Genomic DNA, 70,371 nt, shown 5'->3' on the forward strand with positions numbered 1-70,371 from the left:
AACAAATACATGTCCTCACCGAGCTACTGGTTCTATCTTTTACCTCTCTTTACTTACTGTTCGTCTTCGTGAAGTCATTGCCTGCTTGCATGATATGATTGACTTCACTGTGTGAAGACTGTTGTTTTTTGGCTTCATACTATCTTCCATCTTGATTCTACTCCTTAGCTGTTGATAGTCTTCGTGCTTTCACTTCATTGCTTACTTGACTATGGCTTGTCTAGTGTAGTCTACCTTCCGCTGCATATTTATAAGCTCATTGCTACTGTTTGTCTTCAAACCCCCGTGTTTTGAAGACTTCCATAAAAATCGCCTATTCACCACCCCTCTAGTCGATAACTAGCACTTTCACCTACGTATCAAAACCACAACGATTTTCGTCAAGTGTGCTATTTTAACCTTCAACAAGGACCGGCCGTAGTCAAACTCGATTCAACTAAAGTTGGAGAAACAGACACCCGCCAGCTACCTGTGTGCAAAGCATGTCAGTATAACTGGTCTCATGAACGTGGTCATGTAATGTTGGTCTAGGCCGCTTCATCCAACAATACCACCGAATCAAAGTAAGACTTTGGTGGTAAGCAGTATGACTATTATCACCCACAACTCTTTGTGTTCTACTCATGCATATCATCTACGCATAGACCTGGATCGGATGCCACTGTTGGGGAACGTAGTAATTCAAAAAATTCCTACGATCACACAAGATCTATCTAGGAGATGCATAGCAATGAGACGGGAGAGTGTGTCCACGTACCCTCATAGACCGAAAGCGGAAGCGTTTAGTAACGTGGTTGATGTAGTCGAACGTCTTCATGATTCAACCAATCCAAGTACCGAACGTACGTCACCTCCGTGTTCAACACACGTTCAGCAAGATGACGTCCCTTGAGCTCTTGATCCAGTACAGGGTCGAGGGAGAGTTCCGTCGGCACGACGACATGGCGACGGTGTTGGTGATGTGATTCGCGCAGGGCTTCGCCTGAGCACTACGACAATATGACCGAGATGGTAAACTGTGGAGGGGGGTACCGCACACAGCTGAGGAACAATTGATGTTTCTTTGGGGTGCCCCTGCCCCCATATATAAAGGAGGAGAGGGAGGAGGCCGGCCCCCTAGGGGCGCGCCAAGTGTGGGGTGTCCTACTAGGACTCCCAAGTCCTAGTAGGATTCCCCTTTCCTTTTCTGGAGGGCGAAAGAGGGAAAGGGAGAGGGAGTAGGAAAGGGCAAGGGGGGTGCCGCCCCCTCCCCTAGTCCAATTCAGACTCCATAGGGGGGTGCCTCCTCCCTTGGCCTGCCTCCTCTTCTCCCTTATGGCCCAATAAGGCCCAATTACTTCCCTCGGGGGGTTCCGGCAACCCCTCGGTACTCTGGAAAAATCCCCGAATCACTCGGAACCATTCCGATGTCCGAATACAACCTTACAATATATGAATCTTTACCTCTCGACCATTCCGAGACTCCTCGTCATGTCCGTGATCTCATCCAGGACTCCGAACAAACTTCGGTCACCAAAACACAAAACTCATAATACAAATCTTCATCGAATGTTAAGCGTGCGGACCCTACGGGTCCAAGAACTATGTAGACATGACTGAGACACATCTCCGGTCAATAAATAATAGTGGAACTTGGATGCTCATATTGGCTCCTACATATTCTACGAAGATCTTTATCGGTCAAACCGCATAACAACATATGTCATTCCCTTTGTCATCGGTATGTTACTTGCCCGAGATTCGATCGTCGGTATCCTCATACCTAGTTCAATATCATTACCCGCAAGTCTCTTTACTCATTACGTAATGCATCATCCCATAACTAACTCATTAGTCACATCGCTTGCAAGGCTTATAATGATGTGCATTACCGAGAGGCCCCAGAGATACCTCTCTGATACTCAGAGTGATAAATCCTAATCTTGATCTATGCCAACCCAACAAACACCTTCGAAGACACCTGTAGAGCATATTTATAATCACCCAGTTACGTTGTGACATTTGATAGCACACATGGTGTTCCTCCGGTATTCGGGAGTTGCATAATCTCATAGTCAAAGGAATATGTATAAGTCATGAAGAAAGCAATAGCAATAAAACTTAACGATCATTATGGTAACCTAACATATGGGTCTTGTCCATCACATCATTCTCCTAATGATGTGATCCCGTTCATCAAATGACAACACATGTCTATGGTTAGGAAACTTAACCATCTTTGATTAACGAGCTAGTCTAGTAGAGGCTTACTAGGGACACTATGTTTTGTCTATGTATCCACACATGTATCAAGTTTCCTGTTAATACAATTCTAGCATGAATAATAAAAATTTATCATGATATAAGGAAATATAAATGACAACTTTATTATTTCCTCTAGGGCGTATTTCCTTCAATCACATCACAACATACCCTGCAAAAACAAGTTAGACGTTCTCTACTTTGTTGTTGCAAGTTTTACGTGGCTGCTACGGGCTTCTAGCAAGAACCGTTTTTACCTAAGGCAAAAACCACAACGGTGATTCATCAAGTTTGCTGTTTTAACCTTCTTCAAGGACCGGCCATAGTGAAATTTGATTCAACTAAAGTAGGAGAAACAAACACCCGCCAACCACCTTTATGCAAAACTAGTTGCATGTTTGTCGGTGGAACCGGTCTCATGTGCATGGACATGTACGGTTGGTCCGCGGGCCGCTTCATCCCACAATACCGCCGAATCAAAATAAGACATTGGTGGCAAGCAGTATGACTATCACCGCCCACAACTCTTTGTGTTCTACTCGTGCATATCATCTACGCATAGACCTGGCTCGTGAGGCGACTGTTGGGAATCGTTGCAAGGAAAACAAAAAAAATTCTACGCACACGCAATGATCTATCCATGAAGATGCATAGCAATGAGGGGGAGAGTGTGTCTATGTAGCGACCCGACCCGAATGGATCAAGTCTCTGTGCTTAAGTGTCATCCCTGGATCGGTATGCTGACACACATAGTACTCGAGGATTTATAACAGAGGTAAATCACATGTATAAAGTAACGTAAATACTATTACATCAATCCAAATAGCGGAAGTAACAAGGTTGTGGATTCCCATCAACACCAACGGCAAAGTTGAGTGTAGAAATCGTAACCCTAACGTATCACTTACTCGTCGTAAGATATCCTGCAACATGAGACGTTGCAGCCACAAAGGGTCAGTACATTGAATGTACTGGCAAATTCACACCAGAGGATAATGATGAATAAAGGCTATCACTACATGCATATTTGGCGGGTGGAAAGGCTCTGGGGTTATAATGTTTTTGCGAAAAGCCAATTTTTCCCTACTGCAAAGGAATAAATTTTATTTAACTATCATGGTGGTTGTTGAACATTGAGAATGGTTGACAGCATTCTCAATCCCAATTAAGTAACATCATTAAACCCAACAAAATTATTTAAAGTAACATGATGAGATTCACCTGATAATCCAAGTACTAGATACTCAAAACGTCCATAACCGGGGACACGGCTAATCATGATTAGTTTATACACTCTGCAGAGGTTTGCACACTTTTCCCCACAAGACTCGATCGCCTCCGTTTGGTTTCTCGCACTACATGGTGTTTGAGAAGACGGATGACCGAGACATAGTCTTTCAGAAGCGCTAGCACCTTGCGATGGATAGACCGTTACACCTACTTCCCCCTACATCTGCTAGTCTACCCTGTAAGAGTTCGCACGACTTAATCAACTATGCTAGAGCCCATAATAGCTTGTGGCTGCACACGGAAGTTTCTAGTATGAAAAATCTCATGATCCCTTTGAGCCTGGGTGGCGGTCCATAAAAAACAGGCAATCCTGGTCTACCCAGGTGCCTAGACAGGCAATCCTAGAATAACCAGGTGCCTCAATCCACCCAGATGTGTGTTTAAGTTGCCACCTTAAGTAAACCATTAATTAACAATCTCACATCTGTCATGAATACTCTCAGAACCCAATCCACGTCTACGAGCATAGCATGGCAATATAAGCATAACGTAATAGTAACTCCCAAGGTTTGAATGCAGGGCAATAGGTTCCTACCTCATCAACCACTTCCCAATACCCACATGTTATCAATCCTACTCATGCAATGTTTGAGCGTGAAACTAATGCATAAAAACCGGGTATGAAAGGGATATGATCAAAGTGTGAACTTGCCTGCAATGTTGATGAAGATGATTCGCACTCAAAAATCTTGATAGCTCTACTCGTCACACTCCGGTCAATCTATCGTAATCAAGCAATAGTAACCACACATAAGCAATCACTCAAAAGATCAGAAAGATCGAAGAAGTCGATTCGGAAAACATCAAAACCAAGAAAATAACTCTTGCAACATAAAACAATTTCTAACAGTACCAAAATTAGGTGAATTTGGCCTTATCATAAAGTTTAGGTCAAGAGCTTCGATTTGCAAAAAGAATCAACTCAAACGGAGCTACGAAACTCAAGTTATGATCAAACGAATTTTGAATATAAATCCGATCAAATTCAAATTTTAAACTTTTCAAAAACATGTTTAAGTTGTTTATATGGATAGAGGAGATCATAACGAGTAAAAAGTTATGATCGATTGAAGTATAGGGACTAAATTGTAGGGAAACTAATTACGAATAGGTCCATGACTAAAATTAACAGAAAAGAAAAGGCTAAATAACGAACGTTCGCTAACTAATTCTAAACAGAGAACGTTCTCTAAATAGATCTAACTAGAAAAACTAAACCGGTTTTTTTAAAACGAAAATCGAAGTAAATCTAAAGGAAAAAAATTAAACCGGACCAGGACGGTTTTATACCAGTTTGGCCGGTTCGGGTGGATTGGTCGGCGGGTCATCGGCGGCGGGGGTTACGGCGGCGGAGGCGAGCTCCGGCGACTGCAGCGGTGGCGGCGTCGGGCGACGACGACAACAGTAGCTAGCGGCGCAGGCGGTGGCTACGCAGGGCGGAGGAGGCAGCGGCGAGGCGCGGCAAGGCGGCGCGGCTTTGTAGCGGCGGCGGCGGAATCTGCAGCGGCGGCGGCGCGAGATGCGAGGGCGGCGGCGGCTCAAGGCATCGCGGGGCTCGAGGGGCCGGCTATTTATGGAGGAGGACGGCGCGGTGGCGTGCAGGAGGGGGCAAAGGAGGCCGGGGCGGGCACGGCGAACAAGGCGGCGCGACGGCGGACTCAGGAGGCGTGCGGGCGGCGAACTCCTCCCGGGGTCGGAGGCGGCGGTGCGGGCGCGTGGGCCGGCTGGGCCGTGGCCTGGCTGGCTGGTTGGGCCGGCCCGGTCGGTCCAGAATTTTTTTAAACATTTTTCAGAGAATTAAAATAATAAAACGAAATAACTAAAAATATTATATAGGCATATAATATATCAAAATTTTCAGAGAAAGATTTTCTACGACGTGAACATTTTTATAACTTCAAATAAAATCCACACAAATTCAGATAAATCAAAGAGTGCTACTGGTCTATTAAAATCCAACAAAAATCATTTTAAAAATACCAAAATGATTTCAAATTAATTTTTCTCCAATTTTCTAATGTAGGGAATCATGTTACCCTATTTTCCATATAATTTATTTTTGGAGAAAAATAATTTAAATAAAACTCAAATAACTCCAAATTGAAAATAAATTCAAAAAGACTTTGAATTTGATCCTTTGAAACTCCCAACTCATATTTCATATAATTTGAAGAAGTCATTTTATCTTCTCTCATGAAAATCATTGAGCTGCATGAAGTTTATGAATTGAAATATTTCCAAATGAAATTCAATTATTTTCAAATACCCTTTCATTTAATTTAAATGGAAGAAGTCATATCATCTTCGCTCAAGGGTTTTGTATTTGAAAAGAATTTGAATTCACGGAGATCAAAATGCAAAAGGTTAAAGTTTGGGAAAGTCCTTTTATTCCCTCTCATTTAACTTTCAAAAAGTTTCGAATTTCACTCAATCAATCACACAACAATCAAGCAACCAATCAAATCTATCTATTAAATATAACATTCCAAAATTTAGAATTTTGGGATGTTACAAACCTACCACCCTTAAAATGAATCTCGTCCTCGAGATTCGGAGAGGCTAGCAAGAAAAAGGTTAGGGTTTGGGGGTCTCCTCAAAATTTCATCAATCGTCTCCGGGGTCTGGGGTGCTACCACCCTTAGAAGCATGGTTACGGTTCCAACAAAACTCATATACTCCATCCTTTATTCTTGACAGTGTCGGTCTTCTGAGATCCATGGAAAATTCTTACTCTGGGCTTTTACGGCAGTGGCATAACCTTTGCCACAATTCTTCTGTCCTTTCATCTTGGTAAGGTTATTCCGAGACTAGGTCTTCTTAGCTGGCGGGTCTGGCGCCAAAACTAAACAACTATCGATATCTCATGGTGGTCAACAATTTATGGTTTCTCCTGCAGCAAATGGGTCTGGGTTGATCCTCACCGTATAACCTATGGTTGGCAAAGCTGCCTTGTACAAGGGAAAAAAATACCTATACCATTCTAAGGCTTAAACAAGGTTTAATATTGTCGCCTCTCTACTATAGGCAAGTCACTCAGATTTACCATCGCATATAGCAAGGCGAACAATAAGAGTAAGTCGGTATGGTGATCAATCCATCCCGCACCCAAATCATTGCCTTGTATACGGTTTAGCAATCTCGCATTCTAACACTCGGTCATCCTCACAAGCATTGCCGAATTTCTCTTGTCCATGAACTGCGTTCGGAATAATCCATTGATTCTGCAAGCCAAACAAACATCTATCGTTCCTTCACAACTCTCAGGTTTTGCATAAACTCCTATAAAATTGTCTACCGATAAACGTCGTATCTTCCTCCAGGGTTTTTCCTTTAGCAAGAATGTGCTTGCTTCTTGGCAGGTCCTGGGGCATGTGGGTTATGGCCCATATCATCACTTGTAGTCCTTGAACTTATCATCGGGCAACTGATCATTGTTCCAACTTCCAACTTCCTAGTATTCTTAAATCCATCCAATTGTACTGTCTTCCTTCCTTCTATTGGCACCAAACTAGGACATGATTACTCAGACTCATCATGGAATTATAATCGTTCCATAATACCAACATCATACCTCCTTTATATCCAATAGTAATTCATCTCTTCATCCTCGTGGGTTATCCCACATACCGAGGCAAAAACTTATACTTATGGAGTCCATATTCCACTTCGTGGAACATCATTATCCTTTCAAGCGTCCTTACAGGGCAATATTGGCCATCTCTGCATGGCACTTCTTCAACTAGGAAACGTTCACATCATCATGAACTCCTAACAGTCCTTCGGGTGACTTAAACTTGTTGGCCACTTCTCCCATATGCTTCAAAACTCGGTATGGTCCTACAAATCTCGGGGCTAACTGTCCCTTAACTCCAAATTGTTTAACTCCTCGCAGAGGGGACACACGAAGACATGCTCTGTCTCCAATTTCATAGACTACCTCCTTGCGCTTTTTTTTCTTCATAACTCTTCTGCCTGGACTGAGCTACCTTCAGTCTATCTCGAATCAACTTAACATTCTCTTCTAACTCCTTTGATCACATTTGGTCCAAACAACTGACGGTCTCCAACTTCATCCCACATACTCTTGGGGTATCACACATATCGAGACAAAACTCGTATTCATTTTGTCCGAAATCCACTCAGTGGAGTATCCTTATCTTTTCCAAGAGTCAAGGGTTCTTACAGGGTACTACCATCCTTAAAATGCACAAATCTTCCATAGAACATATTTCTCATATCCTCAAAATGGCCAAATTTCTTCTTCATAGAGTAACAACTCATAAAATCCATATCAGTACCAACGATGCTAACTTTATTCATTCTCAAGTGATTACAATCTCTCGCTTTTCCATTACATGTCTCAACTCAACACCTCAATATAAAAGAAAATGTTCTCACTTCTACTACTCCATTTCTTTTGTTGCAAACTCAACTATCTAGCACAAGTTTCCTTCTCTTTGGGACAATCTCTGGCAAAGTGCCCTGCTCCATTACAACTAAAACATATTACTTCTGACAAGTATCGAGGTTTCCTTTTTGGGCAACTGTTGAGGTAGTGCCCTGACTCCTTGCACCTGTAACAGCTGATATGACTCAGGTCCTTCCTGGAATCCAATCTGCTTCTCTTCCTGGACCTTTCCATGCCAATCATGGATTCTATTTCTTGTGGGTCATATTCTACTTCCTCTGTCGGGAATTCTACTAGATCCCCATTCAAACAATTTTGGGAGATGTGTCCTTCTTCTCCACATGAATAGCAAGACTTAGTGAAGGGTTTACTCGGGTCTTCTTTAGGTGTGTCCTCCATATCTTCCTTCATCACGGGTTCTTCTAAAATTTCCATAAGGGCTCCTTTCATTTCTTCTTTCTTCTGTTGGATGGTTCGTTGTACCATGGGGTAAATGTGACACTGAGTAGGATAGTGGGTAGTCCCTTCACACAAGAAACAAGTAATCTGCCTAGTTGGGCATTCTTCAACTGGGTGACTTCCTTCACAATTTGGGCATTCATCCTTGTGTTCTTTATGGTTGTGTCCTATTTCTCCACAAAGCTTGCATGCACAAGGTTTCTTCATATACTTTCCAGAAGGCTTCAATTTCTGGGACACAAACCGAGACTTTGGCAGAGTCAACTTAAATTCTTTCCAAGTGGTTACTCCTTGCCATCCATTCATGGTTTGGTACATCCTCCACCAAGTAGCAGCACCTCTTTCAAAGCACTGAAGAGCATGATGGGTCATATCATTTCCGACTACAGGGTTATTCTTCATGTGATCCTCCATGTTCTGAATCCATCGGTCCGTCTCCAACTGACTCATCGGTCCAGAAAATACAAGCTCATCTTCGTTCATCCTCTATTGGGTCCATGGGTTTGGGGTGAGATAAGAGAGATACACACAATGCAACAAAAGTTTTGAAAAGACAGATTTTATTGTGGCTGTCGGAAAACATCAAACAAATGACAGCTCACAAACGTCGCATCTAACATAGGTATATAACCGGGGTTTGGTCTTCTAAAGGTCAATAAATCTTCAACGTCTCCAAACTCTTCAAGCCTTGTTCATGCGTACAATGGCTTCTTCAGATCATGCTTGTCTTTCTCAAGTCCTTTTGCCAGCTCATCTCTGTTGTAGCAAAGTCTCTCGTGACATCCTTGAATATTCTGGAGTTGCATTCCAAACTTCTGGTTTCAACATCCTTCACATGAACCATGGTCATACTGTCCTTCAGTTCCTGACAAATCTCCGGTATCTCGAGGTTGTAGCTCCTCCAGCTTGGCTACTTTTAGCTTTTGGTTCCTGAGTTCTTCACAAAATGCTTCTTTGTCTAATACGGCTTCTTATGGCTCCATCTTAACTTCTTGATGTAATACTCCAGATCCTGGTGATACACCAGCTAAGGTTAAAACTTCATCTTACTATTAGGTGCTCCATCAGCCTTCTACCATCCAATCCTTCCGAAGAAATGCATGCTTAGCTCAGCTCAGTGACCATAGTATCAGTGGCGATGACATCATGGATAACCGTGTTTCTGCCCTTGTCATTGCCATGAGCTATCTTCCATAGTTGATATCTCCTGCCTTAGGGATTTCTTTGACAAAACTTCGAGTTCTCATGCTCCTTGTTTCAGTTTTTCTCCAATACACCTTGATCTCGGGTATTGACAGCTTCCATAGTCTGCCAAGTTCCATAAGGGTAGCCTTCTTAGGTCATACAAATCTGGGAATTCTTCAGAGCCTTCAAATTCTACTTGTCTTCGGTCTTCAACCATTGTAGTTTCCATTATTTAGATGCACGAAAAATACTCTTCATTCCAAAGTGGCCTTAGTTGTCCGATATCTTGTACTTCTTGGAGTGGTCTCATCAGTCGAATCTTCGTGTGGTCAAAAGGGGAAAGGGGTATGGTCTCACTAAAGGGAATTTTTGAATAAGCTCAGAAGAGAAGAGAGGTAAAAGATCTTTTTGAAAGGGAAAGTTGTAGAGAAAAATCTTTGCTATGGGCTTGCCAGTTTCTAGGGTCACGTCCTATAGTCAACATGTGCTCTGATACCATCTTGTAGCGACCCGACCCGAATGGATCAAGTCTCTGTGCTAAAGTGTCATCCCTGGATCGGTATGCTGACACACAGTACTCGAGGATTTATAACAGAGGTAAATGACATGTATAAAGTAACGTAAATATTATTACCTCAATCCAAATAGCGGAAGTAACAAGGTTGTGGATTCCCATCAACACCAATGGCAAAGTTGAGTGTAGAAATCGTAACCCTAACATATCACTTACTCGTCATAAGATATCCTGCAACATGAGACGTTGCAGCCACAAAGGGTCAGTACATTGAATGTACTGGCAAATTCACACCAGAGGATAATGATGAATAAAGGCTATCACTACATGCATATTTGGCGGGTGGAAAGGCTCTGGGGTTATAATGTTTTTGCGAAAAGCCAATTTTTCCCTACTGCAAAGGAATAAATTTTATTTAACTATCATGGTGGTTGTTGAACATTGAGAATGGTTGACAGCATTCTCAATCCCAATTAAGTAACATCATTAAACCCAACAAAATTATTTAAAGTAACATGATGAGATTCACCTGATAATCCAAGTACTAGATACTCAAAACGTCCATAACTGGGGACACGGCTAATCATGATTAGTTTATACACTCTGCAGAGGTTTGCACACTTTTCCCCACAAGACTCGATCGCCTCCGTTTGGTTTCTCGCACTACATGGTGTTTGAGAAGACGGATGACCGAGACATAGTCTTTCAGAAGCGCTAGCACCTTGCGATGGATAGACCGTTACACCTACTTCCCCCTACATCTGCTAGTCTACCCTGTAAGAGTTCGCACGACTTAATCAACTATGCTAGAGCCCATAATAGCTTGTGGCTGCACACGGAAGTTTCTAGTATGAAAAATCTCATGATCCCTTTGAGCCTGGGTGGCGGTCCATAAAAAACAGGCAATCCTGGTCTACCCAGGTGCCTAGACAGGCAATCCTAGAATAACCAGGTGCCTCAATCCACCCAGATGTGTGTTTAAGTTGCCACCTTAAGTAAACCATTAATTAACAATCTCACATATGTCATGAATACTCTCAGAACCCAATCCACGTCTACGAGCATAGCATGGCAATATAAGCATAACGTAATAGTAACTCCCAAGGTTTGAATGCAGGGCAATAGGTTCCTACCTCATCAACCACTTCCCAATACCCACATGTTATCAATCCTACTCATGCAATGTTTGAGCGTGAAACTAATGCATAAAAACCGGGTATGAAAGGGATATGATCAAAGTGTGAACTTGCCTGCAATGTTGATGAAGATGATTCGCACTCAAAAATCTTGATAGCTCTACTCGTCACACTCCGGTCAATCTATCGTAATCAAGCAATAGTAACCACACATAAGCAATCACTCAAAAGATCAGAAAGATCGAAGAAGTCGATTCGGAAAACATCAAAACCAAGCAAATAACTCTTGCAACATAAAACAATTTCTAACAGTACCAAAATTAGGTGAATTTGGCCTTATCAGAAAGTTTAGGTCAAGAGCTTCGATTTGCAAAAAGAATCAACTCAAACGGAGCTACGAAACTCAAGTTATGATCAAACGAAGTTTGAATACAAATCCGATCTAATTCAAATTTCAAAAACATGTTTAAGTTGTTTATCTGGATACAGGAGATCATAACGAAGACGTGAGCATTGGTTTCGTTGGATTTGGACTAACGAGTAAAAAGTTATGATCGATTGAAGTACAGGGACTAAATTGTAGGGAACCTAATTACGAATAGGTCCCTGACTAAAATTAACAGAAAAGAAAAGGCTAAATAACGAACGTTCGCTAACTAGTTCTAAACAGAGAACGTTCTCTAAATAGATCTAACTAAAAAACCTAAACCGGTTTTTTTAAAACGAAAACCGAAGTAAACCTAAAGGAAAAAAAATTAAACCGGACCAGGACGGTTTTATACCGGTTTGGCCGGTTCGAGCGGATTGGCCGGCGGGTCATCGGCGGCGGCGGTTACGGCGGCGGAGGCGAGCTCCGGCGACTGCAGCGACGGCGGCGACGGCGGCGTAGGGCGACGACGGCAGCAGCAGCTAGCGGCGCAGGCGGTGGCTACGCAGGGCGGAGGAGGCAGCGGCGAGGCGCGGCAAGGCGGCGCGGCTTTGTAGCGGCGGCGGCGGAATCTGCGGCGGCGGCGCGAGATGCGAGGGCGGCGGCGGCTCAAGGCGTCGCGGGGCTCGAGGGGCCGGCTATTTATGGAGGAGGATGGCGCGGTGGCGTGCGGGAGGGGGCAGAGGAGGCCGGGGCGGGCACGGCGAGCAAGGCGGCGCGGCGGCGGACTCGGGAGGCGTGCGGGCGGCAAACTCCTCCCGGAGTTGGAGGCGGCGGTGCGGGCGCGTGGGCCGGCTGGGCCGGCCCGGTCGGTACAGAAGTTTTTTTAAAACATTTTTCAGACAATTAAAATAATAAAACGAAATAACTAAAAATATTATATAGGCATATAATATATCAAAATTTTCAGAAAAAGATTTTCTACGACGTGAACATTTTTATAACTTCAAATAAAATCCACACAAATTCAGATAAATCAAAGAGTGCTAGTGGTCTATTAAAATCCAACAAAAATCATTTTAAAAATACCAAAATGATTTCAAATTAATTTTTCTCCAATTTTCTAATGTAGGGAATCATGTTACCCTATTTTCCATATAATTTATTTTTGGAGAAAAATAATTTAAATAAAACTCAAATAACTCCAAATTGAAAATAAATTCAAAAAGACTTTGAATTTGATCCTTTGAAACTCCCAACTCATATTTCATATAATTTAAAGAAGTCATTTTATCTTCTCTCATGAAAATCATTGAGCTGCATGAAGTTTATGAATTGAAATATTTCCAAATGAAATTCAATTATTTTCAAATACCCTTTCATTTAATTTAAATGGAAGAAGTCATATCATCTTCGCTCAAGGGTTTTGTATTTGAAAAGAATTTGAATTCACGGAGATCAAAATGCAAAAGGTGAAAGTTTGGGAAAGTCCTTTTATTCCCTCTCATTTAACTTTCAAAAAGTTTCGAATTTCACTCAATCAATCACACAACAATCAAGAAACCATTCAAATCTATCTATTAAATATAACATTCCAAAATTTAGAATTTTGGGATGTTACAGTCTACTTACCCCTCGTAGACCGTAAGAGGAAGCGTTTCTCAACGCGGTTGATGTAGTCGAACTTCTTCGCGCTTCAACTGATCAAGTACCAAATGCACGACACCTCCGCGTTCTGCACACGTTCAGCTCGATGACGTCCCTCGCCTTCTTGATCCAGCAAGTTGTCGAGGTAGTAGATGAGTTCCATCAACACGGCTAACAATTGTTTGGGGTGTGCTAGGGGCGCCCCCACACATATATATAGGTGGGGGAGAGGGGAGGTAGCCAAGGAGGCGCCCAAGTAGGCCGAATCCTACTTGGGGCCTTCCTATGGCCGGCGGCCCCTCCTCTTCCTTATCTGCCGGAGGGGGAAGGAAAGAGGAGGGAGGAGGGAAGGAAGGGGGAGGCCGAATCCCTCCCCTTTCCTTCTCCCTTCCCCTCTTTCCTTCTCCTATGGTTAGGCCCATATGGGGGGCGCACCAGCCCCTGGTGGTTGATGTGTTTCCCCTCTTGGCCCATTAGGCCCATATCTTTTGCCGAGGAAGCCCGAAACCCCTTCCGGTGACCCGATATGTACCCGGTACCCTCCGGAACACTTCCGGTGTCTGGATACTATCATACTATATATCAATATTTACCTCTCAGCCATTCTGAGACTCCTCGTCATGTCCGTGATCTCATCCAGGACTCCGAACAATCATTCGGTCACCAAATCACATAACTCATATAATACAATATCGTCATCGAACGTTAAGCGTGCGGACCCAACGGGTTTGAGAACTATGTAAACATGACCGAGACACCTCTCCGGTCAATAAACAATAGCGGAACCTGGATGCCCATATTGGCTCCTACATATTCTACGAAGATCTTTATTGGTCAAACCATTATGACAACATATGTTATTCCCTTTGTCTGTCGGTATGTTACTTCCCAAGATTCGATCGTCGATATCTTCATACCTAGTTTAATCTCATTACCGGCAAGTCTATTTACTCGTTTTGTAACACATCACCTTGTGATTAACTCCTTAGTCATTTGCTTGCAAGCTTATGATGTGTATTACCAATAAGGCCCATAGATACCTCTCCGATACTCGGAGTGACAAATCCTAATCCCGATCTATGCCAACTCAACAAACACCTTCGGAGATACCCGTAGAGCATTTTTATAATCACCCAGTTACGTTGTGACGTTTGATAGCACACAAGGTAGTCCTTGGGTATCCGGGAGTTGCAATCTCATAGTCGAAGGAATATGTATTTGACATGAAGAAAGCAATAGCAATAAAACTGAACGATCATAATGCTAAGCTAACGGATGGGTCTCGTTCTGTTGGAAATATGCCCTAGAGGCAATAATAAATTGATTATTATTATATTTCCTTGTTCATGATAATCGTTTATTATCCATGCTATAATTGTATTGATAGGAAACTCAGATACATGTGTGGATACATAGACAACACCATGTCCCTAGTAAGCCTCTAGTTGACTAGCTCGTTGATCAATAGATGGTTACGGTTTCCTGACCATGGACATTGGATGTCTTTGATAACGGGGTCACATCATTAGGAGAATCATGTGATGGACAAGACCCAATCATAAGCCTAGCACAAAGATCGTGTAGTTCGTATGCTAAAGCTTTTCTAATGTCAAGTATCATTTCCTTAGACCATGAGATTGTGCAACTCCCGGATACCGTAGGAATGCTTTGGGTGTGCCAAAAGTCACAACGTAACTGGGTGGCTATAAAGGTACACTACGGGTATCTCCGAAAGTGTCTGTTGGGTTGGCACGAATCGAGACTGGGATTTGTCACTCCGTGTAAACGGAGAGGTATCTCTGGGCCCACTCGGTAGGACATCATCATAATGTGCACAATGTGATCAAGGAGTTGATCACGGGATGATGTGTTACGGAACGAGTAAAGAGACTTGCCGGTAACGGGATTGAACAAGGTATCGGGATACCGACGATCGAATCTCGGGCAAGTATCATACCGCTAGACAAAGGGAATTGTATACGGGATTGATTAAGTCCTTGACATCGTGGTTCATCCGATGAGATCATCGTGGAACATGTGGGAGCCAACATGGGTATCCAGATCCCGCTGTTGGTTATTGACCGGAGAGTCATCTCGGTCATGTCTGCATGTCTACACACTTAAGGTTCGATGATGCTAGGGTTATAAGGAATAGATATACGTGGTTACCGAATGTTGTTCGGAGTCCCGGATGAGATCCTGGACGTCACGAGGAGTTCCAGAATGGTCCGGAGGTAAAGATTTATATATGGGAAGTCCTATTTTGGTCACCGGAAAAGTTTTGGATTTTATCGGTAACGTACCGGGACCACCGGGAGGGTCCCGGGGGTCCACCAAGTGGGGCCACAAGCCCCGGAGGGCTGCATGGGCCAAGCGTGGGAGGGGACCAGCCCCAGGTGGGCTTGTGCGCGCCCCCACCAAGGCCCAAGGCGCCACCAAGAGGGGAAGGGGGCAAACCCTAGGGCAGATGGGCCCTAAGGCCCACCCTGGTGCGCCTCCCCCTCTCCCCTCCCCTTGGCCGCCCCTAGATGGGATCTAGGGGGCTGCCGCCACCCCTAGGGAGGGAACCCTAGGTGGGGGCGTAGCCCCTCCCCTTCCCCTATATATACTTGAGGTTTGGGCTGCCCAACACACACGAGTTCCTCTCCTTCTTGGCGCAGCCCTACCCCCTCTCCCTCCTCGTCTCTTGCGGTGCTTGGCGAAGCCCTGCTGGAGTACCACGCTCCTCCACCACCACCACGCCGTTGTGCTGCTGCTGGATGGAGTCTTCCTCAACCTCTCCTTCTCCCCTTGCTGGATCAAGGCGTAGGAGACGTCACCGGGCTGTACGTGTGTTGAACGCGGAGGTGCCGTCCGTTCGGCACTAGGATCTCCGGTGATTTGGATCACGACGAGTACGACTTCTTCAACCCCGTTCTCTTGAACGCTTCCGCTTCGCGATCTACAAGGGTATGTAGATGCACTCCTCTCTCTCGTTGCTAGATGACTCCATAGATTGATCTTGGTGATGCGTAGAAAATTTTAAAATTCTGCTACGTTCCCCAACAGTGGTATCAGAGCTAGGTCTATGCGTAGTTTCTATGCACGAGTAGAACACAAAGTAGTTGTGGGCGTTGATTTTGTTCAATATGCTTGCCGTTACTAGTCTTATCTTGATTCGGCGGCATCGTGGGATGAAGCGGCCCGGACCGACCTTACACGTACTCTTACGTGAGACTGGTTCCACCGACTGACATGCACTAGTTGCATAAGGTGGCTAGCGGGTGTCTATCTCTCCCACTTTAGTCGGATCGGATTCGATGAAAAGGGTCCTTATGAAGGGTAAATAGCAATTGGCATATCACGTTGTGGTTTTTGCGTAGGTAAGAAACGTTCTTGCTAGAAACCCATAGCAGCCACGTAAAACATGCAAACAACAATTAGAGGGCGTCTAACTTGTTTTTGCAGGGTATGCTATGTGATGTGATATGGCCAAAAAGAATGTGATGAATGATATGTGATGTATGAGATTGATCATGTTCTTGTAATAGGAATCACGACTTGCATGTCGATGAGTATGACAACCGGCAGGAGCCATAGGAGTTGTCTTTATTTATTGTATGACCTGCGTGTCATTGAACAACGCCATGTAATTACTTTACTTTATTGCTAACCGGTAGCCATAGTAGTAGAAGTAATAGTTGGCGAGCAACTTCATGGAGACATGATGATGGAGATCATGATGATGGAGATTATGGTGTCATGCCAGTGACAAGATGATCATGGAGCCCCAAGATGGAGGTCAAAGGAGCTATATGATATTGGCCATATCATGTCACTATTATTTGATTGCATGTGATGTTTATCATGTTTATGCATCTTATTTTCTTAGAACGATGGTAGTAAATAAGATCATCCCTCATTAAAATTTCAAGAAAGTGTTCCCCCTAACTGTGCACCGTTGCGAAAGTTCGTCGTTTCGAAGCACCACGTGATGATCGGGTGTGATAGATTCTTACGCTCACATACAACGGGTGTAAGCCAGATTTACACACGCGAAACACTTAGGTTGACTTGACGAGCCTAGCATGTACAGACATGGCCTCGGAACACAAGAGACCGAAAGGTCGAGCATGAGTCGTATGGTAGATACGATCAACATGAAGATGTTCACCGATGATGACTAGTCCGTCTCACGTGATGATCGGACACGGCCTAGTTGACTCGGATCATGTAATCACTTAGATGACTAGAGGGATGTCTATCTGAGTGGGAGTTCATAAGATGAACTTAATTATCCTGAACATAGTCAAAAGGTCTTCGCAAATTATGTAGTAGCTCGCGCTTCAGTTCTATTGTTTAGATATGTTCCTAGAGAAAATTTAGTTGAAAGTTGATAGTAGCAATTATGCGGACTAGGTCCGTAAACTGAGGATTGTCCTCATTTGCTTCATAGAAGGCTTATGTCCTTAATGCACCTCTCAGTGTGCTGAACCTCGAACATCGTCTGTAGATGTTGCGAACATCTGACATACACATTTTGATAACTACGTGATAGTTCAGTTAAACGGTTTAGAGTTGAGGCATCGAAGACGTTTTGAAACGTCACGAAACATATGAGATGTTTCGAGGGCTGAAATTGGGATTTCAGGCTCGTGCCCACGTCAAGAGGTATAAGACCTCCGACGATTTTCTTAGCCTGCAAACTAAGGGAGAAAAGCTCAATTGTTGAACTTGTGCTCAGATTGTCTGAGTACAACAATCGCTTGAATCGAGTGGGAGTTGATCTTCCAGATGAAATAGTGATGGTTCTCCGAAGTCATTACCACCAAGCTGCTAGAGCTTCGTGATGAACTATAATATATCAGGGACATATATGATGATCCTTGAGATATTCGCGATGTTTGACACCACAAAAGTAGAAATCAAGAAGGAGCATCAATTGTTGATGGTTGGTGAAACCACTAGTTTCAAGAAGGGCAAGGGCAAGAAGGGATACTTAATGAAACGGCAAATCAGCTGCTGTTCTAGTGAAGAAACCCAAGGTTGAACCCAAACCCGAGACTAAGTGCTTCTGTAATAAGGGGAAAAGCCACTGGAGCAGAATTACCCTAGATACTTGGTAGATGAGAAGGCTGGCAAGGTCGATAGAAGTATATTGGATATACATTGTGTACTTTACTAGTACTCCTAGTAGCACCATGGTATTGGATACCGGTTCGGTTGCTAAGTGTTAGTAACTCGAAATAAAAGCTACAGAATAAACGGAGACTAGCTAAAGGTGAGCTGACGATATGTGTTGGAAGTGTTTCCAAGGTTGATATGATCAAGCATCGCACGCTCCCTCTACCATCAAGATTGGTGTTAAACCTAAGTAATTGTTATTTGGTGTTTGCGTTGAGCATAGACATGATTGGATTATGTCTATCGCAATACAGTTATTCATTTAAAGAGAATAATAGTTACTCTCTTTATTTGAATAATACCTTCAATGGTCTTGCACCTAAAATGAATGGTTCATTAAATCTCGATCGTAGTGATACACATGTTCATGCCAAAAGATATAAGATAGTACCACCTACTTGTGGCACTGCCACTTAAGTCATATCGGTATAAAACGCATGAAGAAGCTCCATGTTGATGGATCTTTGGGCTCACTCGTTTTTGAAAAGTTTGAGACATGCGAACCATGTCTATTGGTGTATATGCATGAAGAAACTCCATGCAAATGGACCATTTGGACTCACTTGATTTTGAATCACTTGAGACATGCAAATCATACCACATGGGCAAGATGACTGAAAGCCTCGTTTTTAGTAAAATGGAACTAGAAAGCAACTTGTTGGAAGTAATACATTTTGATGTGTGCAGTCCAATGAGTGCTGAGGCGTGTAGTGGATATCGTTATGCTCTTACTTCACAGATGATTTGAGTAGATGTTGAGTATATTTACTTGATGAATCACGAGTCTGAATTATTGAAAGGTTCAAGTAATTTCAGGGTGAAGTTGAAAGATCGTCGTGACAAGAGGATAAAATATCTATGATATGATCATAGAGATGAATATCTGAATTACGAGTTTGGCACAGAATTAAGACATTGTGGAAATTGTTTCACAACTAATACAGCCTGGAACACCATAGTGTGATGGTGTGTCCGAACATCATAACTGCACCTTATTGGATATGATGCATACCATGATGTCTCTTATCGAATTACCACGATAGTTTATGGGTTAGGCATTAGAGACAGCCATATTCACTTTAAATAGGGTACCGTAATTCCGATGAGATGACACCGTATGAACTATGGTTTAGAGAAACCTAAGCTGTCATTTCTTAAAAGTTTGGGGTTGCGACGCTTATGTGGAAAAGTTTCAGGCCAATAAGCTCGAACCCAAAGCGGATAATTACATCTTCATAGGACACCCAAAACAGTTGGGTATACCTCCTGTCTCAGATCCGAAAGCAATAAGGGATTGTTTCTGGAATCAGGTCCTTTCTCGAGGAAAAGTTTCTCTTGAAAGAATTGAGTGGGAGGATGGTGGAGACTTGATGAGGTTATTGAACTGTCTCTTCAACTAGTGTGTGGCAGGGCACAGGGAGTTGTTCCTGTGGCACCTACACCAATTGAAGTGGAAGCTTATGATAGTGATCATGAAACTTCAGATCAAGTCACTACCAAACCTCGTGGGATGACAAGGATGCGTACTACTTCAGAGTGGTACGTAATCCTGTCTTGGAAGTCATGTTGCTAGACAACATTGAACCTACGAGCTATGGAGAAGCGATGGTGGGCCTGGATTCCAAAATGGCTCGAGGCCATATAATCCGAGAGAGGATCCATATATGAAAACAAAGTGTAGACTTTGGAAGAACTACTTGATGGTCGTAAGGCTGTTAGGTACATATGGATTTTAAAAGGAAGACGGACAATGATGGTAAGTATCACCATTAAGAAAGCTCGACTTGTCGTTAAGATGTTTTCCGACAAGTTCAAGGAGTTGACTACGATGAGACTTTCTCACTCGTAGCGATGCTAAGAGTCTGTTGGAATTATATTAATGATTACTGCATTATTTATGAAATCTTGCAGATAGGATGTCAAAACATTGTTTCCTCGACGATTTTCTTGAGGAAAGGTTGTATGTGATACAACCGGAAGGTTTTGTCAATCCTGAAAGATGCTAATAAGTATGCAAAGCTCCAGCAATCCTTCTAAGGACTGGAGTAAGCATCTCGGAGTTGGAATGTATGCTTTGATGAGATGATCAAAGATTTTGGGTGTATACAAAGTTTATGAGAAACTTGTATTTCCAAAGAAGTGAGTGGGAGCACTATAGAATTTCCGATGAGTATATGTTGTTAACATATTGTTGATCAGAAATGATGTAGAATTTCTGGAAAGCATATAGGGTTATTTGAAAAGTGTTTTTCAATGGAAAACCTGGATTAAGCTACTTGAACGTTGAGCATCAAGATCTATGAGGATAGATCAAAACGCTTAATGGTACTTTCAAATGAGCACATACCTTGACATGATCTTGAAGGTGTTCAAGATGGATCAGTCAAAGAAGGAGTTCTTGCCTGAGTTGTAAGGTATGAAGTTAAGACTTAAAGCTCGACCACGGCAGAAGAAAGAGGAAGGACTAAGGTCGTCCCCTATGCTTTTGTCATAGGCTCTATACGGTATGCCATGCTGAGTACCGCACCTGATGTGTGCCTTGCCACATATCTGGCAAGAGGGTACAAAGGTAATCTACGAGTAGATCACCACATAGCGGTCTAAATTATCCTTAGAGGAATAAGGATATGTTTCTCGGTTATGGAGGTGATAAAGAGTTCGACGTAAAGAGTTACGTCGATGCAAGCTTAACACCTATCCGGATAGCTCTGAGTAGAGATACCGGATATGTATAATGGAGCAACAATTTAGAATAGCTCCAAGTAGAACAGTTATTTGGAATGGCTCCAAATGTAGCATAGTAGTTGCATCCACAAGATGACATAGAAATTTGCAAAGTACATATGGATCTGAATGTTGCAGACCCGTTGACTAAAACCTCTCTCACAAGCAACATGATCAAACCCAGAACTCATTGAGTGTTAATCACATAGTGATATGAACTAGATTGTGAACTCTAGTAAACTCTTTGGATGTTGGTCACATGGCGACGTGACCTGTGAATGTTAATCACATGGCGATGTGAACTAGATTATTGACTCTAGTGCAAGTGGGAGACTGTTGGAAATATGCCCTAGAGGCAATAATAAATTGATTATTATTATATTTCCTTGTTCATGATAATCGTTTATTATCCATGCTATAATTGTATTGATAGGAAACTCAGATACATGTGTGGATACATAGACAACACCATGTCCCTAGTAAGCCTCTAGTTGACTAGCTCGTTGATCAATAGATGGTTACGGTTTCCTGACCATGGACATTGGATGTCGTTGATAACGGGATCACATCATTAGGATAATCATGTGATGGACAAGACCCAATCATAAGCCTAGCACAAAGATCGTGTAGTTCGTATGCTAAAGCTTTTCTAATGTCAAGTATCATTTCCTTAGACCATGAGATTGTGCAACTCCCGGATACCGTAGGAATGCTTTGGGTGTGCCAAACGTCACAACGTAACTGGGTGGCTATAAAGGTACACTACGGGTATCTCCGAAAGTGTCTGTTGGGTTGGCACGAATCGAGACTGGGATTTGTCACTCCGTGTAAACGGAGAGGTATCTCTGGGCCCACTCGGTAGGACATCATCATAATGTGCACAATGTGATCAAGGAGTTGATCACGGGATGATGTGTTACGGAACGAGTAAAGAGACTTGCCGGTAACGGGATTGAACAAGGTATCGGGATACCGACGATCGAATCTCGGGCAAGTATCGTACCGCTAGACAAAGGGAATTGTATACGGGATTTATTAAGTCCTTGACATCGTGGTTCATCCGATGAGATCATCGTGGAACATGTGGGAGCCAACATGGGTATCCAGATCCCGCTGTTGGTTATTGACCGGAGAGTCATCTCGGTCATGTCTGCATGTCTACACACTTAAGGTTCGATGATGCTAGGGTTATAAGGAATAGATATACGTGGTTACCGAATGTTGTTCGGAGTCCCGGATGAGATCCTGGACGTCACGAGGAGTTCCAGAATGGTCCGGAGGTAAAGATTTATATATGGGAAGTCCTATTTTGGTCACCGAAAAAGTTTTGGATTTTATCGGTAACGTACCGGGACCACCGGGAGGGTCCCGGGGGTCCACCAAGTGGGGCCACAAGCCTCGGAGGGCTGCATGGGCCAAGTGTGGGAGGGGACCAGCCCCAGGTGGGCTGGTGCGCCCCCCCACCAAGGCCCAAGGCGCCACCAAGAGGGGAAGGGGGCAAACCCTAGGGCAGATGGGCCCTAAGGCCCACCCTGGTGCGCCTCCCCCTCTCCCCTCCCCTTGGCCGCCCCTAGATGGGATCTAGGGGGCTGCCGCCACCCCTAGGGAGGGAACCCTAGGTGGGGGCGTAGCCCCTCCCCTTCCCCTATATATACTTGAGGTTTGGGCTGCCCAACACACACGAGTTCCTCTCCTTCTTGGCGCAGCCCTACCCCTCTCCCTCCTCGTCTCTTGCGGTGCTTGGCGAAGCCCTGCTGGAGTACCACGCTCCTCCACCACCACCACGCCGTTGTGCTGCTGCTGGATGGAGTCTTCCTCAACCTCTCCTTCTCCCCTTGCTGGATCAAGGCGTAGGAGACGTCACCGGGCTGTACGTGTGTTGAACGCGGAGGTGCCGTCCGTTCGGCACTAGGATCTCCGGTGATTTGGATCACGACGAGTACGACTTCTTCAACCCCGTTCTCTTGAACGCTTCCGCTTCGCGATCTACAAGGGTATGTAGATGCACTCCTCTCTCTCGTTGCTAGATGACTCCATAGATTGATCTTGGTGATGCGTAGAAAATTTTAAAATTCTGCTACGTTCCCCAACACGTTCATCACATCATTCTCCTAATGATGTGATACCGTTATCAAATGACAACTCGTGTCCATGGTTAGAAAACCTTAACCATCTTTCATCAATGAGCTAGTCAAGTAGAGGCTCACTAGGGACACAGTGTTTGTCTATGTATTCACGCATGTATTTAGGTTTCCAATCAATACAATTCTAGCATGAATAATAAACATTTATCATGAATAAGGAGATATAAAATGACAACTTTATTATTTCCTCTAGGGCATATTTCCTTCAAGTGTGAGTTGGACTTCAAACCTCATACTTACCCTTTGGAAGTTACGATGCTTCCTGGGAGATTCTCCAGTTTCAAAAAATGTAGCACTAACTATTCTGAAGTTGTTAGAAATTAAAAAAAACACTTGAGATCATTTTATGACACTATACCAAATTTAATAATTTTTGGGTTTTATATTTTTCCATAGTAGAGAAACATGTAACCTATACTTAAGTGTTTGTACTTTCACGCATAAATGTTTGAATTTTCCATACATTTTTCTTTGATAACATAATAAAAGTAAAGGGTAACTAAAATGTGATTTTTCTTCTAAACTGTTAGTATATTTTGTTATGCCAGTAGTTCAATGTTTGATTATATGCAGTTGAAAACTAGAAATTCATTAAATGTCTTAAAAGTAGCAAATGGATTCAAAAAATGTGAAATTTGGACCTAAATAATTTAATGTGGTACTATCAATTGAGAATAAATTTGGAGAACTTTTGACCAATAATTTGTTAACATACTTAACATGGTGCCTTAAACTGAAATTTTAGTAAAAGAAAATCCAAATATTCCAAAAAATATGGAAGAATAAGGGTATGTTACTATAAAATAATGTAATATCAAGTTATAGTATGAACTACAAGTTGAAATGAAGAGGTGCCTCATGCTTTCGCTTTGAAAGTTACGTTGCTTCGTGGGAGATGATTAACAACAAAGTTATCAAACTCTTCTAGCATTGAGTAGGAGACTTATTATAAGGAATGACCCATTCATCAAATTTATTCCTACACGGAGGGGCACAACCGCACAAGCGAGCACAACAGGAAGGGGCAGGCGAGGAAATGGTGTTTTCCTCCACCCTTCTCCATTTTTATCTATGTTTTTAGTTGCATGTAGTATGAATTTGCACTGACTACTGATGAACTTTGATTCTTTTGTCCAGCGATGAACTATGGTCCGGCTGTATCGAATTTTAGCTTGTTCGTTGTGTTTATCAACATAGCATTGTATGGGCTAAATGGATTTTGGGGTTCGGATAAGACGGACGTAGATGTGGGAGCAGACAAATTAGGTGTGTGATAAATGATAACCCACAAGTATAGGGGATCAATTGTAGATTTTTTGATAAATAAGAGTCTCAAACCTAACGAGAGATAAAGGTATAAATTATATTCTCTTCAAGTTCTATCGACCACCGATACAACTGTATGCACACTTAAAGTTCGCTTTACTTAGAACAAGTATAAAATTATTTTGTGGGGATAAAACTAGAACTACTTCGCAAGAATAAAACTATAGGAGTACTCAGCGAGAATAAAACTAGGAAGATTGTTCATAGGCAATTGAATATAACATAATAGATACTTATCATATGCAATGAGGAAGAGGCATACGCTAACACACTTTTTGTACTTGGATCATATGCACTTATGATTGGAACTCTAGCAAGCATCCACAACTACTAAATATCATTAAGGTAAAACCCAACCATAGCATTAAGTAACAAGTCCTCTTTACTCTCATACGTAACAACCCCTTACTCGGGTATAAACTTCTGTCACTCTAGCCACCCACTATAAGCTAATCATGAACGTATTGCAAAACCCTACATTTGTACTCCCACACGCTTGCGCGACTCAGAGGGCACCATAGGATAGCACCAGTTTAACATACAACTTATATCAATCACACCATACCACAATTAACATGTAGGATAAAAAGAATCTACTCAAACATCATAGGATTGCCACACATCTTTGGATAATTATATATAGCGTTAAGCATCATGTTTAAGTAGAGATTGCAACGCAGAGAAGAGGTGTTACACTGCTGCATACAGGGGGGAGAGTTGGTGTTGACGGCGGTGAAGTTGTTGGTGTAGATCGCCGTCATGATGGTTGCCCCGGCAGCGTTCCCGCCACCGGGAGATAGGGTGAGAGAGCCCTCCTCCTTCTTATTCTTCCTTGGTCTCCCCCTAGATGGGAGAAAAGTTTTCCCTCTGGTCCATGGCCGCCATGGCTCCCGGAGGGCAGGAGCCCCTTCAAGATTGGATCTCTCTCTCTCTCTCTCTCTCTCTCTCTCTCTCTCTCGTGTTTTGCGTTCGTGTTTTCTAGCCGAAGATCGTTTCTTAAATTTTCGAAGATCCATAACTCCGATTGGGATGAAATTTTGAGGAGATTTTTATCCAGATTTTAGCTTCCTCGTGGCTGAAGGACACCTCCAACCGACTTACAGAGGCACTACAAGCCCTCTAGGCGCGCCCAGGGTAGGAGGGCGCGTCCCTTGAGCTTGTGGGCTCCTCGAGTATCGTCTCATGGTGATTCTTTTTTCCCAAAAATCGCATATATTCCAAAATAAATCTCCGTAAATTAGTAAATTTTTATCATGTTTGGACTTCGTTTGATACAGATTTTCTGCGAAACAAAAAACATGCAATAAACAGGAACTGGCAGTGGGCACCGGATCAATATGTTAGTCCCAAATTTTTTATAAAATATTATCAAAAGTATATAAAAGTTGTAGAATATTGGCATGAAACAAACATAAATTATAGATACGATGGAGACGTATCAGTGTGCCCGGTCACTGCCCAATGGCGCGCCGTTCGCAGACGTTTGGGGGTCCGAATTTGGTGTTTTGTGGCCGTATATGCTCTTACATGCTAACAAAAAGCATTTCAAGCTTTCAATAGGGACAAATAAAAAACATTTACACCAGGGATTTTCTTATGACATGCTTCCACTGAGATTTAAACCAAATAGAACTTAAATGTTTACTAAAATTAAGAGATGGCATAATAAGAACCATAGAAACTAAATTATAGTATGAGTAACAAGATTTATGACATGATGAAACAATGTATTTGGAATTGTGTTCTTTTTACTCCCTCTATTCCATAATATAAGGCACATAAGTGTTTGTGAGTACTCAACGTCTTAAAGTTTGACAACAAATAATTATCAATGTATATGAATTTAGCATGTAACAATGGAATTGTTCTAATTGTCTTGTAAAGTACTTTTTTGTCATCTATTTTTTTAATACTTGTGTATGCATTATATCTGTGAGATTTGCAGTCAAAGTTGTACATTGGGCTTTGAAGAATCAAAGGTACACTATATTTTGGAACCAAGGAGTAATATGGTTTTAGTGCCATCTTGGTCTCTGTTTGATTTGATGTCACTTTTGTGACCCACAGAGACCTCCTATATGACGCCTCCTATGGCGTCAAGTAGTCGAGACTTCACACAGGTGTCTCCGACCGGGACTAGCCCAATAAGTTTGTGAACATTGTTTCTGTAGTGATTGAGTCCTCTTGCGGTACTTTTTTTGTCTTATCTGTTTCGCTTTGGTTTTCCAGTTTTCTGTTTTTCATAAATACATGAAATTTTAAATACAAAAAAAGAATGTGTATTTTTTAAAGTGTTCAATGTATAAAAATTTGTTCACTGTAGATAAAAAATGTTGGGCGTGTATTTAAAAAATGTTGGCTCTGAATTAAAGAAGTTCATGTGTATTTAATACATGTCCACTCTGAATTAAAAATGTTTACGTGTATTAAAAAGTGGTTTTCATGTTTAATGAAAATGCATGTGTATTAATAATGTTCATGATGCTTAAACAATTGTTCACCATGTATTTAGAAAAAATAAAAAGAGGAAAAAGAAAAATAATCTAATAAATACAGAATGAAAAAGGAGAATCAAACATATCATCGGAAAGAAAATAAAAACACAACAAAAATGAAAAAAAATGCTTCAGCAAACGGAGCAGACGAAACCAGCAGAAACCTGAATTGGGCTGACCCAATTCACGTCGCACGTGAGCGTTGACGTCCAATAAGATTTGCCTGCTCCACTAGGCCCAGTAAGCACTCATGTTTTCTACATTTTTACTATTGGAGCCAGTAATAAGATTTGTTTGCTCAGTAGGACTTTTGTGTGCTTTTCAATTAGACCCAGTAATATGTTATTGTGTTTGGCTCATTTGATATGATCTTCCTGAAAATCCAATATTGGTTGGCCCTGAGCCCTCGTTCATGTTAGTCCAAACCTGTGGGGCTATATCTCGCGTATTATGAGACATAGCTCCACCTCGCCTTTAGCACTCTGTGTTGCGTAGCCTTAGTGGGCTAATATAGTCAAACGGTTTTCGTAAGGTTGGTTTGTGAAACCATCCACTATCTTTGGAAAGGTACCATCTATTATTCTGTGTACCCCTAAAAAAATCTATTATTATGTGTTTCTCTTTATAGTTTTTATTATTTTTTCTATATGGTTTCCATTTTTTCAAATACATGTCGATTTTTTAATACAAATTATAGATTTTTCTGTATACACGCAGAAAATTTTCTTTAGTACACTTTGAACATTTTTGTGAATACATGATGAGCATTTTTAATAACCCTTTTGAATGTATATTTCATATTTCATATTCTTCTGAATGGTATGAAATATTTTTAAATTACGTGAACATTATTGTTGTTTCCTAAACAGTTTTTAAAGTCACTAACATACTTGAACATTTGTTTAAGGGTCAATACATTATTTTGAATGGTATGAGACATCTTCGAAATTATGTCAATATATTTTTTCATTGCACACACATTTTTTTCTAAATGTCACAAACATATTTTTGAAATGCGTGAATATTTTTACGACATGTCACAATCATTTCTTTGAATGGTACAACGCATTTTCTTAAAATTGCACAAATACCTTTTTACATTGCACAAACATTTTCTTAAATGTCACAAACATACTTCTGTTAAATGCTCTAGCATGATTTAAATTACATGAACTTTTTAAAATGGTATGATTTTCTAAAATATATCACATACATTTTATAGAATATCATTAACATTATGACTGAAATGCGGGAAGATTTTTGGAATATCAAGATTTCTTTGAAGGCAATAAACATTTTTAAAAGTTTCCCAAATATTTTATTACATTGTATAAACATTTTATAACGTGTGGTGTATATTTGTTAAAACTGACTAAGTAACTTTTGTAAAACATATGAACTAAAACTATTACACTCATTTTGGAATGGAGGGACTATATTTTAAGATTTTTTGAAATATTATAAAAAATCGAAATATATATTTTTTGAGACAAATATTCGGAATATATAAAAAGAAACAAATAAACTTATATTTTTTAAGGAAGCTACATGCAAATAACTTTTGACTTGGCCGGCCAATTTAGTTCGGTCTCGCTACGGGCGATACAACGTGAGAGCTATGTCGCGCTTATAGCAATAGAGAGAATTCCTTATTTAACAAACAAATGATTTCTTCCCTATCTAGCAAGAAGTCTAAATTTTATGTCTTTTATAACACTTCTATCCATTTTTAGCCTAAATGGCTTTTAAAAAGACCATTTTGCCCCTCATGTAATATGTTTGTGCGTGAGCGGGTGCGTGCTGCCGTGCGCGTGCGCACATTTGTGCTACTGATGATGCGTGTGCGTGCATGTGTTGCTGCGTGTTTGTGGGTGCGTGCGTGTGTGCACGCCCGTGCGTACGTGTGTGATGCTCTGTGCGCGCGCGCGTGTGCGCTGTTGCATGTGTTGCTCGGTGTGTGCTGCCACGTACATGTGTGCTGCTGTGTGTGCTGCGTGCGTGCATCTGCCTGCGATGGTCACTCAGCGGCTCGCCGGACGGCCGGAGATGGTCGTGCCTCACATCTCACGGCCAGATCAGAGGCCAGATTGAAGATCGCCAGCACTGGTCAAAGGATGGGAATACGCTGCGGTGCGGCGGTTGTACCCGGCCATTGGAGAGGCATGTAGGAGATCACGTGATTTAGGCCTTCTTCTTACTGTATGGCCCCGTGGCCCAACTAATTGCAAGCAAAATAGCAGATGATGCATGAGCCTTTTCTAAAAAAAAGATGATGCATGAGCCTGTGTAGTCAAATTCCAATTTTCGTTCGTTCACTAGCGTGGTATGCGGGAACGACGTACCAAAATCCTGTGTAGTCAAGCCACTACACATATAATGTGGCTTCTCCACTGTGTGCTGTTGTGTGTGCGCGCATGCGTGTGTGTTGTTATGCGTGTATGTGCTGCTGCGTGTGTGTGCGCGATACTGCCCCGTAGTGATGTTGTGTTTGCTACTGTTCCACACACGCACATATTATATGAGGGGCAAAAGGGTCTTTTCAAGTGTCTTTTATGTTCAAAATAGACGAAAGTGTCATAAAAGGCATAAAATTTAGACTCGTTGTTATATAGGGAAGAAAAATATTTTCAATGTTAAATAAGAAAACGAAATTTAAAGTAGTGTCAAATAAGGAATTCTCTCATAGCAATATGATGGCTGCTGTCTCTTGCCTGAAGGAACTTTGCTCTGGCGTATGGATCGGGCCGGCTCTTTTCCTTCTCCTCCTGCCTTGCTCGGATCGATCTGTCCCTACTCGCTCGTTTGTTTGGTCTGTTTTTTTTTCACTTTTTACTGGTTTTCTGTTTTCTTGCTTTTCAATTATGTTTTTAACCCGGTTCTTACTGGTTTTTTTGCTTCTTTATGCTTTTCTTTGATTTTTTGTTTTCTCTGTTTTCCATTGATTTTCTTCATTTATTTCTTGGTTTTCACTAATTTTTTTTCATTTTCTTCTTCTTTTCTTCTATTTTTATATAATTTTCTTCGGGTTTTCTTGTTCTTTATTTATCTTTTTGTTTTGCGCTGGTTTTTACGGATTTCTTGTTTCCTTTTCTATTTTTCTTCGTTTCCTCATGGACTTTCCCGGTTTTCTTTGGGGTTCCCTTTTTCCTTGTTTCCGAGGCGTTTCTTTTTCTTCCTTCAGCTTTTTGGTTTTCACCGTTTTTTCTTCTGTTATGTTTCTTCTTTCTCATTTTTATTGGGTATTTTTTCTTTGTTTTCACTGTTTTTATACACATTTTTGGTACATATATCTAGTACATTTTTCTAATACAAGTTTAAGTTTTTTCAAATAAAAGATCAAAAAAATTGAATGCATGGTCAACATTTTTTATACATATTTAATATTTTTTGAATACATGGTCAACATTTTTTCTATACACATTTAAAATTTTCAAATGCTTAACTAACATTTTTTCAAATACAAGTTTAACATTATTTGAATACTTGGTCAAAAAAATTATATACACATTTAACAGTTTTCAAATGCTAGATTAATATTTTTCAAATACAGGTTTAGCATTTTAAAAACTTGGTCAACGTTTTTCCTATAGACATTTAAAACATTTTTCAAATGCTCGATTAACATTTTTCAAATACAAGATTAACATGTTTTTGGTATATGGTTAAGATTTTTTCTATATGATTTTAAAAATTTCAAATGCTTGATAAACATATTTCAAATACAAGTTTAACATTTTTAATACATTGTCAACATTGTTCTATACACATTTAACATTTTTCAAATACAAGTTTGATATTTTTTAATACATGGTTAACATTTTTTTCTATACACATTTAAAAAAATTCAAATGCTTGATTAACATTTTTCAAATACAAGTTTGGCATTTTTAAAACATGGTCAACATATTTTCTATACACATTTAAAACATTTTTCAAATACAAGATTAATATGTTGTTAGTACATGATCAAGATTTTTTCTTTATGATTTTAAGAGTTTCAAATGCTTGATTAACATATTTCAAATATAAGTTTAACATTTTTAATACATTGTCAATATTTTTTCTATACACATTTAACATTTTTAAATATAAGGTTGACATTTTTTAATACATGGTTAACATTTTTCTCTATACACATTTAACATTTTTGAAATGCTTGATTAAAATTTAAAATAATTTTTTAATTTTTTTCAAATGCTTGATTAATATTTTTTAAATACATGATCAACATTTTTATACATATTGTACAGTTTTTGTATACATTTTTCATACACACGATAAGCATTTTGTTTATACACATTTTTTTAAATGCTTGGTAGTTTTTTCAAATGTTTTATGTTAAGTTTTTTTGTAATATATTTATTAAGAATATTTGGAACTATAAACGAAAGTAAGAAAAAAGAAAAAAACGAACAAAAAACATGAAAAACAAAAACAAAAACGAGGCTGTGGCCTCCCGCACGACCAGTCCATTTAGGGAGCCGCCAGACGCGAGAGCAAGCGAGACCTAGCGCTGCCCGGCTTTTGCCGCCTGCGCATTGGCGTCAGCGACCAAGGCCGACCTCGTGCTCAGCACAGCACAGGCAGCAAGCCGTCAACCGGCACCCACCACACAGGCGAACACCTCCCGCGCAGGGCAGGGAAGCAATACTGGAGTTGGAGGGAGCTGGCGAGACGTCCTACTCGACTCCGACGCAGACGCGCGCCATGTGTTCGGCCAAATGCTTCTTCAGACTGCGGGCACAAGCGCGCTTGTCAGTAGAACTTCTTTATTCTCAGAAGCAAATTGAATCGCTCTCGTGATGGCCATTCTCTGTAGATGATGAATATATGAGAACGATACGTCACTGATATCCTGAAATCAGCTGTCCGGTTTGATTTTTGAGGCCTTGATGATAGATGTTCTCTTGTGCGAAGAGGGAAATAGTCTCGATTGTGATGCCCAGGCCTGTCTGCCGCAATTGTGTGTTCATTGCTGCTGAGGTTAGAAAATCATACATCAGTTTTGTCTTCCTCAATTGTACGGTAGTTTCTGCTTTTAGTTTAGAAAAGCATAAAACTGAGTTCTTTTTGCTGTTGACAGACAGTCATCCTACTTCGTAGTAATCCTGTGCCTTTCGTATTTGCATACTAATCGCGACCCTTACCTTCAGAATGCTAAATTTTGAATTGCTTTGGCTCTGTAATTTGTTTGAACTGATCATTTAAGAATTTCAGATAAGCGCAACCAGATCTTTTGACCCTTCCGCTAAAAGGTGTAACGTGGTAAATTTGTGGCAACAAGCAGCATGACATTCTTGTGCTTTTCTTGATGAATCCGGTGTATTTGAATGACATGGATCACCCTCTCGGCTGATGTGAACCACATGTTTTGCTGCTTATAAATATATTAAATACAAGTGCGTCCAGATACTTCTTAATGAAGGTTGTCTTTTCTTCTCAGGCATTCCTTTCCTGGTGGTTAGGTGGACTTTGGGGACACAGATTTGGTGTGAAGTGAACCATAGGGCCTTCATTTCTGATCATCAAGATGGCATGACTGATTTACGTCAGTCATCCTTCTGTTTTACTTAGTTAGTATATGCTCGTGCAATCATACACTTTCGCATATAATAAGGTCACAGGTTTTTCTCCTGTAATAATGCAGCATGTTCATGCTTCTGTCGAGCAAGAACTATTTCCTACCAACAGAGAGAGAAATCCAAAGCACTCTTTTTGGTAATTTTTGTTACATTAGTGTTGAAGAATAGAAACGGCGTCTTGTTAAGAGACCATTTGTCTGGTATTTATACCTGTACACCAGCCACGCAAAGCATCACTGTTCTCTGAAAAGAGAGACTGCACTTTGTATTAACACTATCCTTTGCACCCCTGCAGAAAATTTCACTATTCACGGAAACTATCAGAACAATAGAAACATATGATTCTACATAATTCGATGGCTACGAGTTTATTTCTAATGAGTTTGTTGATGCTTTTGCTTGACTCTAACCCCTGCACAGCTCTCTCATGGAGGAACAATAGTTTAGTGGATGATATTGGTATACCATGTCCAGTTTCTCCGCATCCATTTACTATGTGCAAGTCAGAGGCAGAAGCTTACGGCTATCCATGTGAAGATCACAAGGTATTGGAGCTCTTATGAATGTATTCCTAGACATCATTTTCGCATTTGAATTTATGCTTCCGTGATAAAATGCTGCCCTCTTGTGAAGTATATTGTCTAAATCTATGGCAGGTCACAACTGAAGATGGATATATTCTTAGCTTAAAAAGGATTCCTCATGGTCATGATACTGATAACTCAACCGGGGATCAGAAGACAAGGCAACCAATACTGCTATTCCACGGGCTTTTTGTGGTAAGGGCGTTGTTTGAGAAATCTTGGTCCTCTGAGATTTATGCATAGCTGAATCAAATGTCTGGATTGACAGGATGGCGTTTCTTGGCTACTGGGTACACCAGAACAATCACTTGGCTTTATTTTGGCAGATGGTGGGTTTGATGTTTGGCTAGCGAACACTCGTGGAACTAATACCAGCCGCAAACATACATCGCTGTCCCCAAAAGATCCGGTTTTTGTCTCAAACCTAATAAAGAACTCATATGTCGTTAGATTTTCACCTATAGTATATTGACTAATATTTTTAGGCTTTCTGGGATTGGTCGTGGGACCAAATTGCTGAATATGATCTTCCAGCCGTGCTTGAGTTTGTTTATCACCACACAGGACGTCAAAAAGTCCACTATATTGGTCACTCACTGGTGAGCTCAGATGCCCCTCTTAATTTTTTTTGATAGGTTTACACTTGGGACTTGAGAAGTATACTGAAGCAGTTTTTGCTTTACTTTCTAGGGAACCTTGATTATTCTTGCAGCCTTCTCTGAGCACAAGTTACTACACTTAGTCCGATCAGCTGTGTTGCTCTGCCCAATTGCTTATCTGAGCAGAACTAGATCCGATCTCACCCGGCTTGCTGCTCAAATGTTCCTGGCAGAAGTAAAATACTGTTCAGGCTACTAGTGCTTATTGGAAATCACCACATTTGTAAACTATATGGGACTGATTTATCTCTTCCTTTTTGTCTTCCGCAGGCAGTTTACCGTATAGGTATTCATGAGTTCAATCCTGTTGGGTAGGTACCTTTACTACGACTGCTAATGTGTTTAAGTAGGAACAAAAGGCAGTATGTGCGCTTGATTACCAAGTTTGTGCTTGTGGTTTTGCATCTTGCGGCAACTTATTGATTATGAGTAGAGGTGCACATGTTTAAGATTTTCTACGAGGTTGTCGCTGTATGAATTTCAATGTGATATCAATGTTGACAAGTAAGAATCACATGTTTTTAGACTTGCCATTCCGGTAACCAGTCACAGCTCCTAATGTGCTGATTCCAGCCTCAAGTATTGACTGCTACAAATGTGCTGCTACATGACAGAAAAGTTGCAGCTCAACTTCTAGCCAAAGTATGTGGCGACCCTAAAATTGACTGCCACGATGTATTTTCTGCTCTTGCAGGTTTTTCCTTTCATAAAATTTTCTAGATTCCAAACAATATTTTACGTTCAGCTGAAGTTGGCCTTGTATCCTACTAACTGTGATTTGCTGACGGTTGAAGGACCGGACTGTTGCCTCAATAAATCAACTACATGTGCCTTCATGCTGCATGCTCCACAGCCTACGTCTATGAGAAACCTTATTCACTTGTCGCAGAGTAAGAATCGCAATCAGAAGCTTAAGTTTTCGCTTGTTCAAAGCTCAGGAACGATGTTAACTTTTCTCATCCCGATTTGCATGCAACCAGTGGTCAGGAGCGAAGGGGTCAGAAGGTACGACTATGGCAACGCCAAGGAAAACATGAAGCATTACAAGCAGCCACACCCTCCGCTGTACAACCTCTCATCCATTCCGACCCATGTCCCCATGCTCCTGACGCATGGCGGCCAAGACTTCCTCGGCGATGTCCCTGACACCAGGCACCTCCTGAAGACACTGGTCAGAAACCATGACTCCGATAACATCGAGGTGCAATACTTGCCCGACTATGCTCATGCTGACTTTGTGATAGCCTATAATGCTCCACGCCTCGTATATGAACCGATGGTCGACTTCTTTCAACGTCACTGAGGGTTACTACTTCACGTCTCTTCATGATCAGCTTCAGCTGTAATTTGGTTCCAGCCTATGCAACCGAAACTTCAACTTGCAAGTTGTCCATGTATATGGCTAGTCAAGCCATAGTATATACCTATATTTGTCAGGCTGATCATGCTAGAGAGTAAACTACGATCAAATAGCCAGTTTCATGTAACCAATTTATCCAGCATATCCTATGGAGCAAGTACCAAAAATGTTATATCAGACAATTATTGGAAGATCTCAAACTTCTGAAGAAAATGCTGTTGAACCTTCTCAGCTAATATCTTATTGTTTCCTATTTACACTGGGTTTTGTGGATGCTTATGTCGTCTTTATATCTGAAGGCTTAAAGCTGTTGTGAAAAAAGTACATTACTCTGTTTGGCAAATCATGCTGTAGTGAAAAGCTGTTATAGAGCTGTCAAAAATATAATAAAGTTAGATAGATTACCGTTATACTAATAGGTATGATTTGTATGCTTCTTGAACCCTAGTGCCCTGTGGGCCCACCCCGCGGCGTGGTGAGGCTAACAATGGCCAGTGGGAAGGCTCTTAGGTAGACGCAACGTGCGATGATTATGTCCTTCGTTCTGCCCGGTTAGGATTTACTATGGCACGCTTGTGTCCCTACCTGCTTGGGTTCTCCCTATCCCATTCTTGGCATTTTATCGGTTGTGGAGATGTGCTCTATGCCTCATTGGCAGATATAGCTACTTTGTTCGACGAAGTGGGCTTTGATTGTACACATTGTGTGCCTTGTGGCAGCGATGCACCGTGCATGTGTGGTATACTATAATCAACGTGGTGATTTTACTCCCCAAAAAATCAACATGATGATTAGTCCGATTTTTCCATCCGAAGTTGGTTTAGCGAGCAATGTCACCCTCGAATCTTCTTGTTCTCCACTCCCCTTTCATGGGGATCAAGGGGTTCTGAACTATCTAGGAGACCTCCTACGCTGGATCTGAAGTTTGCAAGACCAGTTATTTGACTTTTTGTCAAATCTCTTTCTGTTTCTAATTATAAGGTAAATGTTTGCTTGTACGATATAAGAAAGAAATGTATGGTGAAATTAGATTGATCAAAAAATTATTTGTTTTGTAAACGCAAATAATGTTTGTAGTTTCCAAGCACATTGCCACAAAAAGTGGCATCCTTCTCATGTCTCATTCTGGTTTCCTTCGACCAAACCAAGTGTCCCTCTTGTTGGGAAATGTTGCACGGAAAACAAAAAAATATATTCTACGCACACGCAAAATCTATCCATGAAGATGCATAGCAACGAGAGGGGAGAATGTGTTTACGTACCCTTGTAGACCGTAAGCAGAAGCGTTTATTAACGCGGTTGATGTAGTCAAACTTCTTCGCGATCCAACCGATCAAGTATCAAACGTACGACACCTCTGTTGGGAAACGTAGTAATTTCAAAAAAATTCCTATGCACACGCAAGATCATGGTGATGCATAGCAACGAGAGGGGAGAGTGTGTCCACGTACCCTCGTAGACCGAAAGCGGAAGCGTTAGCACAACACGGTTGATGTAGTCGTACGTCTTCACGATTCGACCGATCAAGCACCGAACGCACGGCACCTCCGAGTTCTGCACACGTTCAACTCGATGACGTCCCTCGAACTCCGATCCAGCCGAGCTTTGAGGGAGAGTTCTGTCAGCACGACGGCGTGGTGACGATGATGATTTTCTACCGACGCAGGGCTTCGCCTAAGCACTGCTACGATATGACCGAGGTGGATTATGGTGTAGGGGGGCACCGCACACGGCTAAAAGATCCAAGAAATCAATTATTGTGTCTATGGGGTGCCCCCTCCTCCGTATATAAAGGGGGGAGGAGGAGGGGGCCGGCCAAGAGGAGGAGGCGCGCCCAAGGGGGGGCAATCCTACTCCAAGTAGGTTTTGCCCCCCTTTCCTATTCCAACTAGGAGAAGGGGGAAGGAGGAGGTGGAGAGAAGGAAGGAGAAGGGGGGCCGCCGCCCCCTTCCCTTTGCCAATTCGGATTGGGGCAAGGGGGGCCGCGCGCCACCTCCTGCTGCCTCTCCTCTTCCACCACTTTGGGCCCATGAGGCCCAATAACCCCCGGGGGTTCCGGCAACCCCCGGTACTCCGGTATATATCCGATAACCCCCGAAACCATTCCGGTGTCCGATTATAGTTGTCCAATATATCAATCTTCATGTCTCGACCATTTCGAGACTCCTCGTCATGTCCATGATCACATCCGGGACTCTGAACTACCTTCGGTACATCAAAACACATAAACTCGAATGTTAAGCGTGCGGACCCTACGGGTTCGAGAACTATGTAGACATGACCGAGACACGTCTCCGGTCAATAACCAATAGCGGAACCTGGATGCTCGTATTGGCTCCTACATATTCTACGAAGATCTTTTATCGGTCAAACCGCATAACAACATACGTTGTTCCTTTTGTCATCGGTATGTTACTTGCCCGAGATTCGATCGTCAGTATCTCAATACCTAGTTCAATCTCGTTATCGGCAAGTCTCTTTACTCATTCCATAACACATCATCCCGCAACTAACTCATTAGTTGTAATCCTTGCAAGGCTTAAGTGATGTGTATTACCGAGTGGGCCCAGAGATACCTCTCCGACAATCGGAGTGACAAATCCTAATCTCGAAATACGCCAACCCAACAAGTACCTTCGGAGACACCTATAGAGCACATTTATAATCATCCAGTTACGTTGTGATGTTTGGTAGCACACAAAATGTTCCTCCGGTAAACGAGAGTTGCATAATCTCATAGTCACAGGAACATGTATAAGTCATAAAGAAAGCAATAGCAACAAAGTTAAACGATCAAGTGCTAAGCTAACGGAATGAGTCAAGTCAATCACATCATTCTCCTAATAATGTGATCCCGTTAATCAAATGACAACTCTTTGTCTATGGCTAGGAAACATAACCATCTTTGATTAACGAGCTAGTCAAGTAGAGGCATACTAGTGACGCTCTGTTTGTCTATGTATTCACACATGTATCACGTTTCCGGTTAATATAATTCTAGCATGAATAATAAACATTTATCATGATATAAGGAAATAAATAATAACTTTATTATTGCCTCCAGGGCATATTTCCTTCAACCTCCGCGTTTAGTACACGTTCAGCTCGGTGACGTCCTGGCCTTCTTGATCCAGCAAGACGGTGAAGTGATGGATGAGTTCCGGCAGCACAAGGGCGTGGTGACGGCGGTGGTCATGCTATCTCCGCAGGGCTTCGCCTAAGCACTATGAAAATATGACCAGGGACGAAACAGTGGAGGGGGGCACACGGCTAAGAGATTGTCGTGGTCTATGTGTGGCGCCCCCTCCCACATATATATAGGTGGGGGAGAAGGAAGGCAGCCAGGAGGCACCCCAAGTGGGGCTGAATCCCACTTGGGCTCCTGCCCCTAGCCGCGCCCCCCTGCCATGTATGTGTGCGGGATGAAGGCAGGGGGAGGTGGCGCCCCTCCCCCTTCCTTTCTCATATGAGGAAAGGTGGGAGGGGCCAACCCTCCCCTTTCCTTCTCCTAAGGCAGGCCGGCCAGGGAGAGGGGCGCACCAGCCCCCTTGTGGGATGATGTGTCTCTCCCTTGGCCCATTAGGCCAATAGACCTCCCGGGGGTGTTCGGAACCCCTTCCGGCGATCCGATGACTACCCGGTGCACTCTGAAACTCTTCCGGTGTCCGAATAGTATCGTCCTATATATCAATCTTTACCTCTGGACTATTCTGGAGCTCCTCGTCATGTCAGTAATCTCATCCGGGACTCTGAACAACATTCAGTCACCAAAACATATAACTCATGTAACACTATATCGTCAACAAACGTTAAGCGTGCGGACCCTACGGGTTCGAGAACTATGTAGACATGACCGCGACACCTCTCCGGTCAATAACCAATAGCGGAACCTGGATGCCCATATTGACTCATACATATTCTATGAAGATCTCTATCGGTCGAACCTTATGACAACATACGTAATTCCCTTTGTCTATTGGTATGTTACTTGCCTGAGATTCGATCATCGGTATCTTCATACCTAGTTAAATCTCGTTACCGGCAAGTCTCTTTACTCGTTACATAATACACCATCTTGTAACTAACTCCTTAGTCATTTTGCTTGCAGGGCTTCTTATGATGTGTATTACGGAGAGGGCCCAGAGATACCTCTCCGTCACAGAGTGACAAATCCTAATCTCGATCTATGCCAACTCAACAAACACCTTCGAAGATACCTGTAGAGCATCTTTATGATCACCCAGTTACGTTGTGATGTTTGATAGCACACAAGGTATTCCTCCGGTATCCGGGAGTTGCATAATCTCATAGTCAAAGAAATATGTATTTGGCAATAAGAAAGCAATAGCAATAAAGTGAACGATCAAATGCTAAGCTAACGGATGAGTTTTGTCCATCACAATATTCTCCTAATGATGTGATCCCGTATCAAGTGACAACACATGTCTATGGTTAGGAAACCTTAACCATCTTTGATCAACGAGCTAGTCAAGTAGAGGCTCACTAGGGACACAGTATTTGTTTATGTATTTACATATGTATTTAAGTTTTCGATTAATACAATTCTAGCATGAATAATAAACCTTTATCATGAATAGGGAAATATAAAATAACAACTTTATTATTGCCTCTAGGGCATATTTCCTTCACCTCTCTATATCTTCAACTTGCAAGTAGACAACTCTTTGTCTTCCTTTCCCTTTTTGCTCATCGTTTGGCAGCATCACTATTGAGACATTGTGTTCGGGATCTTTTCCATCTTTTGTGTCTCCTACGCATGGTTCTAGGAAAAGAAGGATGGCGATGCACTATAATGACGATGAAAAACTTTGTCCCACATGCACTCAAGAATGACGAAAAAGTAACAACCATATGGCTTCGCCTCCACTCTAGCACGAAATCTTCCTATGAACTTTGTATTAATATAGAAGATAAGACTACCCCGTCTCCATTAGTTTTTTCATAGCCTGACATCTCCTCCCTCATCACAAACTTGCAAGAAGGCAGGGTGGTGTCATCTTTCCCCACAATTTCAGCTTGTCGCTTAGCCCTACTAATGCACACGTGGTCTTCTCCCCATCTATGGAATCTCTGTTATGCTCTTGATGACAGAAAAAGGTAGTGTATTGCATGTGCTCTACGGCTTCGCATCTGATTGCACTCAATTGTCGACCATGTGCACACCAGTCTTAGCCGATGGTCTCTAGGATCCAATTATCCTCGCATATGTAAGTATGACAACCTATTTTGGTTCTTCGAATTAATCCCTGTTTGAGCACCTCCTTCCCTTCAGACAAGGCTTGCCAGATTTGGGAAGGATGAGCCTCCTATGATGCATATTTTCCGTCAATATGGGCTAGTGCAATAGTAAGGTTAGGCTGAATATCTCCATGCCCTGAAACCCTAGACCCCTACATTGCCTTCAGTGTTGTCATCATCATTCTTGCCACTCACATTCCTCAATAGCGAATGTATATGCTGGCAGATTCCGTGGATAAGTTTCAAATAAGCCATACGATAAGTAGGTATGACTTATGCAGCTAAATGTTTTCCCTTGACCAACAAAGAGTGCTACATCCTTCCTAGAACGTTTTTCCAAACACAATCACCGAGGCATGTGATATTGCCTTTTTTCTAACTTTGAAGGCATGCCCAAATATCCATTTGAATCTTCAAAATCACCCTGATCTAGTGATCTCTTCCCGCGTAGCACTTGAGCAACTCTTGCCAAAGAAAAGGGGATGAAGACTTTAGAAGATTACTGTGCTTGCCAGAAGCATCACAATCAAAATTGCAGTGTCTTCTGTAGATGATTCACCTATTTAACTTAAAAATGTGTTCCCTAAAACTTAGCAAAATTCATACTTTTATGTTTAAAAAAATTCATGTAGGCAGGTACTTCATTTGTTCCAAAATAATGAAGATTTAGAATAATCCTCGGGGCCGGTCCTGAGATTTTAGGGGCGCAGGGCAAAACTAAACTTTGGGCCTATTAATATTAGTAATAGTATGTGGCTTGCATATGACTATACGATCATGTCTTGGCACTTAATTCATGAGTAAATTTGTAAATATTTTTTGGTACATTGGTTTCTAAAACGCATGAAGACGAAAATACGAAGTACATAATATGGATATCATGACTTTTTAAATTTCAGACGAGTTTAAAGCTCTTGAATTTGCAATGATGCGAGTGAATATATATACAATCACATCAGCCAATTTGCAAGATCTCTAAAATCAAATCTAATGAAAATAAATGTAAGAAAAGTACAACAAAAATTCCTATGAAAATATCTCATTCCAATCTAAGAAGCCTTTAGCACTTACATTCTACCATTTTACTAAAAAGTAAAAGGAGCTTCATCATTGGTCCAAATAGTTATTTTGAACATAAGTTATACTACCTCCATTTCAGTTTACAAGTCCTGCGCGTATGCCTAGGTTGCTAATTTTATCACCCTTATATAAACTATATAACACAACAATTATACCGTTTAAAAATAGAACATCTGAATTTTATGTTGTTATATTTTTTTAAATATATGACTTGTATTAGGTTGGTCAAATTGACGATCTAGGAGTACGCGCACGTCCTGTAAACCGAGAGAGAGGGAGTATAATTTGTGAGGATGATTAGTAACAAGCATGCATACCTCACAAATGGCTGAACTTCAGAACGGTAATATGGAACACCTTGGATTCACATCGGTCGATCGGTAATCCGGTGGTTGGCAAGGACGCGATGTGAGTGAACCGGCGTCCGATGGGAGGTGCTCGGCCATGTGGTCTGGCCGTGCATGCGCATCTGCGTTGGGCGCCTCGAGACTCGAGTGTAGCGAGTGGAGTTCGCTGGCTTTCGCGTGTGGGCACTCGCCATTTTCATGATCGGAGCGATGGGTCCGATGGATGGTGGAATTCGGGACCGTGGCAATTTTTTTTAGGGATAGTAGCAATTTTGTTAGAAAAAAATGATTATAGTGATCTTTTTGTTAGAAAAATCCGGGCGATCCAAAAGAAAACAAGGCAAATCCCACGTCCTTCGGACATAGACATACGCCTGCTTGCTGGGATTTTTTTTTTCATAATCTGTGTGCTATGGGCTAGTGTGTATATGGCTGGGGAGGGGGATCCCTTTCCCCCGGCCGACTGTGATTATTCTTTTTGACCAAGTCTATAAAAATATTTACAAAGATCTGCAACTTAAAAATATATAATATGAAAATATGTTTCATAATGCATCTAATGAAGCAAAATTGGTGTTGTAGATGAAGTTTGACTTAAGGCAAATCTATAACTTCAATTATTTTGCAACAGAGAGGGTATTGGACATAAACTTAGCCTTATACTCACTCCGTAAACAAATATAAAAGTGTTTAGATCACTACTTTATAGTGATCTAAATGCTCTTATATTAGTTTACAAGGGGAGTATTTTTTTCATAAAAATAATATGGCAGAGTGTGACGTGCGAAAATCATAAATGATTTTTTTTGGCGGATATTTTACACTTTTGGTAAAGCTTTACTGTTTTCGCCAAGACCCAAGTTTTAAAATTAGTTCTTAGGAGCTCCGGTTCCCCAAAACCGCTCTCACAATCCCACGATTTTGGTTGCAGGCTCGTTCATTGCAGGCCAGTCCCGCTTGCCGCCTACGCCTAGCCCCGGCGTCCGCGACCAAGGCCGGCCAGCCGCCGACGGCGTCCACACTGTCGGATGCCCCCCGCTCACGGCAGGCATGGTCGTACGGGAGCATCATTTGAGGTGGAGGGAACCAGGCAACCAGCGGGGCATCCTCCTCGTCTCGGCGGCAGACGCTTGCAATGTGTTCGTGCAAATGCTTCTGTAGGTGTATGCGCTCCGATCTGTCGGTAAGCATTTCTATCTCGGAACGGTCTGAGGTTATGTCGTCAATCTTTCATTTTTCTTGGCGAACTGATGAATGCCGTTGTATCTGAATCCATCTTCAGAAATGAATCATCGGTCCGGGTACATGCTGCTGGTGCTTCAAAAAGAAGGTTGTCTTTCCTTCTCAAGCATTCTTAGTAGTCAAACAGACTTTGGGATCACACTATTGGCGTGAAGTGAACCATAGGGATCTTCATATCTGATCATCAAGATGGCATGATTGACTTTACCTTTTATGTCAGTCGTTCTTCTGTTTTACTTACTCAGCTACCTCGCTTATGCACGTGCAATCTACACTTTTTGACAGAATAAGGATCCAGTAAGTTACGGTTCAAGACAGGACACCGTTTCTTATTTGGAGACCGTTCCTCCAGTATTTATGCCAATACACCAGCGAGGCAGAGACACAAAAGCAGCGCTGTTCTCTGAAAAGAGAGGCTGCAATTTGTGTCAACACTATTCTTGCTCTTCCGCAGAAAATTGTACCACTTGCAGAAACTATCAGAATCATAGTAACATATGATTCTACATCATCTGATGGCCAGGAATTTATTTGTAGTTAGTTTGTTGATTCTTTCGCTTGTCTTTAACTCATGCACAGCTCACTCATGGAGGAACAATAGTTCTCTGGATGATGTTGGTCCACGTTGTGAACCTTCTTCCCATCCGTTTGGTCTGTGCAAGACAAGAGCAGCAGCTTTTGGCTATCCATGTGAAGATCACATGGTATGTGAGCTCTTATGAATGTACTCCTAGACATTGTTTTAAACTGCAATGTTATGCTTCCATAAGACAATTCTGGCCTTTTGTAAAGCATACAGCCTAAATCTATGGCAGGTCACAACAGAAGATGGTTATATTCTTAGCCTAAAGAGGATTCCTCATGGTGTTTCTAACTCGACCCAGAATACAACGAGGATACCAGTACTACTATTCCACGGGCTCATGGTGGTAAGGATATTGTTGACAAACTTTCTGCCACTGAGTTCCATCCATACCTAAATGAAATATGTGTGTATTGGACAGGATAGCGTTTCTTGGGTACTGGGTACGCCAAAACAATCACTTGGATTTATTTTGGCAGATGGTGGGTTTGATGTTTGGTTTGCCAACACCCGTGGAACTAATTCCAGTCGGAACCATACCTCGCTCACCCCAGATGATCCGGTTTTCATCTCAAGCCTGGTCAAGAATACATTTTTCCTTGGATTTTCACTAACAAAGTATCGACTAATATTTTCAGGAGTACTGGAATTGGACGTGGGACCAACTTGCTGCCTATGATCTTCCTGCCGTGCTTCAGCATGTCTATGATCACACAGGAGGCCAGAAAGTCCACTATATCGGTCACTCCCTGGTGAGCTGAGATATCCCTGTTGAAGATTTCGATGAGTTCAGTTTTGGAACTTGAGAGGTATACTGAAGCAACTTTTACTTCATTTCCAGGGAACCTTGATTATTCTTGCAGCCTTCTCAGAGCACAGGTTACTTCATTTAGTTCGATCGGCTGTGTTGCTCTGCCCAATTGCTTATCTGTATAAGACAAAATCAAAACTCACCCGGCTTGCTACTCAAATCCTCCTTGCAGAAGTAAAAACTGTTCATCATACTTGTTCTTATTATCAACTACCACATGTATAATTTACATGGCGAATGGTTTATTTTCTTTGGTTTGTCTTGCGCAGGCATTTCACTTTCTAGGATATCGTGAGTTCAATCCTGTTGGGTAGGTATCTTTACTACAACTTCTAATGTTAAGAAAATGCAGTATATGCGCTCGATTACCAAGTTCCTGCTTGTAGTTTTGCATCTTGCGGCAACTTATTGATCATGAGTAGAGGTGCACATGCTTAAGCTTTTCTACAAGGTTGTCGTTGCACACAACTATGAATCTCGTTGTGATATCAATGTTGCCAAGAGTCACCACTTCGAGACTTGCCATTCATCTATTGAAAATCTGAAGTTGCGTTGTGTACTGGTACTCTTGGGTAACCAGTGTCAATTCTGTTGTGCTCTATTGACAAGTACAAATGTGCTGCTGCATGTCAGGCCAGTTTCACATGAAATTCTGCTCATAATATGCGGTGACCCTGAAATCGACTGCTACGACCTATTTACGGCTGTTATGGGTATATTTCTTGCATAAAATCCTCCATATTCCAAGAAATATATGATGCTAAGCTAAGACGTGATGTTAAGCTAAAATTGACCTTATATCACTAACTTTAGTTGCCTGATGGTTGAAGGACCGGACTGCTGCCTCAATGCTTCAACTGTATGTAACTTCCTGCAGCATGCTACACAGTCCACCTCTATCAAGAACCTTATTCACATGTCGCAGAGTAAGGATCACAATCAAAAGCTTAAAAAAGCTTTCTATTGTTCAAATCTCAGGAGCCGCACTGACTTTCTTCTCCTGGTTTGCCTGCAATTAGTGATCAGGTACGAAGGGGTCAGAAGGTATGACTATGGCAACGCCAAGGAAAACATGAAGCATTATAGCCAGCCAAGCCCCCCGCTGTACAACCTCTCATCCATCCCCACCCATGTCCCCATGTTCCTCACCCATGGCGGCCAAGACTTCCTCGGCGATGTCCCTGACACCAGGCACCTCCTGAAGACTCTTGTCAGAACCCATGACAGCGACAACATGGAGGTACTGTACGTGCCCGACTACGCCCACGCTGATTTCGTGATAGGATATAATGCTCCGCAACTCGTATATGGGCCGATGGTCGACTTCCTTCAGCGCCACTGAGAGAGTCGCCACTTCAGGTCTCTCTCCGAGCAGGCCTTCAGCAGTAACTTCCTATCAGCCTATGCAACCAACCAAAACTTCAACCACATATTACTTGTCCGTGTATATGGCTTGTGTATGGTCTTAGCATATGTCTGCTCATCAGAGTGAGTAGATGCCAGTTTGATCATGCTAGAGAGTGGACTACTCTGTCAGATGTTCAGTTTCATGTATCCAGTTTACCCGTTCTGTCGAATCCCACGTTATCACTTTATTTAGAAGTCTCAGATTCTGGACCCATTATGCACCTACTACATCAGCGTGTTTTCTTTTGTCGACTGGATAATCTTCATGGTTCACTGTGGTCTACATTGTGAGCAAATTGCTGGCCAAGATCGCCCGTGGATGCGGCGATGCCGATGCCGCAGCACTTTATATGTTCTTCTCTTGGGGAACTTCAGAGCTCCTCGGTCATTCAACTTGCAATTACAAATCTGCAGATGACACGACTGAAATACTGTCAGAACATTTATTTATTTCAGTACTCTTGCTGTTGGAACCATGCTTTCATGTTTGATTATTCTTCATTTCCTCTTTTCCGTATTGCCAAGAGGCGTAGCCAACTGTTCATCAGATTGAGCCATTTTGCTTTATGCCTACGTAGGCTGAAGCATGGAATATCTGAATCTGGCTACCAAAGGGGCCAGAAATTGGCTTTGACCAGTGTTTGGCACAGGACATGTTCTGTTTTTTTTCCCAATAATGCTCTAACTAATTGGTTTGAGAAAGTTTCCCGCCTGATCTCAATTACACTATTCCAATCAATGACAAGAAAGTTTCAGCCCCTACTTCAGTATGCTTTTCGCCCTTCACCTTTGAAAAATAGAGCCATTCCTGGATCAACATTGTTTCTTCTCTAAATACGTATATGGTGGAAATTGCAGTCTGCCAAGTTTCACAGAAAATGCTTCTTTCAATTAAAAAACCAAAATTTAACTTCTTACAAATGCATATTTCAAATAAAATCAAACTTTAACTTTCTGCTTTGAAAATTGGCAGGGGCCGCGCGAACGCGTACCCCCTCTACCACAAATTACGACGTCCACTCTCCCACTTGGGGAGATGGTAGGCCAACGCACTCACCAGGTGCAATGTGAGCCATTGATCTAGGCCACGAGCCTTCTTGATCACCCGTTGACCCCGTCCAGGTAAGTATCTTGCAATGAAGCACCTAGCCATCATAATATAGCCAGCTCTTCCACTCTAATCTCCCTATGGTGGCGATGTGGTACTAAAAGAACCTGAGCGCCTGCAGCTATGGGGTGTTCAGGTCAGGCATGGGCCTATTTTGGGTGGACTTGTAATTTAGGGGTGGGCTCCCTATGGCTGGCCCGGTAGCCGAGTAGTATTCATTCCCCATCAAAGTAATGTTTGTCATCAGTTCTACTAATTTGCCTAAAAAAATCAGATCTACTCATTATGTATTGCTAAGCATGAGCAGATTAAGAAGTTTTTTTTTACGGAAAAGAGGTTTATGTCGTGTAAGTGTAAAAACAATGTTGTGGAGAACTTTCAACGTCTGTTTGATTCGCATGATTTATAAAACATATACAATTAATAAGAAAAATGTATATTAGAATGTTGTGCACTGTTGACTACTATGGCTTTTTTACAAGATTTTGTGAACATGGAAATATAAATGAAAAAAAATGATTCCGATGCACACTCCAATCCTACAAGATTGAATTTGTCCTAAAGTGTCTTTGATTGAGAAAAAAATCCAAGAGGTTTGAGTCAATCGAATTTATTCCATTGAGATGGCCGTTTTGGCTTTGGATAAACCATAAATTCAAAAAAAAAGTAAGTGCATTTTGATTTTTTTTTTGTAGATGTTCATGTTAGTGTAACAAGCGTGCTTGAAAATTTTCATGTGAAACGAGATAGCAATGCTTCACCGGTGAAAAACAAAATTAAGTGTAACATTTGGCATTCGACTTGTTTTTTCCACACATGTCAGAATGCTTAAGCTTTTCCAGCTAAAATTTGCAGATAGCATTTGGGTGTGACAATAGAAGCATCTAAAATTTTTCAAAAGGCATTCGACATTTGCGAAAAAACATTTTTGACGCCAGCATATGCTCCAAAGAGCCAAATCGGATTTCTGCATTCAGATGTACTAATGTAGTGCAAACGAGTCCTTGAGAAATATTCCCCAAGGATCCAATCCCACGACTTAAACAATCTAAACAGGGAGAATTCCCATGGATTCAGATCTTCCAAAGTTCTATCAAAATTTCTTCAGTTTTTTTTTGCGGGAAATTACTTCAGGTCTAATTGGTCACCTTTTCCATTTTGTACAACTGTTGCCAACATGTGCATGCAAGTTGTCAAGAAAGAAATTACAGATGCATACAATTGGTCCGTCCGGACACCAAGCCACATGCTTTTGTATGTAGCCCTCTTTGTTTGCCACTGCCCCCAAGAGCTATATACTCCAAAATGGGGTCCGGAAACGATTTTGCCTAGTGTTCGTTCACAGTTGGCACCCTCATCAGAGTGAGAGATCACAAAACAGATGTCGATCCAGACTCCCTTCCGTCAGGCAAACCTGTGACTCGTCACCATCATCATTTATGCCCCTTCCGAAATCAAAGCAATTAATCTGCAGATCCAGACAACAGATTATCTTTTTTTCAACCACCCTGTCGCTTTTTGATTCTGGTGACGAAAACCAAAAGTTGCACATTTCCATCCTTGTACTGACTTAGCCAAAATGCTTCTGCACCACAACACATACTATTACAAGGAAAATGGTAAAATCAATGTGCATGAAAGATGATGGTGATCAACCCAAAAAATACCAAGTGAATGAAAGAAATGGCTAAAATTTATTGTTATTTTTTGACCCATAAAATTTATTGTTATTGTTTAGGCAGGGGCCGCGCGAACGCGTACCCCCTCTATCACAAATTACGACGTCCACTCTCCCATTTGAGGAGATGGTAGACCAACACATTCACCAAGTGCAATGTGAGCCACTGATCTAGGCCACGAGCCTTTTTGATCGCCCGTTGACCCCGTCCAGGTAAGTATGTTTCAAGGAAGCACCTAGTCATCCTAATATAGCCAGCTCTCGTGCTCTAATCTTCTTGTGTCATCGATGTGGTACTAAACAAAACCTCAGCGCAGCCTGCAGCAACGGCATGGGCCTGTTTTTTTTCGAATTTGCAACTTAGAAGTGGGCTCCTGATGGCTGGCCCGGTAGCTGAATAATATCCCCGCAAATATGTTTATATGCTCAAAAAAAAGGTTATATGTGGCTCTTTTTGTTTGCCTCAGTACTCACAGAGAAGAAGAAGAAACAAGTGATGTAAAGTTCTTTAATTTATCTGTTGATAAGCCATGTGGATCCAGGCTTCATCTGATAAACAAACACCTGACGGTGAGGTGACCTGGGCTCTCAACTCTCATGCTAGCCATCGATCAGACACATGGCACGAACAAGGATATGGCTGACAATAGCTTGCTGCCGCTTGCCGATTCCTTGCTCGTCGGCAACGTGTGACTCATCGCCATCATCATGGACGCCTTCCTGCCCCTTCCGGAATCAAAGAACAGAGGGACTGAAAGCGACATGGTAGTAGCAGAGTTGTGAGCTATTTTCTAACTGAATTTCTAGCGAACGGCCCAGAATAGTTGCAGGTAACCTCTGAATTTCTAGCGAACGGCGCGAGATATTTGGCAATTTCAGGTCTCAGGGGATGTTCTCTGGTTGCCCGCTTACTTCTTACCACTCCAACCTAACGAGCAAGTCATTTCTTTTGGTGGGGGTATGAAACTATAAAAATCGTGAGGGAAGTGTTGTCAGGATAATTGTTACTGACGGTTGTTCATCAGATTGAGCCACTTTCCTATTTGCCTCCGCGGAGTAAATAAATGTATGGGATATCTGAATCTGCAAGGGGCCAGAAAATGGTTTTGATCAGGGTTTGGCATTGGGCATGTTCCGTTTTCTTTCCCCAGTAATGCTCTGGCCAGTTGGTTTTACCAAATTCCAACGCCTATTTTCGATTACTTAACTCCAATCATTGACAAGTTTCATCCATCCCCTGTTTCTTCAGAATGTTTTTGGCCCACCCCCCTTCAAAACAAATGTAGCCTGGACCTAAGCTCTCCATAGGTAAGTACAATAAGCTTTAGCTTTTCCGGCTAACCCGCTTTACTTTATGATAGTGCGTGCCAATCTCTGCCCCTTCAAGAATCAAAGAAGCGGCATGTCAAATATCAACACAGAAAAGGGTAGAAGAAATATGTGCTACTAGATCAACAACCCCGGTAAGTGGCAACACGTCACTACTCATGCTGGATACAAAACCATTAATCTGAAGACAAAGTATCCTGCCTGGTCGCTTTCGCTTTCTGATTCTGCATGAAGGTGACGAAAACTGAAAGTTGCACATTTCCATCCTAGTGCTGAGTACTGACTTAGCCAAATGCTTCTGCACCACCGTAAAACATAGGAGTATTACACATGAATGAAATGGCCAAGGAAATTTAACATAGTAAAATCAAGAGCTCATAAATGAATATCTAAAATTTATTATTTTTGTTTTTGTCCAGATCTACCCTGAACTTTTGTCCGAAAGCGGGCATGAAAGCCTTTGTTTCTCCTTTGTCACCTTTGTTTTTCCATAGTCGCAGCCAACCTTTGATGCACGTGGCGTCAGATATTTAGCGACCTCGTGTGTCATGGAGATCTTCTTTAGCGCTTAGCACTTCAATTCTTATGGTTATTCTTTTTTGCCGACAGTAAAGTGAATTCTCTGAAACCGTAGTACAATAATGGAATAATGAGATGTAGCCAGAATACTTATTTTTTGTGAGTACGCCTGTTATCAAAACGAACTTTCAGGTTTAAATATTCGCCATTCCCCTTTCCCGTGTCGCCAAGAGTTGCCAATGACTATTGATCAGATTGAGCCATTGCCCCCTAAGGCTCTGGGTATCTGAATCTGGCTACCAAAGGGGGCCAGAGACCGGCTTTGACTAGTGTTGGGCACTGGACATGTTCTATTTTCTTTCCCAATGATGCTCTAATTAATTGGTTTTAGAAATTTTCTACACCTGATTTCGATTACACTATTCCAATCACTTACATGAAAGTTTCAGCCCCAGCTTCTTCAGAATGTTTTTGGCCCTTCCCACATTAAAAAAGAGAGGCATTCCTTGACCCTTCCGGTGATAAAAACAAGTGTTGCCAGGAGCCCAGGACCCAAGCTCCCGTCTAATAACTGATAAGTATGATAAGCTAGCTGCCATGCCTCGTCAATGAAAACAACAGAAATGACTTAGCTTTATCTTTGTCGACTACTCTTTTTACTTGACAACAGTGTGTGTGACTCATCGTTAATCTCTGACCCTTCCAGAATCAAGGATTAAATATGAGCATAAGAAAGATACTCTGTCTGTCTGGATCAACAGCCATGGTCACTGACAAGTGACGACACGTTGCGAATGATGTGCCTTGGTCTTCTTGTCCTGGCCGCTCTCTGTTTCTTGTTCTCTTCTCTGAAGTGATGGAAACTGGAAATCGAAGTTTCATATTACCTCATGTCAGATAGTCAACAATGCCATAGGTAAAATACAAAGCTTGCGCATCACAAAAATAAGATGACCAAAATTCATTTTTTTAAATTGGCAGGGGCCGCGCGAACGCGTACCCCCTCTACCACAAATTACGACGTCCACTCTCCCAATTGGGAGATGGTAGACCAACACTCTCACCAAGTGCAATGTGAGCCATTGATCTAGGCCACGAGCCTTCTTGATCGCTCGTTGACCCCGTCCAGGTAAGTATGTTGCAATGAAGCACGTACACATCATAATATAGCCAGCTATCGTGCTCTAATCTTCCTGTGTCATCGGTGTGGTACTAAACAAAACCTGAGCGCTGCGCTGCAGCCTGCAGCAACGGCATGGGCCTATTTTTGGTGTTCTGGCATGGGCCTCTTTTTTGGACGTGTGACTTAAGTGGGCTCCTGATGGCTGGCCCGGTAGCCAAATAGTATCCCCCACAAAAATGTTTTGTGATTCTGAAAAAAACACACAAATATGTTTTGTATTTATCCGTGGCTCTTTTGGATTCAAAAAAATAATAATATCCATGGCCCTTTTTGTTTGTCACTCCCCCAAGAGCTATCTTTATACCATATACTTCAAAAAGGTTCCGGAAATTAACTAGTGCTTGTCATCTGACCTTAGATTTTTTTTCCTTAACAAATAATAATGCTGTAGTCTATTGGATTTAGACATTTTCACAGGCTATATTATTCCATCTACCGACGAAAGTTTCAGCCGTCGGCGATGCTTTTGGGCCCCTCTCTCCCTTCAAAGAACATAGTCATTCCTTCACGGTTGGCACCCTCGGCCTCAGCCCTCAATAAGAAAAGAAAGAACAAGTGATGCCAAGTTCTTTAATTTATCTGTTGATAAGCCATGTCGATCCAGACTTCCTAGTCGAGATCGATAGCAGAACTTGAGAGAGATAAACAAACACCTGATATCAGAGGTGACCTGAGCTCTCATGCGAGGCATCAATCAGGCATATGACACGAGGAAGGATATGACTGATAATGGCCGTTTGCCGGTTCTTTATTCGTCGGCAACGTGTGACTCATCGCCATCATCATTCCTGCCCCTCGCGGAATCAAAGAACTAGAGGCTGAAAGCGACATGATAGTAGCTTAGTTGGAGCGATTTTCTAACTGAATTTCAAGCGAACCCCGGTAGTTGCAGTTAATCTCCGGTGCTCTCTGGTTCACTGCTTACTGCTTGCCACTCCAACCTAACAAGGAGATTCCTTGCAAAAGAAAAATAAACTAACGAGGAGATGCATTTGTTTCGGTGTTGTCAGGATAATTGATATGTAAACACATTTTCAGGATTATTTATTTTGTATTTTTCTTTTTCATTACGCCAAGAGGTACTAATGATTGTTCATCAGATTAAGCCACTCTCCTATTTGCCTCCGCAGAGCAAATGTATGGGTATCTGAATTTGCAAGGGGCCGGAAAATGGTTTTGGCTCGTATTTCGCATTGGACATGTTCCGTTTTCTTTCCCAGTAATGCTCTAATCAGTTGGCTTTAGAAAATTCTGACACCTATTTTCGACTACTCAATTCCCAATTGTTGCCAAGTTTCATCCCCTATTTCTTCAGAATGTTTTTGGCTCTTTCCACTTTAAAAAAGAGAGCCATCTTTCACACATCCGGTGATAAAAACAAATCTTGCCTGGACACGAACTGAAGCGCGATTACATGATCACATTGTGTCCCTTCAGGAATCAAAGAAGCGTCTGAAAATGGTGATTGAAATTTAAGTGCTGGATCAACAACCGCGGTAAGCGACAACACGTCCCTACTCATCCCGGATACAAAATCATTAACGTGCAGATCCATACAACAAAGTATCTTTTTCAGCTGATCTGGTCGCTTTCTGATTATGCATGAGGGTGACGAAAACTGAAAGTAGCACATTTCCATCCTAGTACCGACTCAGCCAAATACTTCCATGAACATAACAAAGGATCAAATAAAAAATTCACAAGCAAACCAAAGAAAATACCAAGGAAAATTATCAAGATAAAATCAAAAGTTCAAAACTGAATGGCTAAAATTTATTGTTTTAAATTTGGCAAGGGCCGCGCGAACACATACCCCCTCTACCACAAATTACAACGTCCATTCTCCCGCTTGGGGAGATGGTGGACCAACGCACTCACCAAGTACAATGTGAGCCATTGATCTAGGCCACGAGCCTTATTGATCGCTCGTCGACCCCGTCCAGGTAAGTACCTTGCAACGAAGCACCTAGCCATCATGATATAGCCAGCTCTCCTACTCTAATCTTCCTGTTTTGTCGAGGTGGTACTAAACTAAACAACAGCGCTGCGTAGTTATGTGTTGTTTGGACGTGGGCTTGTTTCGCGTGGAGTTTTGTCACTAAATGGGCTCGGGATGGCTAGGCCCAGTAATGATAATACGAACATAAAATTCAATGTTCACTTAAAAAAAACCTACTTCTAAAAAAAACTTTTAAAAAAACCTGTAAGATTGCTCACTGTTTTGCACTTGCCAAACGTAAAGATCCAATACGGGGTTCCATTTCTATTTTGCTGTTCTGCCTCCAAGAGCTGTACCATACGTGATACCTGAGCTCTCAAAAGGGCAAGGAAACGGCGATGACCTGTGCTTGTAGTTAACCGTAGCTTTTCGTCTCCCAGTAATGCTCTAGTCTACTGCATTCAGAAACTTTCGCAGCTAACCTGAGTTTTTCAGGCTCCATAATCTGATTACACTATTCCAGTTATCGCCGAAGTTTTGGTCCTTTGCGACTTTTTGGGCTCGTCTTCCCCTTCAAAGAAGTAGCCATTTCTTCTTCACGGTCGACGCCCCCACTGTCGCAGGGAAAAGAAAAAAACAAGTGATGTCAAGTTGTTTTTTTATGATATGAGCTATGTCGGCCCAGACTTCCTAGTCAAGCGTGATAGAAAAACCATAGAGACTAGTAAGTTTGCACGTGCAACACACGTCTGGACTGAAAGCATGTTATACAATGAAACATAATTTTTTATCATAATTTCATTTCAAAAATACATATTTCTAATTCCCAAGTCATAAAGATAGGATCTATTTTATTGACAGGATTTATCACTACTTTAGCTACTTTAGCAGCTTGGCCAATTACACGGAATTCGTAATTATTCTATTTCCTGATGCTCGCTATGTATAGTGGTCAAATAGGATTATTTTCTTTGCGAGATCTTTTACTATTTTTTATCATGTGGGAGTTAGAATTAATTCTTGTTTACTTACTTTTATCCGAGTGAAGCGGCCCCAGGTGTAAGAATGCCCAGATATCATGTGGGAATTGACAGGATTTATCGCTTCACTCGCAGCAAACCATCAGGTTGCATCGATATCATATCTTTATCACCAAAATAAAACATGAATCATGCTACTCATTACCTACAGGTCCTGACCAATGTAGTTCAATGGCCAGCCCTTCCCCCTGCGGTTGTACCAAGCGACGGCCCATACATACCCGTCGATGGAGCCGCTTCGCCCAACTCACAACAGCTGTCGTCGGCTCGCTCGTCTCCCTCATAGAACGGCATCGCTTCGCTCGCAGCAAACCATCAGGCTGCATCGATATCATATCTTTATCACCAAAATAAGACATGAATCATGCTACTCATTACCTACAGGTCCTGACCAATGTAGTTCAATGGCCATCCCTTCCTCCTGCGACTGTACCAAGTGACGGCCCATACATACCCGTCGACGGAGCCGCTTCGCCCGACTCACAACAGTTGTCGTCGGCCCGCTCGCCTCCCTCATAGAACGGCATCGCTTCGCTCACAGCAAACCATTAGGCTGCATCGATATCATATCTTTATCACCAAAATAAGACATGAATCATGCTACTCATTACCTACAAGTCTGACCAATGTAGTTCAATGGCCAGCCATTCCCCCTGCGGCTGTACCAAGCGACGGCCCATACATATCCGTCGACGGACAATGCGGATGCCCGAGCCAGTGCAGCAAGAATAACACTTATTACGTGGAGATCCGGACCAATGTAGTTCATTTGACAACATTTAGTGTTCATTTTTCCATGGTCAGGTCCTGACCAATGGAGGTACAATTTTTTTTGCAATCTATCCATTTTAAATGGCATGCCTCTCCTGCAACTTTCAGAAAACGTACTGGCATGTCCTATGCCCGAATAATGGCCATTCCAGGTCCACAAACAAATTAAAAAATACAGGTAGCCGTTCGAGATTGCAAGTCTAATAGTAGCTCTTAGATGACAAATAACAAAATCTAATAGTGACCAGGATGGGCATCCCATCGTGTCTCTAATTTGGGGTTGTACTTGGCACCTTTTTTTGTATGAATTTAGTCGGTTCACTCAAATTTTTCATCTAAGCTCAATAAAACTGAGCCATGCATAGCTAGTCTTTCCACGGCCAATAGCAGCTTTACAGAAAAATAGCTCATCATGAACCGGCAAAAGCATCAGCTACGCGATGCATGTGAAATCGCATCCCAAGTCCTAAAGGTATATGGCTATTGAATATCAAGAAACAAGCTAGAAAGCAGCAAGGCAATGAAAATGGATGGATTCCATGGCAGCATGATCTTTGTGCCCTCCTATCATTATGAATCTTGATTAGGGCAGGGAGAAACTGCCGAGTTGCCTTTTTTGGTTCCCGTGTATAGACACCTGCAACATATAACTTTTTGTAGTAAAATGTAAAATATTAAGACTGTTCTAAATGAATTTGCATAGGCCCTACGGAAAAAAGTATAGTCGTGACTCATGAATGTAATCAAATGAACTAAGAATTTGCTAATATGTCTAGCAGGACACATCTCTCATCCTCGTTCCTCCTCGGCACAATTGCATTCCTTAGTATGGTTATACATATCCTCAAACATGTAGGAACTAATATTTGTCTTTCTCACGTGCATGAAGAAATAGTTACATTTACGTGCTAGAAAACTAATTGGATGAGAAGTATATATGTCGCTCATTGTTGTTCTTGTATAAAAACAGTACGAAAGTGGGATCATAAACTCATCAATCCTTGTTGTCTCTCTTTATTTACAGAGCATTTAACCTCTGCCTCACACAACGTATATATGTCTCAGCATTCGGCATGTACCTTTTGTCAATGTCAACATACTCAAATACGACATCTTCACCAAGTTCCAATGTAACAGGCTGTCAAGAAAAAAGATGCAATACCAAAGGTGAGAATGGCAGTCTATTGGCCAATATATTCTACTGTAATAATTAGTCTAAAGGAGAAAAGATGCATGATATGTGATAAATTAGTACAAATATAAATAAAATTATAGAAATGTGGAACAAACCTTGACCCTAGGAGTTGCAGCAACTATAATCCTTTTACTAGTTTCATAGCTCCAAATTAATGCAACCTAATAGTTTATCCATCCCTTCACCTGGTGACCTCTTGAACTTAAATAGAGATGATTTCTGAAACAAAATGTGAGATGTTTAATCTGGGCCTCACCCAAACACACTTATGTACTTTGTTTTGGAAAATATGTATTCAAATAGCTTGCATAGAAAATGGTGTCAAGAAAGAGCCAACTTAATCAAATGGCCTTGCTACATATAATCGATAACCTTCAAGCTATTTCGAAGTCCATATTTCTTTTATCAAAAACCATAATAAAGTTCTTGTGTCATAGCAAATAACCTGCTGGGCAGGATGCAGAACCTGAATGTTTTTTCCATCTGCATAACACACTGCAGTTTATGAGAAACCGCAAAAAATCATATCACCCAAGAGAGGCAACCTACAAACACACATCAATTACATTGTCCGAAATAAATATTTCTAGCATCAATTGAAACCATGTTTGAACTATAAATGAGTAATGTATGTAGTTAGTGACATACAACGATCCAGCCACTGAAGTTTGTGCTCTTGAGCATGCACAGGCACGAAATAAGTAATCATAGGAGAGGGAAATCACTAATGAACATTGCAAGTTTGCAACTAATTTGTAGAGTGTGGTTAATCACAGTCGACCGGACAGAGAAGAAAGCACTCATGATCCTGCGTACTGCTGAACACCCTCCCGATTATGCACTCCAATGGACTATTGTTCGCGTCATCAATCTGCACAAATTTGCAAGATGAACTTGGATAATGCATTTCAAGTATGAACCGCTAGCTAGGAGAAAACTGAATGTGGAGCACCTGACGAGGGTGACGATGCGCTTGGAGGTGGGAGCGATGCACTGGCCATGGTCGTCAAGGACGAAGCCAGCGGGTGGCTTGGGCATGGCGTCGCCCGACCATGTGCCCCCCCCCCCCCCAGCGAACCTCCCCCTCCCCCTCAGCCTCCTCGTTGTCATAGTCCCTATATCCTGCCTCATCGTCAAAATTCTCATCCAGCCGCAGAGCGTCGGGCGAGCGGGCCATGCCTGCCGGCGGCGCGCGTCTGGATTGCTCCCTGGACGGCGGCCGCTCGGCTAAGCCTCTCGGCGGCCCGCGCCCTTGGTGGTGGCGACTGGGTGCGCCAGTAGGGCCTCCCCTCCTTGGTGTACCTTGTTCTTCGTCGTCGTCATCGTGGAGCCTGGGCGGCAGCCCATGCTGGTGGGTCTGCGGAGGAGGGCCGCGGTTCCTGGGTGGCGGCCTGGACGACCGTTGCTGCCTCGGCGGTGCAGTCACTCGGACGGAGACACACCTCCTGCAACCCACTCTTAAGCAGATTAAGCCTCGTCCCAGCGGAGAATCGGCTGGCGGCGAGACCGTGGCCCACGCTTAAGTAGATGCGAGCGCTCATAGGGGTGTGGCGACGACATGGTGCGGTGGCGAGGCGGCGGAGTGGAGGAGCGGTGATCGGTGACCCTCCAAGCGGTTGGCGGCAGCAATAGAGGAGGGATGGCATGTGGATCGTGGCATCGTGCTCATGTATTCTAGGACGACGAAGGGGTACAGATGGATTAGCATGGGATCGGTGGGTTAGTGGAAACATGGAGTGGCATTGGTGGGTAATTAAAGTGTAAAACACGTTTGATAGATTGGAGCCATTTGGACCATCAAATTGCAAGTTTCAACGGATAGGATGATTTGGTTCTCCGCCCTTCGTGCTTTTATAGGGGTAGTAGATAAACAAACACCTGATGGCTTTTGAGGTGAGCTGGGCTCTCATCAACCCAAAGATCAATAGGAAATGACAATAGCTAGCTTGTCGATTCTTTACTTGTGAGCAACATGTGACTCATCATCACCGTCATCGTGGTTCATGGATTTCCGCCCCTTCAGGGATCAAAGAAGCGTCTACCCCTGCTGCTCCTATCAGCGGCCAAAGATGACGACAAGTAGAAGAAAACAAGGTGCGTACTACGTGCGCTGCCTACCTGGGATCAACCGACGGCGCGCGTTGGATCTACAATAAAACCTCGCGTCAGATCGAAACGGCAAGGTTTTCTGGCTCAACTGGTCGCTTTCTGGTTCTCCGCTTAGCGCCGGCCACCGAAGCGCGGGCTAGATACTACTAGATCGGATCCCACAGGTGGATTAAAAGAATGGGGTGGTTGCAGAGGGGTCACATGAATGAATGATTGGACTGATTAGCGGTGATCAGATCACCGATCACGGGGTGTGCCGCGCGCGTTCTTTGCCGCGTCGATCGCATGAATGATTGCACTCGGTGATCGGCGGTGATCAGAGCAGTGATCACCCGATCGGTTCGCCGATACTGTTGGTGATCGATCGGCATGAAAGTGTTGCGCGCGCACTAAGATTAAGTGTAGCACCTAGGGTTGCGGTGATCCTCGCCAGGTGGCAGTAATCTCGTTAGCAGCTGCTGATGGATGATGATAAACCGAGTATCTGGGATAAACCGAGTGCCACCGGTGGATCCCAAGAATATAATTCTATGAGAATGATCACGGGCAGAAAAAAAAAGTGAGAGTGATCACAAACAAATGATTGATTTTGTGAACGTCTGCATCTATGCTGTGCTTATAAAATAATCTTTCAAAATAATTTTGTAATTGAGATAAATTGTGATGTGATAGACTACACTGGGAAAATTTGACCAAAACCGAGGAGAAAAAATGAAGAGAAATTATTGTTTCATCTATACTGCATTTCTTATTTCTTTTACTTCTTACCAGCACAGGTCCTATTTCTTGTTCTCATAGTGTAAACTGAATCTGCTTGCGAATTTGTACTGAATTTTTTTCATAAAATTCCAATCATGAAAATGGAATGACATAGTGTCAAAAAACGTCTTACATTATGGGACGAAGGGAGTACACATCAATGCATTCCCAAATTTAAATCCTCTAGAAATCCTATAGATTCATTCGAACTATAAGAAGCCTCAAAGACACGAGATGCGAACTAAACAGAAGGTGCAACTGTTACATGAGATTGTTGGGATTCAAAATGTAGGATTGCACTATCTCGTACTCCCTCTTGTCCTTTTTAGTCTGCATATAAATTTTATTTGAAGTCAAAATATCTCTATTTTGACTAAACTTATAGAAAATAGTATCAACATTCACAATGTCAAATTAATATTTTTAGATTCATTATGAAATGTAGTTTCATAGTACGCATGTTTGGTATTGTAGATGTTGATGTTTTGTAATATAAATTTGGTCAAATTTTGCAAAGTTTGACTTGATAGAAATCTAATAGGCGAAGTAAAAAGGACCGAAGGGAGTAGGATCTGTTCCTCTCTTTTTCACTAATGAGAAAAATATTCCCACCATCCCAAACAAGGCCTAAGATCAACTTTAGAAGATTCGTCGTATGGCCTTGGTTGGCATAATAACCGTCATTATGATTTTTTTGACTGAAAACGCCACCCCGACAAAGCAGACATCTAGCTCTCAACCTGCATAAATTATGGAGTGCAGGACATCTAGCTCTCAACGCCATGCTTCCATCCGTGCTCCCACTCCATCCTACGGCTGTTTTTTTCTTCTTTTTCTTTTTAATTTAATCATCTCCCCCCCTGATTTTAAGGGGGTGGGGTCGGGCCTTATCTTATTCCAATTAAATCATGCCACCTATGCGGGAGCACGGATGGAAGCACGTTGGGGGAGCAGGCAAGTCTCGTCCGGCCAAGGTGGGCGACCACACAGGCCCCCCTAAAAAACTGGGGCCCCCGAAATCATTAATTTCACGTTAATTATATTGCATGTCAGGCACTGTCTCATAAGCCAAATGATTTATTTCCTTCTCTACGTACCCCTGCATGCATGGGATATCTTACCTGTATTATCTCCCTGCATGCGCAGGATTCGTTTCCATCTCTTTCTCTTTCTCCCAAGCAACGTAGTACTACTACATAAGCCATTTATTTCCGGATCTTCCGGCGCTTTAATTAAGGAAATCACCATGCAGATCGCTCTATTCGTGGGGCCATTTTCCTTACCGTATACTCTCAGTGAAAAATGCTTAATATTTTCGAATTCCCAAAAAATTAATACACACCTAATAACATGAAACAAAGAGAGTATGAATTTTTGAAATTGTAAGGCCCTATTTTATATTCAATGATCATACAATGCAAATGTACAACCTGGATTACTCCACGTGACACGATTCATGACAGCTGATATATGTGACGACGGCACATATTACATGAATTGATAGCCAAACCGTATCATAAAGATTTTTTACCGCTCCGGGGCTCCAAATTTCTGGAGACGGCCCTGATGGAGTGTGCTTCATATACGCGCCGTGATACTCCATATTTAGAGGCTGGGGCGTGTCATTCGTCAACCGCTGGTGCGCGGGGAAGATTCAACCTGGCCTTTTCCTTCCACACAAACCTATCAATGAAGATGCCATTCGTATGGGCGCCGCTTCCACCACACTCACCCTCTGACCCACCCTGCCATCCTCCGCTCTCTATCCCTCCATCCTTGTCGCCGGCACAATCACCACCATCGACCATGTCGGTGCGGCCGCGCCCTCTCCACGGACTTTCGGTTGTTCAACTCCTAGTTGTTTCATTGAATCCATTTTGTAGATCCAAGTTAAAATCCTAGTATAAACGGATGTTCAAATCTATTATTAAAAAACTTCCATGTTGAAAAATAAATTTGAGTTGGTGCCTGAATGACAAATGGGACGCACATGTAATAAAACATATGGATGCGGCGTTATGGCGAATCTGTATTTGCGCACATTCTTCACGGCCTCCATATATCCATATGAAGCGCGCTTCATATCCCATATGACGATAATCGATACAACGAACGGCTAGAGCTGCCCTTAGTAGAAGTCTTCTTCGCGCGCATGTAGGCCACCACCACCCTCCCCTCCCCTCCCCGAGGCGCTCCCGCGGGCGCCCCCGGGAGAAAACCCTAGCGCTGCCCCCGTCATCCCCTTCACCTCAACCCCTCCCTCGCCGCCGCCTGGGGCGTCGCCGGCCAAAGGCCGTGTGGCGTGGGCGGCGGCGGGGCGGCTCTCTCCCGCATGCAGTTGGGGACTCCGCGGGGCGTTCCCATCTGCCTGGTGGTGTCGGGCATCGGGCCGGCCCTGCCTCGACTCCTTCTCCCCCTCCCGGCGTCCCTCGCTGGCGCCGCCTCCTCCCCTCCATGGTGCTGGGTTGTGGGGGATGGATCTGGGATCCCTGCCCAGATCGGGTGGATGGTGGGGTTGGTGTTGGCGTCGGGCTAGGTGTGGTGGCGGCGAGTCTCACGGCCTCTGGGCATCGTGGAGGTGCATGATACGTCTCCAACGTATCTATAATTTTTGATTGTTCCATACTATTATATTATCTGTTTTGGATGTTAATGGGCTTATTTATACACTTTTATATTATTTTTGGGACTAACCTACTAACCCAAGTCTCAGTGCAAATTGCTATTTTTTTTGCCTATTTCAGTGTTTCACAGAAAAGGAATATCAAATGGAATCCAAACGAAATGAAACCTTCAGGAGAGTTATTTTTGGAACAAACGTGATCCAGGGGACTTGGAGTAGACGTCAAGAAATCAACGAGGAGGCCACGAGGCAGGGAGGCGCGCCTGCCCCCTCTGGGCGCGCCCCACCCTTGTGGGCCCCTCGTAGCTCCACCGAACTACTTCTTCCTCCTATATATGTCCATATACTCCGAAAACATCTAGGAGCACCACGAAACCCTATTTCCACCGCCGCAACCTTCTGTACCCAAGAGATCCCATCTTGGGGCCTTTTCCAGAGCTCCGCCAAAGAGGGAATCGATCACGGAGGGCTTCTACATCAACACCATAGCCTCTCCGATGATGTGTGAGTAGTTTACCACAGACCTTCGGGTCCATAGTTTTTAGCTAGATGGCTTCTTTTCTCTCTTTGGATCTCAATACAATGTTCTCCTCGATCTTCTTGGAAATTTATTCGATGTAACTCTTTGTTGGGGAACGTAGCAATAATTCAAAATTTTCCTACGTGTCACCAAGATCAATCTAGGAGATACTAACAACGAGAGAGAGGGAGTGCATCTTCATACCCTTGAAGATCGCTAAGCGAAAGCGTTCAAGAGAACGGGGTTGATGGAGTCGTACTCGTCGTGATCCAAATCACCGATGATCCTAGCGCCAAACGGACGGCACCTCCGCGTTCAAAACACGTACGGAACGGAGAGACGTATCCTCCTTCTTGATCCAGCAAGGAGAGAGGAGAGGTTGATGGAGATCCAGCAGCACGACGGCGTGGTGGTGGAAGCAGCGGGATCTCGGCAGGGCTTCGCCAAGCACCAACGAGAGGGAGAGGTGTCACGGAGGGAGAGGGAGGCGCCAGGGACTTGGGTGCGGCTGCCCTCCCTCCCCCCCCACTATATATAGGACCCCTAGGGGGGGCGCCGGCCCTAGGAGATCCAATCTCCAAGGGCGGGCGGCGGCCAAGGGGGGGACTTGCCCCCCAAGTCAGGTGGGGCGCCCCCACCCCTAGGGTTTCCAACCCTACGCGCAGGGGGGCCCATGGGGGGCGCACCAGCCCACCTGGGGCTGGTTCCCCTCCCACTTCAGCCCATGGGGCCCTCCGGGATAGGTGTCCCCACCCGGTGGACCCCCGGGACCCTTCCGGTGGTTCCGGTACAATACCGACTACCCCCGAAACTTTCCCGATGGCCGAAACTGGACTTTCTATATATAAATCTTCACCTCCGGACCATTCCGGAACTCCTCGTGATGTCCGGGATCTCATCCGAGACTCCGAACAACTTTCGGGTACCGCATACTAATATCTCTACAACCCTAGCGTCACCGAACCTTAAGTGTGTAGACCCTACGGGTTCGGGAGACACGCAGACATGACCGAGACGACTCTCCGGTCAATAACCAACAGCGGGATCTGGATACCCATGTTGGCTCCCACATGTTCCATGATGATCTCATCGGATGAACCACGATGTCGAGGACTTAATCAATCCCTTATACAATTCCCTTTGTCTATCGGTACGATACTTGCCCGAGATTCGATCGTCGGTATACCGATACCTCGTTCAATCTCGTTACCGGCAAGTCTCTTTACTCGTTCCGTAATACATCATCCCATGATCAACTCCTTGGTCACATTGTGCACATTATGATGATGTCCTACCGAGTGGGCCCAGAGATACCTCTCCGTTACACGGAGTGACAAATCTCAGTCTCGATTCGTGCCAACCCAACAGACACTTTCGGAGATGCCCGCAGTGCACCTTTATAGCCACCCAGTTACATTGTGACGTTTGGTACACCCAAAGCATTCCTACGGTATCCGGGAGTTTCACAATCTCATGGTCTAAGGAAATGAAACTTGACATTAGAAAAGCTTTAGCATACGAACTATACGATCTTGTGCTAGGCTTAGGATTGGGTCTTGTCCATCACATCATTCTCCTAATGATGTGATCCCGTCATCAACGACATCCAATGTCCATGGTCAGGAAACCGTAACCATCTATTGATCAACGAGCTAGTCAACTAGAGCCTTACTAGGGACATGGTGTTGTCTATGTATCCACACATGTATCTGAGTTTCCTATCAATACAATTCTAGCATGGATAATAAACGATTATCATGAACAAGGAAATATAATAATAACTAATTTATTATTTCCTCTAGGGCATATTTCCAACAGTCTCCCACTTGCACTAGAGTCAATAATCTAGTTCACATCACTATGTGATTGCAATGAATGCAACACCCATGGGGTTTGTTCATATCTTGCTTGTGAGAGAGGTTTATTAGTCAATGAGTCTGAACCTTTCAGATCCATGTGTGCTTTACAAATCTCTATGTCATCTTGTAGATGCAGCTACCACGCGCTACTTGGAGCTATTCCAAATAACTGTTCTACTATACGAATCCGGTTTACTACTCAGAGTCATCCAGATTAGTGTCAAAGTTTGCATCGACGTAACCCTTTACGACGAACTCTTTTACCACCTCCATAATCGAGAAAATTCCTTAGTTCACTAGTTACTAAGGATAACCTTGACCGTTGTCCTGTGATCCATTCCTAGATCACACTTGTACCCCTTGACTGACTCATGGCTTAGCACACTTCAGGTGCGGTACACAACATTTCATACTTTAGAGCCTACGTCTAAAGCATAGGGGACGACCTTCGTCCTTTCTCTCTATTCTGCCGTGGTCAGGTCTTGAGTTTTACTCAATACTCATACCTTATAACACAGCCAAGAACTCCTTCTTTGCCGATCTATTTTTGAACTCCTTCAAAATTTTGTCATGGTATGTGTTCGTTTGAAAGTACTATTAAGCGATTTTTGATCTATCCTTATAGATCTTGATGTTCAATGTTCAAGTAGCTTAATCCAGGTTTTCCATTGAAAAACACTTTTCAAATAACCCTGCATGCTTTCCAGAAATTCTACATCATTACTGATCAACAATATGTAAACAACATATACTCATCAAAAATTCTATAGTGCTCCCACTCACTTCTTTGGAAATAGAAGTTTCTCATAAACTTTGTATAAACCCAAAATCTTTGATCATCTCATCAAAGCGTACATTCCAATTCCGAGATGCTTACTCCTGTCCTTAGAAGGATTGCTGGAGCTTTGCATACTTGTTAGCATCTTTCAGGATTGAAAAAACCTTCTGGTTGTATCACATACAACCTTTCCTCAAGAAACATCGAGGAAACAATGTTTTGACATCCTATCTGCAAGATTTCATAAATAATGCAGTAACTGCTAACATAATTCCAACAGACTCTTAGCATCGCTACGAGTGAGAAAGTCTCATCATAGTCAACTCCTTGAACTTGTCGGGAAACATCTTAACGACAAGTCGAGCTTTCTTAATGGTGACACTTACCATCATTGTCCGTCTTCCTTTTAAAATCCATCTGCACCCAACAACCTTACGACCATCAAGTAGTTCTTTTCAAAGTCTATACTTTGTTTTATACATGGATCCTCTCTCGGATTTTATGGCCTCGAGCCATTCATCGGAATTCGGGCCCACCATCGCTTCTCCATAGCTCGTAAGTTCATTGTTGTCTAGCGACATGATTTCCAAGGCAGGATTACGTACCACTCTGAAGTAGTACACATCCTTGTCGACCTATGAGGTTTGGTAGTGACTTGATCCGAAGTTTCATGACCATTATCATAAGCTTCCACTTCAATTGGTGTAGGTGCCACAGGAACAACTTCCTGTGCCCTGCTACACACTAGTTGAAGTGACGGTTCAATAACCTTATCAAGTCTCCATCATCCTCCCACTCAATTCTTTTGAGAGAAACTTTTCCTCGAGAAAGGACCTGTTTCTAGAAACAATCACTTTTGCTTCCGGATCTGGAATAGGAGGTATACCCAACTATTTTCGGGTATTCTATGAAGATGCATTTATTCGCTTTGGGTTCAAGCTTATCAGCCTGAAACCTTTTCACATAAGCATCGCAGCCCAAACTTTTAAGAAACGACAGCTCAGGTTTCTCTAAACCATAGTTCATACGGTGTCGTCTCAACGGAATTGTGTGATGCCCTATTTAAAGTGAATGCGGTTGTCTCTAATGCCTAACCCATAAACGATAGTGGTAATTCGATAAGAGACATCATGGTATGCACCATATCCAATAGGGTGCAGTTATGATGTTCGGACACACCATCACACTGATGGGGAACGTAGTAATTTCAAAATTTTCCTACGCACACGCAAGATCATGGTGATGCATAGCAACGAGGGGAGAGTATGATCTACGTACCCTTGTAGATCGCAACGGAAGCGTTGACACAACGTTGAGGAAGCAGTCGTACGTCTTCTTCCTGATCCGACCGATCCAAGCACCGTTACTCCGGCACCTCCGAGTTCTTAGCACACGTTCAGCTCGATGACGATCCTCGGGCTCCGATCCAGCAAAGCGTCGAGGAAGAGTTTCGTCAGCACGACGGCATGGTGACGATCTTGATGTACTACCGACGCAGGGCTTCGCCTAAGCACTGCAACAATATGATCGAGGTGGAATTTGGTGGCAGGGGGCACCGCACACGGCTAAGGAAAGATCTCAATGATCAATTGTGTGTCTAGAGGTGCCCCCTGCCCCCGTATATAAAGGGGCAAAGGGGGAGGGGTGCGGCAGCCATAGGAGGAGTCCTACTCCCGCTGGGAGTAGGACTCCCCTTCCAATCCTATTCCAAATAGGACTCCCCAAGTGGGGAAAGAGAGAGGGGGTGGCCGGCCACCTTCCCTAGTCCTAATAGGACTAGGGAAAGGGGGGGAGGCGTGCAGCCCATGGGGCAGCCCTTTCATCTTTCCACCAAGGCCCATGTTGGCCCATTTGGCTCCCGGGGGGTTCCGGTAACCCTCCCGGTATTCCGGTAAAATCCCGATTTCACCCGGAACACTTCCGATGTCCAAACATAGGCTTCCAATATATCAATCTTTACGTCTCGACCATTTCGAGACTCCTCGTCATGTCCGTGATCACATCCGGGACTCCGAACAACCTTCGGTACATCAAAATGCATAAACTCATAATAACTGTCATCGTAACGTTAAGCGTGCGGACCCTACGGGTTCGAGAACAATGTAGACATGACTGAGACACGTCTTCGGTCAATAACCAATAGCGGGACCTGGATGCCCATATTGGTTCCTACATATTCTACGAAGATCTTTATCGGTCAGACCGCATAACAACATACGTTGTTCCCTTTGTCATCGGTATGTTACTTGCCCGAGATTCGATCGTCAGTATCCAATACTTAGTTCAATCTCGTTACCGGCAAGTCTCTTTACTCGTTCCGTAATACATCATCCTGCAACTAACTCATTAGTTGCCATGCTTGCAAGGCTTAAGTGATGTGCATTACCGAGAGGGCCCAGAGATACCTCTCCGACAATCGGAGTGACAAATCCTAATCTCGAAATACGCCAACCCAACATCTACCTTTGGAGACACCTGTAATGCTCCTTTATAATCACCCAGTTACGTTGTGACGTTTGGTAGCACCCAAAGTGTTCCTCCGGCAAACGGGAGTTGCATAATCTCATAGTCATAGGAACATGTATAAGTCATGAAGAAAAGCAATAGCAACATACTAAACGATCGGGTGCTAAGCTAACGGAATGGGTCATGTCAATCAGATCATTCAACCAATGATGTGACCTCGTTAATCAAATAACAACTCATTGTTCATGGTTAGGAAACATAACCATCTTTGATTAACGAGCTAGTCAAGTAGAGGCATACTAGTGACACTTTGCTTGTCTATGTATTCACACATGTATTATGTTTCCGGTTAATACAATTCTAGCATGAATAATAAACATTTATCATGATTATAAGGAAATAAATAATAACTTTATTATTGCCTCTAGGGCATATTTCCTTCAGTCTCCCACTTGCACTAGAGTCAATAATCTAGCTCACATCACCATGTGATTTAACAGCAATAGTTCACATCACCATGTGATTAACACCCATAGTTCACATCGTCATGTGACCAACACTCAAAGGGTTTACTAGAGTCAGTAATCTAGTTCACATATCTATGTGATTAACACCCAAAGAGTACTAAGGTGTGATCATGTTTTGCTTGTGAGATAATTTTAGTCAACGGGTCTGGCACATTCAGATCCGTATGTATTTTGCAAAATTCTATGTCTATAGTGCTCTGCCCGGAGCTACTCTAGCTAATTGCTCCCACTTTCAATATGTATCTAGATCGAGACTTAGAGTCATCCAGATCAGTGTCAAAACTTGCATCGACGTAACCCTTTACGACGAACCTTTTTGTCACGTCCATAATCGAGAAACATATCCTTATTCCAGTAAGGATAATTTTGACCGCTGTCCATTGATCTACTCCTAGATCACTATTGTACTCCCTTGCTTAACATAGGGTATACAATAGATCTGGTGCACAGCATGGCATACTTTATAGAACCTATGAATGAGGCATAGGGAATGACTTTCATTCTCTTTCTATCTTCTGCCGTGGTCGGGCTTTGAGTCTTACTCAACTTCACACCTTGTAACACAGGCAAGAAACTTTTTCTTTGACTGTTCCATTTTGAACTACTTCAAAATCTTGTCAAGGTATTGTACTTATTGAAAAACTTATCAAGCGTCTTGATCTATCTCTATAGATCTTGAAGCTCAATATGTAAGCAGCTTCACCGAGGTCTTTCTTTGAAAAACTACTTTCAAAACACTCCTTTATGCTTTACAGAATAATTCTACATTATTTCCGATCAACAATATGCCATTCACATATACTTATCAGAAATGTTGTAGTGCTCCCACTCACTTTCTTGTAAATACAGGCTTCACCGCAAGTCTGTATAAAACTATATGCTTTGATCAACTTATCAAAGCGTATATTCCAACTCCGAGATTCTTGCACCAGTCCATAGATGGATCGCTGGAGCTTGCATATTTAGTTAACACCTTTAGGATCGACAAAACCTTCTAGTTGCATCGTATACAACTCTTCTTTAGTAAATCCATTAAGGAATGCAGTTTTGTTTATCCATTTGCCAGATTTCATAAAATGCGGCAATTGCTAACATGATTCGGACAGACTTAAGCATAGATACGAGTGAGAAAAACTCATCGTAGTCAACACCTTGAACTTGTCGAAAACCTTTTGCGACAATTCTAGCTTTGTAGATAGTAACACTACTATCATCGTCCGTCTTCCTCTTGAAGATCCATTTATTCTCAATTGCTTGCCGATCATCGGGCAAGTCAACCAAAGTCCATACTTTGTTCTCATACATGGATCCCATCTCAGATTTCATGGCTTCAAGCCACTTTGCGGAATCTGGGCTCATCATCGCTTCCTCATAGTTTGTAGGTTCATCATGATCTAGTAGCATGACTTCCAGAAAAGGATTACCGTACCACTCTGGCGCGGATCTTACTCTGGTTGATCTACGAGGTTCAGTAGTATCTTGTTCTGAAGTTTCATGATCATCATCATTAGCTTCCTCACTAACTGGTGTAGGTGTCACAGAAACAGTTTTCTGTGATGTACTACTTTCCAATAAGGGAGAAGGTACAATTACCTTATCAAGTTTTCTACTTTCCTCCCACTTACTTCTTTCGAGAGAAACTCCTTCTCCAGAAAGTTTCCGAATTTTAGCAACAAAAGTCTTGCCTTCGGATTTGTGATAGGAGGTGTACCCAATAGTCTCCTTTGGGTATCCTATGAAGACATATTTCTCCGATTTGGGTTCGAGCTTATCAGGTTGAAGCTTTTTCACATAAGCATCGCAGCCCCAAACTTTAAGAAACGACAACTTTGGTTTCTTGCCAAACCACAGTTCATAAGGCGTCGTCTCAACGGATTTAGATGGTGCCCTATTTAGCGTGAATGCAGCTGTCTCTAATGCATAACCCCAAAACGATAGTGGTAGATCAGTAAGAT

At 42.6% G+C, this 70,371-nt stretch overlaps 2 protein-coding genes and 4 non-coding genes across 7 annotated transcripts; 2 read left to right on the forward strand and 4 right to left on the reverse strand.

The window, feature by feature from the left end:
• The first annotated feature begins 31,554 nt into the window (after positions 1 to 31,554).
• LOC125524351 (triacylglycerol lipase 2-like) lies at positions 31,555 to 35,527 on the forward strand. Its single transcript, XM_048689415.2, has 9 exons — positions 31,555 to 33,226; positions 33,338 to 33,460; positions 33,534 to 33,674; positions 33,751 to 33,864; positions 33,956 to 34,099; positions 34,195 to 34,235; positions 34,539 to 34,618; positions 34,719 to 34,814; positions 34,905 to 35,527. The coding sequence occupies exons 1-9, from the start codon at positions 33,020 to 33,022 to the stop codon at positions 35,225 to 35,227; spliced, it is 1,269 nt and encodes a 422-aa protein (XP_048545372.2). The 5' UTR covers positions 31,555 to 33,019; the 3' UTR covers positions 35,228 to 35,527.
• Positions 35,528 to 42,859: 7,332 nt separating this feature from the next.
• On the forward strand, positions 42,860 to 46,463 carry LOC125525150 (triacylglycerol lipase 2). 2 transcript variants are annotated; one of them, XM_048690170.2, is made up of 11 exons: positions 42,860 to 43,153; positions 43,253 to 43,300; positions 43,792 to 43,916; positions 44,028 to 44,141; positions 44,217 to 44,357; positions 44,434 to 44,547; positions 44,637 to 44,780; positions 44,876 to 44,916; positions 45,240 to 45,319; positions 45,437 to 45,532; positions 45,626 to 46,463. In XM_048690170.2, exons 2-11 carry the CDS (start codon positions 43,255 to 43,257, stop codon positions 45,946 to 45,948), a joined length of 1,224 nt encoding a protein of 407 aa, XP_048546127.1. In that variant the 5' UTR covers positions 42,860 to 43,153; positions 43,253 to 43,254; the 3' UTR covers positions 45,949 to 46,463. The 2 variants fall into 2 exon arrangements, with proteins under 2 accessions (XP_048546127.1, XP_048546125.1); XM_048690168.2 differs by having other exon boundaries at positions 43,498 to 43,916; positions 45,626 to 46,461.
• Positions 46,464 to 46,983: 520 nt separating this feature from the next.
• Positions 46,984 to 47,143, reverse strand: LOC125526167 (U1 spliceosomal RNA). Its single transcript, XR_007291587.2, has one exon. It is a non-coding gene; the product is annotated as a U1 spliceosomal RNA (small nuclear RNA).
• A 1,717-nt stretch (positions 47,144 to 48,860) lies between these two features.
• LOC125526190 (U1 spliceosomal RNA) lies at positions 48,861 to 49,020 on the reverse strand. The gene has a single exon (XR_007291605.2). It is a non-coding gene; the product is annotated as a U1 spliceosomal RNA (small nuclear RNA).
• Positions 49,021 to 51,625: 2,605 nt separating this feature from the next.
• Positions 51,626 to 51,784, reverse strand: LOC125526156 (U1 spliceosomal RNA). The gene has a single exon (XR_007291581.2). It is a non-coding gene; the product is annotated as a U1 spliceosomal RNA (small nuclear RNA).
• A 1,837-nt stretch (positions 51,785 to 53,621) lies between these two features.
• LOC125526212 (U1 spliceosomal RNA) lies at positions 53,622 to 53,781 on the reverse strand. The gene has a single exon (XR_007291624.2). It is a non-coding gene; the product is annotated as a U1 spliceosomal RNA (small nuclear RNA).
• Positions 53,782 to 70,371: the final 16,590 nt, after the last annotated feature.

Source organism: Triticum urartu, chromosome 7A, assembly GCF_056163025.1.
Source record: "Triticum urartu cultivar PI428250 chromosome 7A, HENAU_Tu73, whole genome shotgun sequence".
Classification (NCBI taxonomy): Eukaryota; Viridiplantae; Streptophyta; class Magnoliopsida; order Poales; family Poaceae; genus Triticum; species Triticum urartu.

Excerpts from the sequence above, each read along its gene's own strand:
- LOC125524351 (XM_048689415.2), top strand. The coding sequence starts at position 33,020 with ATGATTCTACATAATTCGATGGCTACGAGTTTATTTCTAATGAGTTTG. Across the intron at positions 33,865-33,955 it reads ACTATATTGGTCACTCACTG|GGAACCTTGATTATTCTTGC; the intron begins GTGAGCTCAGAT and ends TTTACTTTCTAG. Across the intron at positions 34,100-34,194 it reads CTCAAATGTTCCTGGCAGAA|GCAGTTTACCGTATAGGTAT; the intron begins GTAAAATACTGT and ends TGTCTTCCGCAG.
- LOC125525150 (XM_048690168.2), top strand. The coding sequence starts at position 43,710 with ATGATTCTACATCATCTGATGGCCAGGAATTTATTTGTAGTTAGTTTG. Across the intron at positions 44,781-44,875 it reads CTCAAATCCTCCTTGCAGAA|GCATTTCACTTTCTAGGATA; the intron begins GTAAAAACTGTT and ends TGTCTTGCGCAG. Across the intron at positions 45,533-45,625 it reads CCTTATTCACATGTCGCAGA|TGATCAGGTACGAAGGGGTC; the intron begins GTAAGGATCACA and ends GCCTGCAATTAG.